Source organism: Miscanthus floridulus, chromosome 1 (assembly GCF_019320115.1).
Source record: "Miscanthus floridulus cultivar M001 chromosome 1, ASM1932011v1, whole genome shotgun sequence".
Classification (NCBI taxonomy): Eukaryota; Viridiplantae; Streptophyta; class Magnoliopsida; order Poales; family Poaceae; genus Miscanthus; species Miscanthus floridulus.
In genome coordinates, this window is record NC_089580.1 from 121,801,707 (window position 1) to 121,873,795 (window position 72,089).

The following is a 72,089-nucleotide window of genomic DNA, read 5'->3' on the forward strand; positions in this document are numbered from 1 at the left end:
TTAAGTAATCAAGAAGAGATATGCACATACTCAGTAAAATGTGATACACTTGTTATTACTTTAACACTATGCTATTAAGAATACTTACATGAATGCATTCATCATGTGTCATCATACTATACTTGTCAGCATGTATGCATTCGCAATATCTTATGCCATATTTATGCATCTACGATCGACAGAGGAGATAACGTTGCTAGAATTCAACGAAGGAGAGAAAGGGGACCAGCAAAAGATTTCTCAAGCCGCAGCTCCCGAAGAAGAGAGCAGACACTCGAATAGCTTCTGGAGTGTCCTGACCACCGCCCCACTTCTTTTCTAAAAAGCAAGCCCCAGAGCATTCTAAGTCTCCTAGTGTTTTACAAAATATTACTTGAGTCCTTTATGATTAATGCATTAGGTTATAAGAGTTGATTGAAACCACTTGATGCATATAATTTCCTTGTCCAGAAATACACCTTTAGCCCTATGTAGGTCCAGGATCGAATACATGCTTAGCCCTGCTTAGATCGGTAGAAGTCGGGTGATTTCCTATCACCTGCGAGATATAGGTGGATACCAAAGCACAGTTAGCTATATTTGTTACCGTGGAAAAGAACCATGGGGTAAAAGTAAATGGTGGTCGAGCGGAGTCTATGGTAGGTTGACTCATGTGATTTCGTCTATGCCGATTAAGGACCGTACCATTGTTGGACCTTTTGACAAGATTGAATGCATGCCTATCACTTAGCTGGCCGGATAACTCATTCTGACCGTGAAGCCGAGTAGCTCAACTCAAGCTGGGCCCCGCTCTATCAAAGTGTGCACTCTGGATGGTAGTAAGGATGTGCGGGGAGCCCGACATGAGCCTAAGGGCATGCCGAGCCTGAACGTCCTGGCGGTTGGTTGTCCCTGATTGTGTGGCGCTGGGTGAACCCGCAAAATATGTACTTGAGTTGTACGAATGATGACCTAAGGCGACTAATGATCTGGTATGCCTAGGTTTGTGTTAGGAATAAATTCCCAACTGGTTGAAATTGATTCGAATCGCCATCTCCCCCGGATAGTGAGAAACTTGGCTAGCTCCAGCACCGTAGTAATGGTATTATGGAATATAATGGTTCGGATAAACATGGAATTACTATACCTGTTATGGTTACTATTGTATGGTCTTAAAATGATGTATCACATGTTTGGCACAGGATAATTGCTAATTTAGGGATGGATAGTTATAATTAACTTGATAATGAAGTTATAATTGTATAACTAAGTTAATCGCTATTTATGGAAATGTTGTCAAGCTACCTCTACTTATACATCCTTGCATAATCCTTGGAGTGAATTTATTTCTGGTTTATGATGGGTAAGTCTAGCTGAGTACTTTCTCATACTCAGGGTTTTATTCCCATTGTTGCAGATGGCATAGTTTTTCATAGATATTGCAAGAGTTGCTTCCATCCCACTGTGGATGAGGAGTAAGCCTTGGGCAGGCTTCTCTACTAATCCCTCTATATGCTTTTGTGGACTATGTGTAACAAACTAGGTTTTTGGAGAAGCCAAAAATACAAACTATTTAAAACTTTTCATGCAAATGTGTGAAGCGTATAGATACTAGGTCAAACAAAGAACAATTTATAAATAAATTGTTGCATACATATAGTGTTGCTTGTAGGAGCTTGCTAGAGTTCCTTATTTGGTTTAGGGTTTTGTGTTGGAGAGCACAAGTCCATAGCGAATCCTTTTGACTCCTTCTGGAATCTCTCATGAGCCATTCTACCTCTCTCTCTCTCTCTCAATTCATCTCTTTAGTTTTGAACCCCTGGACCTAATTTATATAGCCAACCAACTATCTTTATCAAATCGATGCACGTGAGTTGTCAACCCTTGGCATGGACCCTAGAGCCTCACGTGACCCCTAGAGGACCACACTAGGAGGTATACATGTTGGCAACATAAGTATTCTAATGTGAGAAACCCATGGCATAGAGTAGGATAGAAATAAGAAATAGAAAAGGAAAAGAAGACAGAGGAAAAAGAAAAGGGGCATCTAGCCTGAGTAACCGAACCAGCCCAGCCTAGCCTCCTACCTTTAGCCCACGCGGGCAACAGCAGCAGCCCAGCAACCCTAGCCCGTCTCGCACCCCATAGGCCCACGAGCATGAGCCTGCTGACCCAGCCACAATCTACCCAACCGAGCTCCCCCCTCTCCTTGCCCAGTTGGCCTAAGCCACCCCAGAGAACCCTAGCGAGCAGATGCTCCCAGGCGCTGCCATCACTCGGGTGGCAAGGCACGCGCCCCTGCACCCGCGTCCTAATCACGCCCCTTGGCTTAGGTGCCCGCGATTCATGCCGCGTGCTCCTCTCCCTGGCACGGACGTCGAGGATGGACGGCACCTCAGGAACCCTAGCCGTCCATGCCCTTAAATAGAGCCGCCCCTTCTCCTCCATTTCGTAGCTGCCGCCACCATCCCTCTCCCTTATCCTCCGTGCAAGCAGCCACCTTCTGACGCGCCACTAGTTGCCTCGCCACGCTGGAGATGCACCACGGCAGTGCCACCTCCCTGCTCCATGTCGCGACCAAGCCACCGGTAGGAGCCCGTCCCTACCTTGTCGGAGCCCCTGACCATGGCGACACCGACCGTGATCCCTTGCTCCTTCCCCGCCTGCGACACGAGCATGTCGATGACCACACTGTTGACACCATCGTCATCTGCCTCGAGCCTGGCCATCACCGCACCACACTGGCACACTCTGCCTCTAGCCACTGACTTTGGAACACCACGACATTGTCCATGGTCACGTCTCCATGAGCGCGTCTACGGCAACCACCGTGGGCCAAGCCTGAGGACCCCGCGACGTCCACGCAGCTGCACCACCTCATCGACGTCCACCTCGAGCCTCTACTCCGCACCTCATCCTCGGCCGCAGCCATGCCAAGCCGTCCCTACCTCGCTGGAGCCCCTGGCCATGGGACACCGACTATCTACCTCCCCTACACCTGGCCACCACTGCATGATCTGCCTACATCGGGCCCTGCCTACACCACGCAGACGCCCAGCACCAAGCCCGACGGTGAGCACTGGACTCCCGAGCCCCCACCTTTGTTCATGCCTTTGTTGCCTACCAGTCCCGGCCTTCGATGCCAGCTTGACCCCAGAGCATTCCTGGAGTCCGTAGCGCCTCGCCATGCTGGTAGCCACGACCACCTTGCCCCAAGCCTGCAGAACTACCGGTGCCATGCCAAGCTACTCCATCGTCCTTAGCTCTAGGCTAGTCTGCGCTCGCGAGCCCCCTGGACATGCGCACGCACGCACCTACATACACGGCCAAGGCCCTGCCTTGCCAGGCCGATGGCACCTAGGAACACAGCCGCCACCATGCCCTGCCATAGCTATTCCGGCCATCTCTAGCCACCTCATGTCGTGAGGATGCGCCGTCGAGCTTCATCATGACCCGGTGCACCCTGCCGACTCACCGGATGGGGAGGAAGCCCTCACCTTGCCCTGTGACGCACCACGGCCACCACCGTGATCCGCCATGTCACTGTCACTAGCCACCTGGATCCCCAGCTATCGTCTTCTAGCCCACCGGAGTACTCGCCATTGCCCCACGAACCCTTAGCGCCCTATGCCCGTGCCTCCAGGCCACCAAGTCACCCGGGAGCGTCAGCTCACTACCGATAGGAGACTCCATCGGGAAATAGAGGAGCAAGAGGAAAGGAGGAGCAGCAGCGTGGTGCACCGGTTTCACGTGAGCCATAGACCAAGGGAGAAGGAAATGGACCTGGACCACCATGAACCGAGCCTTCGGTCCACTGGACCCTACCTGACAGTGCACCGTGAGCCACACTCATGGACCCGAGCCCAGTAGGAGCTCAGCACCACCACACACACCGCCTAACCAGCCGACACATGTCCGGGCCAGGCCGACCCAACCCGGCCCATGCAAGCCCATACTAGGCCCAGCCTCGTTGACCATTAACCTATCAACGTTGACCGTTGACTGGGCCCACCTGTCAGTGCCCAGTGCCGAGGGCCCACCTGTCAGCCATTGTTACCGCTAGACCAATCCAACGCTGCCACGTGTTAAGCCCTGATTCACCCCTTCCTTTTTCTTTTTCAAAAAATAGATTTAACTTCGGAAATTCATAGAAAATTCATACGACCTTAGAAAAATGTGAAACTAGTTCCCACATTTTTCTAAAATCAAGCTCTACGCCATGGACATGTCCTTGTCTACCTATTTTACGCCGCACAATGCGAGACCGATACTCGCCTCTCTTTTGGTCCTGCAGTCTGGCCCTACCATCTTGCGAAACGCCTTCGTCACCAACCCTAGCTGTGTCTGACAGTAGTAGGCCAATCTTAGCCAGTCGCTGCCATGCCCGACCAGCCAAAGCCAGCCTTTGGCCAACCATAGCCACTTGTAGCCAGCCACAGCAAGCCGTAGCAAGCCACAGCTAGCCACAGCAGGCCGTAGCTAGCCTCAGTTGGCTAGAAGAAGCCACAACCCTCCGAGACAAGTTACAACCGCCCCTGGCCATCCTCATCTTTGCCGCAAAGTTGAATCCTAGTCGAACGCCATTCTCGACACCGACAAAAGCCCCTTCCTGCTCATTCTTATACTCGTTCGTACACTTACAATATGTGATCTTGATCTATCTATATCTGTCTGCACCGTGCCCTTGTGCAGGTCTACCCATCTGCCTCACTATGGATATGTGCTACTCCATTCATGTGGTCAGGTCTTAGCTCTTATGTTGGGTTGTCGGGATTCTTGTTCTTATGTTATGTTTGTTTGCCTAAGGACCGTGCCTTCAAGCTGGTCGAGGGATCGTACCTCGTTCGACCATTTCGGTAGTGTGTTCGCCCCACCATGGCCATAATGGCGAGCATAACTTGCTCCCTCGCTTTTAGTTGTCTCCGACGTACTACAATTATTAGTAATCCGATTCGGCCCTAGGACCTGGCCATTGTGGACTGAACATTGGTGCGGATATCACCCGCACACAATGAGCCCTTTGTGGCATAACTTAGTGGATGAGTTGGGATATGATGATTGTGGAAGACGGATGTCAACTCGTGTAGGTTAAGCTCATGGCCGTGAGTCCCCTCACCATGACCATCGGGCTCTACCTCTTTTTGCCTGTGTTTATCCTAGCCACCTTATATGATTGCACCACCTTGACCATAGCATTCCTTTGGGTCTAAGCGGTGACAACCGCACTGCTGTGAACCAGGGGGATAGCATTGTGCCATTAGTTGCATGGCCGTGATGCCCTATGAGCTGGTTTGGATCGTGGGACTGTATCTCTTCTATCCAACCTTCATCTATCCATGACAAGTTGGTCGAAAGAGAATAGATTCCATTCTTCTCTCTCTTTGCTTCTCAATCCTCGTCAATCCAGTAGGATGTGGATTGAGCCCCTTGCTTGTTTGGTGTTTATTGCACTCTTGATTCCATTCCTATGATTCTCATCGGCTTCTAGGGCGAGGGGATCAAAGGAAGGCGAATCTCGTGTTCTTCTCTTTTGGTTCTTTCATGCTTAAACCCTTGTATGCTTGTACCCAATTAGACCGTAGCATTTCTATGGTTCTTGCGATGACAACCGCACCGCTAAGAACCCTAGGGTGTCTTAGTGCATTTAGTGCACCTAGGTCCTAGTACCCTACCAGTGGATTGGGCACTCGTGTCCTTTTGTGTGTCGCTCCTTTCCGATGCCTCGTCCTTTGCCATGGCATGTGTATAGGAAGGAGTAGACCTTTGCCATACCTATCTCTCCTACCCCACCCTTTCTTGGTCCTCATCAATTACAATGGCATATAGATTGAGAGAGACCAGAATTGTATAGTTGCTCCTTTCGATTCATATCAATCTCTATGAGGCACGGATCGAAAGACCGTGAGCCGTGATGTTTGCTTAGCATGAACTAAGGTCTTGGCCATTTATCTTGAAGCTATACAGGTCGACCACAGTTGGCCCGAGAAGTACAGGCTAGGCCTTGACTTAAGCCTATGCTTAGTGAACAACCACTCCTATTTTCTTTGACCCATGGATTGGACATCAGCTGAGAGGGCCAAGTCATTTCCTCTTTGTGTTCCTTCTGGGTCTTGTCACCTTTTTGGAATATTGTTTGTTCTCTAGCCTTGAGTGTGTTTTGGAGGTAATTGCCTCAAGGACAACGTTGGATCGGAACCCGTGGGAGAAAGAGAACATGACTAACAACAAGACTGTGGAGTGGAGTTGATCTAGGAGGAGGAGACCTTGCTGATCGACTACACTGACTAACGAAGATTTGTACCACTACCACCTCGACATCGCAGGTGTCATGGCAGCACCCTCTTTTAGAGAATCCTATTAGACATTGCATAATATCTAGAACTGCTAGCGCTTTATAATTATTCCTTTGCTAGTACTTTGATGCATGCTACTACCCGAGCCATTATTACCCTGATGCAATCCACTCTACCACATCACCCTGCTTTGTGCATTCGCTCGCTTATATATGCATACTTGCCTGTTTGCTTGCATATTACACCACTATACTTATTATTAACTCCACTTCGCATTATATTGGGGATATGATGCTGGTGGTGAACCCCCTGGGAAGGGTTTGGCTATGGGTGCCGGACTTGGTGGTGTGTGAGCATGCTGCATGTGTCTTGAGTGCGTGGAGAGTGAGGGTTGTGTCGACCGAGCTAGAATAACAACGAGCCTAGGGCGAGTCTTGCCATGTGGTGCTACCTAGGCACTTGGATATGGAATACCTGTGGCGGGTAAATGGTAATTCTAGGTGGCCTTGGGTGTGAACCTTGGAGAGGTGGAGCCTAGGATAGAGGTGCTGTGGTGGCACATAAAATGGAAACCCTGATGAAGACAATCTAGCTTGGTCAATCCCTAAGGACTTACTAGTACTTAGACTCACCGGGAATCCTTTACATCCCACTCGCTCTATATGGTGCGGGATGGTCGGACTACTTGGTAGAACAATGCCACTACTACTAGGTGAACATGTACAAGGAGGTACGGGGCGCGCGGTTTCCCCCACACCCTTCTGAGACTTTAGGAGGCCTTATGGACCTGGCTCTTGACATCCGGAGGGCCCCGGCTCTGTCAACAACTCACAGTATCAGCCATCCTAGACTAGACTTGGGATGTTCCAGGACTGAGATGTAGGGTGGCATCGTTCTAGGCTAGCAAGCGACTGGAATTCTGCCTAGGAGATACATGGCTCCGAGGATGGCTAATCTTGTGGGTATGTAAAACCTCTGTAGAGTGTTTGGTTGATCGATCGATACATATGCCGACTTGTCGGCTATGGACCTTTCCTGGGTATCGCTTAAACTAGATAGGAGATGAGTCCTTCTTTCCTCCCTCTAGGGTTTAGGGTATTTTCCGATCGTGAGCCTTGGGGGCTATGGGCCGTTGAGACAAGGCCGAGAGGGAGTTGGCCTGTCGACCTGAGTGTGTGTGAGATGAGATGTGGTGTGGTGGTGAATGTGTTAAAAATTGGATATTATTATTATATTACTAATGTTATTTACTTCTCATGCGCTAAGGATGCAAACCACAGCCAAATATTAGGATCGCCAGATCCCTTGTTTATCTTTTCCACTAAAGCTCATCGGTGCTGACCATGGCTTGCACACATCTGGCGGTGTGCAGATTTCCTGCTTCTCAGAGATGCTGACTTAAAAGGATTAGAAGGTCTCGTGCCTATGCTCAAGTTTGGTTCAGAGATGGAATCTATGCTGCACTATGCCAACTCTAAAGATGCTCGTGAAGGAGGAGCCTTCACTCGACAGTCTTCCGCTAGATTAACTCTGTAATAGGTGTGTTCCCCAGTGATGTAAAATCTTGTATTCTTGAAATCTTATGATGTATGACTGTGACATTGACTGAAATATGATAATATGATGGAATCAGTTCTTGGTTTTATCATATTAAAATTCATTCTATGGATTTTCCCTTCGAGGAAAATTGAGGATGTTTCAGTTGGTATCAGAGCCATACTTGACCTTAGGACGAGACCTTTAGGACCAAACACTAGTATAATAGCTAACCAACCTATCTGTTGAAGAGTTATAGTTGATAACACTTATTTCCCCTTCTATGCCTTGAATTCTAAAGCTAACTGACCTTCCTTTTCTGAAAAGTTGACCTTAGGTAATATACCACTTTCTCCACCCATGTTAGAACGATAGATGTGTGAGACTCAAAGGCTTAGGAGTTGCCATAAGTCAACACTATGCATATAGGAGTGGTAATGCTGCCTGATTGCCTGGATCTTATGTTGTTGTGTTTCTTGTGCTTCTTGCGAATTTTATTATCTGAGTGTAGGTTATAGAAGCTATTTTATTTAATTGTGACTCCAGGACCCTGGCTAACCTAGCAGGCTATGAACCAAGACTGCCATATGACTAGACAAAACCTCTAGAGATCCTTGGACACCTCGTACAAATTTGGATCGAGTTATCGAAGAAAAACAAAAGGACGACAATTCCTTTTGCAAGGTTCTATGGAACAACTACCCCGATCAAGAAGCAACACCCTGCCTCTTCACCGACTGAGTAGCACCTTAATCTCGGGGATGAGATTCTTGTAAGGGGGGTGGACAGTAAAAAAACCGGGTTTTTGGAGAAGCCAAAAATACGAACTATTTAAAACTTTTCATGCAAATGTGTGAAGCATATAGATACTAGGTCAAACAAAGAATGCATACATATGGTGTTGCTTGTAGGAGCTTGCCAGAGTTCCTTATTTGGTTTAGGGTTTTGTGTTGGAGAGCACAAGTCCATAGTGAATCCTTTTGACTCCTTCTGGAATCTCTCATGAACCCTTCTACCTCTCTCTCTCTCTCTCTCTCTCTCTCAATTCATCTCTTTAGTTTTGAACCCCTCGACCTAATTTATATAGTCAACCAACTATCTTTATCAAATCAATGCACGTGAGTTGTCAACACTTGGCATGGACCCTAGAGCCTCACATGACCCCTAAAGGACCACACTAGGAGGTATACATGTTGGCAACACATGTATTCCAATGTGAGAAACCCATGGCATAGAGTAGGATAGAAATAAGAAATAGAAAAGAAAAAGAAGATAGAGGAAAAAGAAAAGGGGCATCTGGCATGAGTAACCGAACCAGCCAGCCTGGCCTCCTACCTTCAGCCCATGCGGGCAGCAGCAGCAGTAGCCTAGCAACCCTGGCCCATCTCGCACCCCATAGGCCCACAAGCGTGAGCCTGCTTACCCAGCCACAATCTGCCCAACCGAGCCCCCCTCTCCTTGCCTAGCCGGCCCAAGCTGCCCCGGAGAACCCTAGCGAGTAGATGCTCCCAGGCGCCGCCGTTGCTTGGGTGCAAAGGCATGCGCCCCTGCACCCACGTCCTGACCGCGCCCCTTGGCTTAGGTGCCCACAATTTGTGCCATGTGCTCCTCTCCCTGGCATGGATGTCGAGGATGGACGGCACCTCAGGAACCCTAGCCGTCCACGCCCTTAAATAGCACCGTCCCTTCTCCTCCATTTCGCCACCGACGCCACCATCCCTCTCTCTCATCCTTCGCGTGAGCAGCCACCTTCCGACATGCCACCAGTTGCCTTGCCATGATAGAGGCGCACCATGGCAGCGTCGCCTCCCTGCTCCACGTCATGACCAAGCCACCGGTAGGAGCCCGTCCCTGCCTTGCCGGAGCCCCTGACCATGGTGACGCCGACTGTGATCCCCTGCTCCTTCCCCGCCTATGACACGAGCACGTCGACGACCACGCCGTCGACACCGTCATCATCTGCCTCAAGCCTAGCCGTCACCGCACCGCACCGGCCTGCTCTACCTCTAGCCACCGACTTTGGAACACTACAACATCATCTGTGGCTGCGTCACCATGAGCGCGTCTATGGCAACCACCGTGGGCCAAGCCCGAGGACCCCACGACGTCCACACAGTTGCACCACCTCATCGACGTCCACCTTGAGCCTCTGCTCCATGCCTTGTCCTCAGCTGTGGCCATGCCAAGCCATCCCTGCCTCACTGGAGCCCCTGGCCATGGGACGCCGACCATCTACCTCCCCTGCACCCGGCCACCACTGCATGATCTGCCTACATCGGGCCCTGCCTGGACCACGCGGACGCCTGGTGCCAAGCCCGACGGTGAGCATTGGACTCCTGAGCCCCCACCTTTGTTCATGCCTTTGTTGCCTGCCTGTCCTAGCCTTCGACACCAGCTTGACCTCGGAGCATTCCTGGAGTCCGTAGCGCCTCGCCACGCTGGCAGCCACGACCACCTTGCCCTGAGCCTGCAGAACTACCGATGCCATGCTAAGCCGCTCCATCATCCTCAACTCCAGGCTGGTCTACGCTCGCGAGCCCCCTAGACACGCACACGCACGCACCTATGTACACGACCAAGGCCCTGCCTTGCCAGGCCGATGGCGCCTGGGAACACAGCGCCACCATGCCCTGCCACAGCCATTCCGGCCATCTCCGGTCACCTTGTGTCGCAAGGATGCGCCGTTGAGCTTCACCGTGACCCAGCGCACCCTGACGACTCACCGGATGGGGAGGAAGCCCTCGCCTTGCCCTGCGACGCACCACGGCCACCGCCGTGATCTACCACATCGCTGTCGCCGGCCACCTAGAGCCCTAGCTGCCGTCTTCTAGCCCACCGGAGTACTCGCCATTGCCCCGTGAACCCTTAGCACCCTATGTCCATGCCTCCAAGCCACCAAGTCGCCCGAGGGCATTAGCTCACCACCGGTGGTGACTCCATCGGGAAATAGAGGAGCAAGAGGAAAGGAGGAGCAGTAGCGTGGTGCACCGGTTTCACGTGAGCCATAGACTGAGGGTGAAGGAAATGGACCTGGACCACCATGAACCGAGCGTTCGGTCCACTGGACCCTGCCTGACGGTGCACCGTGAGCCACGCTCATGGACCCGAGCCCAGTAGGAGCCCAGCACCACCACGCGGACCGCCTAACCAGCCGAGACATGTCTGGGCCGGGCCGGCCCATCCCAGCCCATCCAAGCCCATACTGGGCCCAGCCCCGTTGACCATTGACCTGTCGATGTTGACCATTGACTGGGCCCACCTGTCAGTAGCCAATGCTGAGGGCCCACCTGTCAGCCACTGTTACCGCTAGACCAATCCTACGCTACCACGTGTCAAGCCCTGGTTCACCCCTTCCTTTGTTTTTAGAAAATAGATTTAACTTCGGAAATTCATAGAAAATTCATACGATCTCAGAAAAATGTGAAACCAGTTCCCATATTTTTCTAAAATCAAGCTCTACGCCGTGGACATGTCCTTGTCTATCCGTTTTACGCCACATAATGCGAGACCGATACTCGCCTCTCTTTTGGTCCTATAGTCTGGCCCTACCATCTTATGAAATGACTTTGTCACCAACCCTAGCTATGTCTGACAACAGTAGGCACATCTTAGCCAGTCACTGCCATGCCCAGCCAGCCAAAGCCAGCCTTTGGCCAACCATAGCCACTTGTAGCCAGCCACAGCCAGCCACAGCGAGCCATAGCAAGCCACAGCTAGCCATAATAGGCCGTAGCTGGCCTCAGCTGGCCAGAAGAAGCCACAACCCTCCGGGACAAGTTACAACCACTCCTAGCCATCCTCATCTTTGCCGCGAAGTTGAATCCTAGTCGAACGCCATTCCTGACACCGACGAAAGCCCCTTCCTACTCATTCTTATACTCGTTCGTACACTTACAATACGTGATCTTGATCTATCTATATCTGTCTACACCGTGCCCTTGTGCAGGTCTACCCATCCCCTCGCTATGGATATGTGCTACTCCATTCATGTGGTCAGGTCTTAGCTCTTATGTTGGGTTGTCGAGATTCTTGTTCTTATGTTATGTTTGTTTGCCTAAGGACCGTGCCTTCAAGCCAGTCGAGGGATCATACCTCATTCGACCATTTCGGTAGTGGGTTTGCCCCACCGTGGCCATAATGGTGAGCATAACTCGCTCCCTCGCTTTTAGTTGTCTCCAACGTACTACAATTATTAGTAATCCGATTCGGCCCTAGGACCTGGCCATTGTGGACTGAACATTGGAGCGGATATCACCCACACACAATGAGCCCTTTGTGGCCTAACTTAGTGGACGAGTCAGGATACGATGATTGTGGAAGATGGATGTCAACTTGTGTAGGTTAAGCTCATGGCCGCGAGTCCCCTCGCCATGACCATTGGGCTCTACCTCTTTTTACCTATGTTTATCCTAGCCACCTTATATGATTGCACCACCTTGACCATAGAATTCCTTTGGGTCTAAGCGATGACAACCGCACTGCTACGAACCGGGGGGGATAGCATTGTGCCATTAGTTGCACGGCCTTGATGCCCTATGAGCTATTTTGGATCGTGGGACTGTATCTCTTCTCTCCAACCTTCATCCGTTCCATGACAAGTTGGTTGAAAGAGTACAGATTCCATTCTTCTCTCTCTTTGGTTCTCAATCCTCGTCAATCCAGTAAGATGTGGATTGAGCCCCTTGCTTGTTTGGTGTTTATTGCGCTCTTGATTCCATTCCTATGATTCTCGTCGGCTTCTAGGGTGAGGGAATCAAAGGAAGGCAAATCTCGTGTTCTTCTCTTTTGGTTCTTTCATGCTTAAACCCTTGTATGCTTGTACCCAATTGGACCATAGCATTTCTATGGTTCTTGCGGTGACAACCGCACCGCTAAGAACCCTAGGGTGTCTTAGTGCATCTAGTGCACCTAGGTCCTGGTACCCTACCAGTGGATTGGGCACTCATGTCCTTTTATGTGTCACTCCTTTCCGATGCCTCGTCCTTTGCCATGGCGTGTGTATAGGAAGGAGTGGACCTTTGCCATACCAATCTCTCCTGCCCCACCCTTTCTTGGTCCTCGTCAATTACAATGGCATACGGATTGAGAGAGACCGGAATTGTATAGCCGCTCCTTTCGATTCATGTCAATCTCTATGACGCATGGATCGAAAGACCACGAGCCATGATGTTTGCTTATGATGAACTAAGGTCTTGGCCATTTATCTTGAAGCTGTATAGGTCGACCACAGTTGGCCCAGGAAGTACAGGCTAGGCCTTGACTTAAGCCTATGCTTAGTGAACAACCACTCCTGTTTTCTTTGACCCATGGATTGGACATCAGCTGAGAGGGCCAAGTCATTTCCTCTTTGTGTTCCTTCTGGGTCTTGTCACCTTTTTGGAATATTGTTTGTTCTCTAGCCTTGAGTGTGTTTTGGAGGTAATTGCCTCGAGGACAATGTTGGACCGGAACCCGCGGGAGAAAGAGAACATGACTGACAATAGGACTGTGGAGTGGAGTTGATCTGGGAGGAGGAGACCTTGCTGATCGACTACACCGACTAACGAAGATTTGTACCACTAACACCTCGACATCGCAGGTGTCATGGCAGCACCCTCTTTTAGAGAATCCTATTAGACATTGCATAATATCTAGAACTACTAGCGCTTTACAATTATTCCTTTGCTAGTACTTTGATGCATGCTACTACCTGAGCCATTATTACCCTGATGCAACCCACTCTACTACGTCACCCTGCTTTGCGCATTCGCTCGCTTATATATGCTTACTTGCCTGCTTGCTTGCATATTACACCACTATACTTATTATTAACTCCACTTCGCATTATATCGGGGATGTGATGCTGGTGGTGAACCCCCTAGGAAGGGTTTGGCTATGGGTGCCGGACTTGGTGGTGTGTGAGCGTGCTGCGTGTGTCTTGGGTGCGTGGAGAGTGAGGGTTGTGTCAACCGAGCTGGAATAATGATGAGCCTGGGGCGAGTCTTGCCATGTGGTGCTACCTGGGCACTTGGATATGGAATACCTATGGCGGGTAAATGGTAATTGGAGGTGGCCTTGGGTGTGAACCTCGGAGAGGTGGAGCCCGGGATAGAGGTGTTGTGGTGGCACATAAAATGGAAACCCTGATGAAGACAATATGGCTTGGTCAATCTCTAAGGACTTACTAGTACTCAGACTCACCGGAAATCCTTTACATCCCACTCGCCCTATATGGTGCGGGACGGTCGGACTACTTGGTAGAACAATGCCACTACTGCTAGGCGAACGTGTGCAAGGAGGTACGGGGCGCGCGGTTTCCCCCACACCCTTCCGAGACTTCAGGAGGCCTTGTGGACCTGGCTCTTGACATTCGGAGGGCCCCGGCTCTGTCTACGACTCACAGTATCAGCCATCCTAGACTAAACTTGGGATGTTCCAGGGCTGAGAGGTAGGGTGGCATCGTTCTAGGCTAGCAAGCGACCGGAATTCTGCCTAGGAGATACATGGCTCCGAGGATGGCTAATCTTGTGGGTATGTAAAACCTCTGCAGATTGTTTGGTTGATCGATCGATACATATGCCAACTTGTCGGCTATGGACCTTTCCTGAGTATCGCTTAAACTAGATAGGAGATGAGTCCTTCTTTCCTCCCTCCAGGGTTTGGGGTATTTTCCGGTCGTGAGCCTTGGGGGCTGCGGGCCGTTGAGACAAGGCCAAGAGGGAGTTGGCCTGTTGACCTGAGTGTGTGTGAGATGAGATGTGGTGTGGTGGTGTGGAGATGGTTTGGGATGGATGGTTGGTGGATGGATATGGATGGTGTGGTGGTGAATGTGTTAAAAATTGGATATTATTATTATATTACTAATGCTATTTACTTCTCATGCGCTAAGGATGCAAACCACAGCCAAATATTAGGATCGCCAGATCCCTTGTTTATCTTTTCTACTAAAGCTCATCGGTGCTGACCATGGCCTGCACACATCTGGCGGTGTGCAGATTTTCTGCTTCTCAGATATGCTGACTTAGAAGGATTAGAAGATCTCGTGCCTACGCTCAAGTTTGGTTCGGAGATGGAATCTACGCTGCACTACGCCAACTCTGATGATGCCCATGAAGGAGGAGCCTTCACTCGACAGTCTTCCGCTAGATTAACTCTGTAATAGGTGTGTTCCCCAGTGATGTAAAATCTTGTATTCTTGAAATCTTACGATGTATGACTGTGACATCGACTGAAATATGATAATATGATGGAATCAGTTATTGGTTTTATCATATTAAAATTCATTCTGTGGATTTTCCCTTCGAGAAAAATTGAGGATGTTTCACTATGATCGTATGTTGGCACTGTATTAAACTATGTTGGCAAATGCTACTTTTGAACTTAATTTGCTTTCCGCTATTATCTATCAAACTTGGTTTGTAATAACTTTATGTCATACTCTGATGATGGAAATGTATTTGTGAACTTTATGTAACATGTGACATTTATGTCGAATCATGTACGATCTTGGTTGTATGTGGATTGTTTATCGAGACCCGCCGTGGTACTCGACAGACTACCGGGTTTATATAGGCTCAAGTATGACAGTGCGACCGTTTGCGGGCTGCCATTGTACTTGTGCTCTTATAAATTGGTCGGTTCTGCGACAAAAGCTATGTATTTAGAAAATCAAAAGGACTTATAATTTAGAACAAAGCGAGTAGTAAATTAGTGCTCCTCCCTTGGATATAAGATATCCTAGGAATGTTAGTACATACATATGTGGTAAACCGATGACGTGTATATAATCATTTCTAGTTACCATATTTGGGTTATTAGTAGTAGAAATTAATAATAGGTATTCATGTGAATGTGGACTTTTTGAACTGAGTACTAACGCATGAGAACACTGAGATATTTTCGAGTGACGTTAAATTTAGCACGAGAGCTAATGACGAACATGCAAACTACGTTTACGATTGGACTCTGAATCTACGTGTTCAAATATGAGCCACACAAAATCTCATGTAACTGAGGAAAATTCAACTCATCAACAACTCCATTTTATACACATCACCTATTTTTCTTCTTTCAAGCACTTGCATGATCTGCATGAAAAAAAATTATAACAATAACATATATATGTTTCTGAACTCTGAGAATAAATAAATTAATTTAACCTATCTACTCCCTCCGTCCCCAAATACAAGTCGTTGTATGATTCAAAAATTGTCTCACAATACTTGACGTTATAGGCCAACATATCAGTCTAATCATAGCCAACTTACATCAAGCGGTCAGATCATGTCCTCCACTCACCTAAAAGATGGATTAAAAAGCAAAAAAAAAAAAAAAAAACGTGTACTGATGGCCTCTACAGTGTGGAGAATTGAATAGAAAAATATTTTCCAGCTGGAGCGTTGCTCCCGAACTCCATTCTGCAGCACGTCACCATCACCTGCGAGATTGCCGTGTAGGGGTGTTAGGGTCTTCTTGCTTGGGAATTGGTCTTTGTGATAGCTTCTACGACGTCCTTTAACCTGGGACAGAGGGAGTACTTCCTCCGTCCCCAAATACAAGTCATTGTATGATTCAAAAATTGTCTCACAATACTTGACGTTATAGGCCAACATATCAGTCTAATCATAGCCAACTTACATCAAGCAGTTAGATCCTGTCCTCCACTCACCTGAAAGATGGATTAAGAAGCAAAAAAAACATGTACTGATGGCCTCTACAGTGTGGAGAATTGAATAGAAAAATATTTCCCAGCTGGAGCGTTGCTCCTGAACTCCATTCTGCAGCACGTCACCATCACCTGCGAGATTGTCGTGTAGGGGTGTTAGGCTCTTCTTGCTTGGGAATTGGTCTTTGTGATAGCTTCTACGACGTCCTTTAATCTGGGACAGAGGGAGTATGTCATAACTTGAGGATATCTTTGTAAACAATAACTTTTGTCCTCTTTCTAGTAGGGTCAGTAGCTTTGTTTGTTTCGGCCAAAACTTACATATATACTCTCTTGGCACTGCTACATACAATTAGCCATGAGAGGGCACGGGTTCAAGGAGATAAATACCAATATTAGGTATGGTACTATGGTTGACCTTTTATAGGATTCTATTATCATAAGGTTATAGATACTGATTAAGATGCTCACTAACCTTGGGCAGCAGGTGGATAATGGGATGATGCCTTTACCTTAAGCTCGTGAGGAGGCAACCATTAGGCATACTCCCTATGGCCTAAACTAAATCAGCTTCTAGAGTTTTTCTAAGACAAACTATTAAGTTTGATCAAATTAATAGAAAACAAGATCAATATTTATGACAATAAATTAATATCAGTAGATACATCACAAAATATATGTTCATAATATACTTATTTGATGTTATAAATGTTGTTACTCCTTTTTATAAAGTTAGTCAAACTTAAGATAGTTTGACTTAAGGTGATTTGATTTATTTTGGGACGGAGAGAGTAATAGTATTAAGAAAATCATATTTCATAGGCAACCCCAAGAATTCTGTTAATTTGAGGTTTCCAAGTTTTACGGTTTGATAGAGCTGGGGCTAGCTAATATAACTCATATACCCTATTGACATTAATTTAACACAACTAAAGGATCTTGTTTGTGAGAGTAATCTTTACATTGGTTATGTGCTGAGTTGGTAAAGGATTTACCAAGGTAAACAATATTTCTGAACTAGTTAGGCATATTGGAGTGTTGGGGGGGTGGGGTGGGGGGGACAAACATATCATTTGTTAATCACTACTAGGAAAAAGCTCTATAGAGGCCACTAGGGATGCCTCTATAGGGGCAGTTGACCCAACTGCCTCTACTCTTCCATTAGTACAAATCAATGATTTGTAGAGGCAGTTCTCCAGCCGCCTTTAAAAATCAGATTTCTAGAGGCGATCGATTTTTAGAGGCAGTTGCACTTCGAGCCACTTCTATAAATTATTGTCCAAAAATCACAAATTTTAATTCCGGGAGAACCCACCGGGCCATGTGCACTTTGCGGCCGCAAGGGATCGAACCTGCAACCTCAAGCCTCGTGCATTCGTCACCTTTTTTAGCATATTCGTGCATTCTTCACCTATACACTCCACCCATAACACACTTGTGTCCATTTTTAAAATTTGTCCTCCTCATTCTATCTTCATCCAATTTTCAAATGTGTATTCGGAACCTAAACTAATTCAGCTGAAAAAGTTGTCATCTACAAAGTTTTATAATTTTTTAGATCTGCAACTTTGGTTTTGATCTTTTCTCCATCCAGGGTCGTTTGAAATATTTGAATTTCAAATGTGAGAAATTCAAACGTAGATTTTTCATGCATATTTGATTTCAAATGAAAATGTTGTTAGCTACAAAATAGCATATCTTTTTGAGATCTACAACTTTTGTTTTGGTCGTTTCTCCATTTGAGATTGTTTGAAGATTTTGAATTTTTGAACATGAGAAATTCAAGCATGATTTTCTATGCATAGATGCTTAAGTTGTCAACTATAAAGTTGTATAACTTTTCGAGATCTACAACATTTGTTTAGATCGTTTCTTCTTATATTATTTGAAAAATCAAATTTTACTATGCACTCCTATTTTTAGAGGCTGTCGGAAGTAGAGCTTGCCTATAAAAATATGGGCATTTATACAGACGGTTGGGAATAACAATCGTCTCTACAAATGCATTCGTAGATACGGCTCGATTTGGAGGCCAGAAGCAACTGTAAATCGATCCGCCTCTTAACCAGCTTTGTCGTTGAAAATTAATTTTGTAGGAATGTCATTCGTAGCAGGAGTATTATATTATCACAAGCTAAAAGCTAGTACCAGTAACTGACCCGGTGACAATTAATCATGGCTTCGCCTCATCGCTATGAAGTGTTCCTATTTTATTGCAGCCTTGCAGGTAATAAACATTCCGCAATATAATTGCAAATCTACTACTTCGAGCGTCTAGAGAGGAAACGGAACTACAAGCAGTTTGTCGTTACTCTGGCGATCACGGAGGAACCGGTATCCCATGAACGAGTGCGAGAGCGATGCTCGTGAGCTCCTTGGCTCTCACAACTGCCATCACTACCTCCCTGGCCACCGGCGACGATGCTGCAGCGCCTGTAGCCGCGAGCCCGTCGGCGCATGTCGCCTCGTTCGTCATGGACGCGCTGAGCCACGTTTGGGTGTTGGAAATCGCCCACCGGACTTGACTTCTCCCGACGGTGGCTCCTGCGGCGTCGAGCTTGGCCAGCTCGGCCGCCGACTGCTTGGCCAGGCCGGCGGCCGATGACACTGTGCTGGCACAGTCGCGGAGCGCAGCTGACTCGGGCCCGGCGGTGCCACAAGCAGCACCGCGGGCGACGAGCTCCTTGACGCGCTTGGAGATCGAGCGGAGCCAGGCCACGTTGACGTCGCTGGCGGCGCGGGCGAGCTTGACGTGGCTGGTCTGGAATATGCACGCGTACGGGAGGAGAGACTCGTAGCAGGCCACGCCGTACAGCGTGCTGGCACAGCGCGCGCGGAGAAACGCCACGGTCGATTGCGGTGGTGCGCATGGCGGCGGTGGGACGAATGACGACGACGGAGAGGGAGCGGCGTCGGTTAACGATATCCATGCGGCTGCAGCGATGATCAGGAGGAAGGTGGCTGCTGACGCCATTGTTCCAACTTGAATGGGGGCAAAGAAGTCGTCGACCCACCACACGTCGATTTATCGGCCGGAGTACGTGGTCTGATGAATTTAACGGTCCGCCAGTTAGCTGTCTAGAAAAGCGGGACGTGCTCATCGGTGGAATGAGAATGCCCAAAAATAGAAATTTGAAGTGGTGTTGCTGGTTTACCGGTGTGTGTTGTCGCGGTCAGCCCAAGAGGAACATATTCGTAGTTCGTAGGGGTAACTGAGAAAGATTCTTATAATTGGACTTAATCCACTTTTCAAAGACATTAGTTTAAAAAACGCTACTACAAACACATCTTCACTGATAGTACCTTTAAACCTACCCCTGGTACAAATACCACTATTACCGGTGGTACCTTAGACCCTCCACAATATCGTCGAGATGCCCAAAAATCACCATTTCTTTCTAGTACCACGTTTGATAGCTCATAGCAGAGGGCAACTCCAAGCATATCTGTGTTCGGCTGGGCTTAAAATAAGCCCCAGCCGGCTGTTTAAAAAATATATAAATAATCAGATCGTTTATCTAACCACAAGACGGAATTATCTCCTAATCCCCCCTCCCGCTGCCACCACCGCTCCCCCTTGCAGAGGAGATGTTGTTCTTGGGGGAGTACAAGTACCTCCTTCTGGTAATGGTGGCCGGCCTAGCTACCCGAAGAGAAGGGGATCCTCATCGGCCATGACTTCTTTGAGTCGCTATCGTCGTCTTCGTCTCGGCCACCATGTCCGAGGTAGTGCAGCCGCTGCCACCACCCCAATCCCACGGGCCACCACCGCAACCAATCCATGTTCCCCGAGGTCGACGAGGATGAGTACCGGCGCGTCTCCACCCACATCCATTCCGGTCTATCAAGGTATGCGGGAAGAGACAACTGTGTGCGAAGGAAACATTATTTTATCGATTGGCATCAGTGGACATCGGCGCATGTTCTTGCTCCGCTCACTGTTTTCCTGGCATAACTGGAAGTTGGCTTCGCATCTCTCCCTTGTTTTGGGCATCATTGGAGTTGTGGAGGGCCTTATATCACCCGCTAGTAGGGATGAAAACGGATCGGATATGGACGGATATCACCGATATTACATCTGTTTTTATATTTCTGTCCGAATTCGGATTCGAATACGGATAGTGTCAACTATGTCGGATAGGATACGATTGGATATAGACATCATAAATATGCGATTTAAGTATTCAGATACGGATACGGTATCGGATATTGGATATCCGGACTCGGATATGGACAGATCTCAACCCCTCTAAACGGATTTGGTTTCGAATACGGTCGGAAAATATCCATACCGTTTTCATCCCTGCCCGCTAGTGCAAATGATTTTTAGACCGACGCTCTCGGTGCGCCGGTGTGGCCGCACCCGTCGCACCACCGCCAGGCCTATATGGTGAGATAGCGTCACCTTGTCTCAGTCCCTCGATGGGATAATTTCATCTGTTAGTTCACCATTCAGTTTAATCTAGTACGCTATACATACATAATATTTTTTACCGACATTTCCTATAGAGCAGACGCCTGAAACGCGACTTTTGTTCAGGCACCCCACTGAAGATGAAGACACGACGACAACGGCGGTGGCGGTGGCCTCCCTCTCCGGCCTCCCCTCCTCTTTCTTCTCTAAATCCGGCGGGCATAGAAGAGGTTCTGGGGGAAGGCAAGCCGCCCAGGCGGTGGGGACGGGGGCAGGCGTCTTCAGGTCCTGGCAGCAGTGGAGGCGGTCGGGCCAAGTCAGGGCTGGGGCGTCGTGGTCGTTCTTGCCGGAGTTGGAGAAGAAAGCGGCGGTGGGAGGGGCGAGGGGAAGAGGGAGGCCGCCGCGGGCGTCGTAAGGTCTCACCAGAGCTCCGTCGCCATGGCATTTTCTCCTCACTGGAGTTGCCACTTTAGATATTAGAACTGCCATGGTTTGATTCGATCCCTCTGGCATCCCTCCACCCAAAATGTCGATTATTACTAGGAGTAACCATATCACAACCCATAAAACACACCACCACGGCGGTACCGCCTGACTGCTTACACTCACGTTGGCCATCTTAAGGGCCATTTGGGAGAGCTCCTCAGGGTTCCGGCTCCTCCAAATCATGCACTGTTCATTGGAACGGCTTTCTCTCCCTTATCCAAATGAACTAGTAGCCGGAATGAGCCACTATTTTGGCTCCTCTAGCTCCAGCTCCTTGACCACTGTAGCACGAAGCTGGAGTCAAAGCCAAGAGGAGCCCGACCAAATAGGCCCTTACTTTGCCAATTATGTGCCCCCTAGTGTCAGAGATATGGGCCTGGGGTACCCTCACCGACCATATATCTGGCCCATCAACGGAGGACGACCGAGGAAGCCCGCGAGGACTAAGCACAACCACCAACTTGGAGATCACGACGTATCAAGGATATCCGCCGCCATCATAGCTATGGTAGGATACAATTGGTTTGTTGTAACCAACTAGGAATCTAATCTGTAGCGTTGATCGCCCTCGTTGTAACCCTAACCCTCTGTCTATAAAAAGAGGGGTAAGGACTCCGCGATCGTCATGTCCACCATGACACTATCGCCTCATTCCAATCTACCTCATAGCTAGGAGTAACAGCCCCTGTAACCGAGCATACGAATACAGGAAGAAGTAGCAACTGGACATACGGCTTTTACTCGCTTCCCAGGAGCCTGAACCAGTATAAATCTTTGTGTCTCGTGTGCAACCATTTGGATCAATCTACGCGATCACGTTGCTAGGCATTACTAGAGCTAAACAATCCGACAGTTGGCGTGCCAGGCAGGGGCCTTTCGCGTTCAAATTAATATCGTGTTTGAGATGAGAATCATCATCAACATAGACGACGCCACGGAGAGGATGTAGCCGGGCGAGAAGATCACCTTCAGCAGCCTCGACTTCATCATCGACCAGTTTGGGGACTTGCATCTACAAGAACCCAAACTACCCGTGGAGGAGGAGGAGCAGCCTCCCCTGATCTACGCGTTCTTCGTCGGATTGGAGGAAGCTGTGAATGTTGGGCCCCACGCTCTCGCCCAACATCTCAACCGCTACGGACGTGACGTCTTCACCAAGCTTGGCTGAGAGAACGATCTCGAGGCCACCCTCTGACTCTGGGAAGATCCAAACTAGATGCCCCGATCGGATCTACAATTGCTACCCGATCACTTCCTTTGTGGCTTCCCGGTCGAATTAAGGAAAGCGGCAGCAACTTCCTCTAACTAGCTTCAACAAGCCCTGGCAGAACCCACCAAATCTCACACCAAGGATCACCCCATCTGCTCACTCTCCTGAGCGTTTTGACAACCTGGTTACCCAGTTCGTCGAGATGATCACCAACGGTGACAAAAGACATGGCCAACACACCAGAAGATTGGGAACATCTAGAGGACAACGGGCCTATCCTAGATCTCGACCTCGATGAATATGATCAGTTCCTCTCGATAACCTAGATTTAGAGGAGAAACTACCCAAAGAGGAAGGCATTGAGTCCAAGAAGCAACTCGAGTGTTATATGAATCTACAAGACCTCGAGCCACCTCAGAAAGCACTCAAGAAGCTCGCGCTCAAAAGTGCCACTCCACCATCGGGAGATGTTACCATCTTAGACGCCCCATATGAGACCAGTGATGAAGCGTGCCTCCGCCTCCTTTGTCAGAATGATGATCTCAAAGCAGAGAACAATCACCTTCACCAACAGCTCAACTAGTCTCCTAACACTCAACAGATTCAAGTTGAACACACCCACCCAGCGGATGGCCAAAACTTGGCTAGTCGACCCTACGGGATCATCAGGCTGTTTAAATCGGCTCCCAGGGCCGAGCCAACGATGCACCCAACCACTCGAAAGTCATGGTTTAGTCGGGACACTCCTGAAGTATGCCACGAGTCTGCTTCGTGCGATTGCCGGCAATGACTTCCAGAGACTAGGGGTTGACCAATGGGAGGACCTAGAGCATCTCACCCCCCAACCCGATCTACAGTCGACTAGGGAATGGGCAAGATGATCGATTGTTGATCAACGCATGGAAACGGGAACACGATACTCATGGCCCTACCCAGCATTCAACAGCTACCAGGAAGTAGACTCAGCCACCGATCAAACTCGAGAATACCATCCTGAGAATAGCCTCGATCCCTCGCAAGAGATAAGCCTATCAAGACATGTTCGAAAGGATCATGAATAGCCCATGTCAGAATCATGGCTTCATTGTGACCCACCTTGCCAAAGATTGCCTCACTTACCACAAGCGTGTTGTTCTAGAAGCCAAAAGGCGGACAAACCAAGAAGGGTACTTGGGAGACCATGATGATGACCAAGGCCCCCACACAGCTGCTAGAAGCTCCATGCTCATCTTCGGTGTCCCCCAAGCCTACTAGGATTGAAGGCTGTAGAAGCTAACTCACAGATGGATCTATGCGACCGCACCGGCTGCCCTGCTATACCTACGCTGGTCAGAATGGCCAATTACCTACGATCAAACCGATCATCCGAACCAGGTGGTTGAGGTAGGCCAATTCCCTCTGGTAGTAACTATGGTCATCGAGAACATGAGAGTGATGAAGATCCTCATGGACAGAGGCAGTCACATCAACACCCTTTACAAGGATGCCTTTGATAAGCTCAACATGGACATAAGGAAGCTGCACGCATTGCAGTCCCCCTTCCTCGGTATTGTCCCTGGGCGGCACATCATGCCCCTAGGTATGATAAATCTCTCTGTGACATTCGGCAATGCGGTACACTACTGAAAGGAGACACTCTCCTTCGAAGTTGTCGACTTCTAGGGACCTTATAGCGCCATATTTGGGAGGCCATGTTAAGCCAAGTTCATGGTAGTCTCGAACTACGCCTACCTTAAGCTAAAGATGCTAGGACCGTGCGGCGTAACCACAATGTTGGGAAACTTCCAGAGCGCCTATTAATGCGAGAGAGACAATGTCGAGTACGAGGAGGCCAACAACTTGGACTCGGGGGCTTCAAATCTCCCCTGCTTGAGGTCGTGGAAGAAGCTCCTGTCCACAACTCCAGGACAATAGCCTACCGCCACCCATGACCCATCATCCTCGACTTCACCGCTGGCTTCAACCCCTATGGCCCTCCTCATTGAATCTTGAGAAGGCAGCCAACGACCCACGATTATGTTGGCATTTTATTTTTTCTAAATTTCAGTTATCATTTACATCTTGCAAAGAGCATTTATTTGTTATATGAATAAACTATGATCTCTCGAGCACCTTACGAAGAACCTCTCTAAGTTGCTCGGGGGCTAACATTTGCAGTTGTTGTGCTCCTATCTAGCACATTCACATGTTTAACTTATCAATGTGCTCGGGGGCTACAATGATAACCATACGTGCCGCTCACTCTTATTTTCTCAATCGATCAAAGTCTCATAGGCCTTGAAATGGTATAAGTAACTTAACAAGACCTTGCATAGACTCGACCAAAGTGTTTCATCTTGGTCGAATAATCCCCAGGTAGTTGGTCCAAAGCTTAAACAAGCATCAAAAGCTAAAGATAGTGAAAGATAGAGCATACAAAGTCAGGTGCAGCACATTACAAGACAGCCTCAGGCGTCGCCTGAATCTTCTGATGAGTCAGGCATACTGCCTTGTACTATCACTAAGAGATCCACATCGTGAATTATGGCCTCAGAAAGCTCTATGGTCTATTGTTGAATCCGACAGTACAGCAAGGGATCCATGTCAACGGGTTTGCCCCTGATGGAGCTGATGTTTAGGTCAGTGTAGATTGTCCCGACGATCACCAGCGCCATGTGTGCCCCGGTGGATAAGACATACTGGGCAACTTCCTCTAGGTGCCTTGGGATCCCCCTCAGCTGGGAAGCCACCTTTGATGAAGAGGTAGGCCCTTCTGGCTAAGCATAGGCTGCCTGGTAGGCAGTGTGGCTAGCCACGACTACACTCCGGAGCTCATCTTCTAGGGACGACATCCAAGACACATACTTCACCCCCATGACCAAAAGGGTCCCTATGTGCATCTGCTCAGCTTCAGCAGTCACGACCTCTAGGTTCACATAATCAGACTTACACTCAGCAAGCTCGTTCTTAAGCGCCTCGCCTTAGCCGACTCCACAACAAACAAAGTGTGTCAGTCCAAAAATCCACATACAATCATAACACGATTCATTGCCAAAAACAAAATATACCTTGGATCTGCTTCCAGAGCTTTTCTGTCTCTTCTTGAGCAAGCGCCAGCTTTTGCCTCTCCCTCTAGTACGCAGAGCCAGAGGCAAGAAAAGTAGCCTTCTCTCGAGACAGCCTGACAATAGCCTCGGTAGCAGCTGAAAAGGCAATAAAGGTATTACAAGCCTCACCAAACATGAAGGAGAAAGGTCCTGATAGCAACCTTCCCTTGGGTCTCGTCCTGATGGCGCTTCAGGGCTACCACATCTCTCTCTCTCTAGCTCGGTTATCCATGCCTTCGCTTCATCGCCTGGCCGAGAGAACCTCTCCCGGATGAATGCGGACTTGGCTGAGGAATTCTTCTGAAGATACTACAAGAGTAAGACGGCATAAATCTTAGCTTCATTTAGAATGAATCAACCAAAGACTTAGGGGCTAGACCCATCAGGTCCACTGCATGGCCCTGAGTATAAACCAAGAGTGACGCTTGCCTAGGTACAACCACCGGTTCAGCGCTCGGGGCTAGAACTCCCGACGCGGATCATACCTCTTGGGTAGCGCTAAGGGAATCCACAGCCGAGATGCTCTTGGTCTTCACGGCATCAGCCAGGGCTCGTAGCATAGTAGACAAATTGTCCACGCATTTTGCCATCCCGTCTAGTTCTCCAAAGCTGGAGACGAGGCGATGTCGCTCCTCGACATTATCAAATAAGCTCTCGCCTTCAACGTCGAAAGCTTGGGTCTGAAACCCAAGAGGGACCAGGCAGACATCGTCCACCTACAGAGGAGAACCAACTCGTAGCAACACCCTATCGAAGTCGTCCTCTGGAATAACTTCCAAGGATGACCTCGACGGGTCAAACCCACGAACCGGCTCAATGATAGGCTCTTTCCATCGGGTACCCACACTAGGAACCCGAGCAGGTTCATCCTGCATAGGCCCCACCTAGATCGCTAGAGAAACATCTTTCCGAGCATCCTCCAAGGGTGGCATGCCTATGTCGAGACCAGCCACGAAGTCATTAAGGGTAACAGCGACCCAAATCTTCTCTGAAATACTCAAATCCTCACTCTCATTCGGGCAAACTCCTAGAGCTATGATCTTGCTAGCGCTATCTAGCACGATTGCTTCAGGCAACCTCTTGGTTGACAAGGTCTTTGACCAGGATCTACACCCAAAAAGCAAGCATCAGGAACTCATCACTCGACAAAATCATGAGATAAAGGAATTGAACTTACATGTTCTCATCACTGGGAACATCTAGCAGCGTAGGTTTCTTTAGCCACCTGCGCGAATGTTGGTATTTATTAACTTGTCACTTGTTTTAGTAGCCACCTATTAATTACCTACATCTCCTAACATTACTTTACTAAGTTGTCATCCCTAGTGATAGTGCCAGAGATGCTTGTTGGTATTGCCTAGCATCACTACTAGAATAATACTAAGTAGTTCTTTATCATTTTATGTGACTAGAAAGAATATAAAGATATATGAATGGAAAGGAATCTACAAGCATACAGATAATTGTACCATTGTAGCACTTCACCCGAGAGTATTCCAGGTATCGTTATTTATATTTTACCACAGGGAAGGTCTAGCATGGACAAGTATTGATAACTTATACTATTGATGGAGAAGTAAACCATAACCATATATTCTACTCATAACAGGGGTAAGTTATAGGATAAGATATATATATATATGATAAGTATTGATTATCAATAATGATAAATCACTCAAGAGTACTCCTTTCTATGGCATTAGCATGGTCGGGTAGAATATTAGAGGAATAATTCCTATGTCATTCTTAATTACAAGTCAAAGCATACATTGATTAGTGCAATTACACCTAGTAATCATGGCTAAGATCATCTTTATATCTACACATAAGGGATATTACTAAGGAAGATTAAGAACATAGCTTGTCTTCCTTCGTAACTAGATCCTACTTGTATACCTATATTCGGGGAGTAGACTACAAAGGACTCAACGGGACTGTCACATCCGTGATCTACCACATGGCCCTAAATATAGGGTGTATCTAAGGGTAAACAACATATAAGCACCACGCTTACACAATGTCGACCACTCACCCCGTGTACTTTGGAGCGAGCGTTATACGAACTTATGCATAAACATAGTGATAAACTAGCTATACTAAGTATATAATTAAAGTAAATAAAGAACATTACAACAAAGAACATGAATAAGATGAATACTACTATTGTCATAATAATTGTAGCAAGCATATAAAAATAATGGAGATACAAATAGAGGGGGCACAAGGATTATACCAAACCACGCTCTTGACACGATCAGGAATCCAAGTAAAGCCTGCTTGCCTCCCTCTAGATCTAACCTAACTAGCTATGCCCTAGAATTGATGGAGCTCTGAGGATGATTAGGGTTTTTGTCTTCTCAAATGACTTGATGCCTCAACGGGGTGGTAGGGGATGATATATATAGGCCGGAGCATCCAACGTGAGCCCTTGGATCAAACCGACTTAAGGAACGGCGTAGATGCAACCTAGGAGGTGGTGGAGAACCGACATTGCAACACGAAGACCGATAGGTGGGCCTAGGGGCTGGGTGGCCTACAGGTGGGGCCAGTCAGCCCCACCTAGTAGCATCTACCTCTCTGCCTCGGCGTGGTGTCCTCTAGAACCTTTCTAGTGTCTGTTTCGCGGTGGATAAGCGCAATTAAATCTAACATGTAGGTCCACCTTGATGATTTTGTGGTTAAACCCTGCAGAAAATATGGATTCACCAAAACTCGTGGAATTTATTAGTTTAAACCCCTAGACCTTTGTTGGTCATCATATTTATGCCCTTATTCATGTTTCTTTGATAGTTTATAATGGTTGTTAACTACCGTCAACAGCGAGGTCCCAGAACCTTGCTCGAAGGGGACATACTCCACCTTTGGGCCAAAGTCGCCAATGACCGAGACTGTCCCAGCCGACGGCTTGTCATGGTGAACCAAATTCACATACTCTAAGGCCATGGCTGGCTGAGTACATCCAACGTACCTAGCACTACCGATGACTGCGCTTAGCACTGCCTCTTCTTCCTCTCGGGGGCTTCATCCCCCTCATTGGTGCTTGTAGACTGTTGTAGCCCTACGCCTCCTCGTCTGCACGCCTAGACCCATCGCTACGATTGGCATAGCTTGGGCGAGGAGTAGGGACAATGGCACTCAACTCCTCTCGAAGTGCGGACATCTCGCCATTACTGGCAGATGTCTCCACACCATCAGTCCTCCACTCCTGGACCTTGTCCAAAGGGGCCCTGGAGCGATACTTTCGGTGATCCTGGAAACCAGAGCAAGCTACACGAGGAAATCGAGACGAGTTGTCAACTGATCACCAAATGACTAACACCTTACCGAGTTCTTGTCGTCTCTCGTCTTCGAGCTCAGGGGCTCCACCAGACGATCTTTGCTTATGAGCTGGGATTTTGGACCCATCACCTTGTTGGTAAAAACCAGCACCTAAAGTGCGGTCATTGGTTCGATGGGCTCTCCTAATGGACTGACGGCGATGGGAGAGTCACACATCAAGGACGCATGTTCCCTTAGGGGCTAGATCCACCTTGGAAAGAAGGCTGCCAAGCAAGCCTGACTGGTAACCCCTCTCCTCCAGTGATAATCCTATAGGTCACTCTTGAGTTCGTCCACCACTTCTAGCTTGGACTCAGGAACTTCCTCTTTCTCTGCCGCTGGCAGAGGGGGTGGGAGCTTGTGGAAAAAGGCTGGAGCCAAGTAGTCATAAACATAAAATCACTTCTTTGCCCAATTCAGGACGTTGGAAGGGAGATCAATGTGAAAGAATGGAGATTTGTCGGCCGCCTTGATCCAAAGGCTACCGGCGACCTTCCGGTCTGACTGAGGAAGAATGTCGAAGCAATGACAAAACAATGCCCAGTGGGGTTCAATCCCCGTGAAGTCTTCACAATAGGAGATGAACATCGCCAGAAGCACAATCCTATTCGGGGTCAGGTGGTGTACCTGTGTGTCATGGTATCAGAGGAGATCTCAGACGAACTAGTGGATGGGCACCTTGAATCCACGACGAAAGAAATCGATGAAGACTACAATCTCACCGGAACATAGGTAATCCAAAAGCTCCCTTGGCACCAGGAATCCCCCAACCACAAGATTCTTGATGTCCTCCTCTGTTGTCATCGACACCTGCCATAGAGAACTAGGGACGGGACTCTGTCCCCCTTTGCTCTTTGAGCTCATATCTTCTTCACTTACTGAACTAATTGTTTTGGTTTTCTTGGTCAGGGTCTTTCTCGATGCCATGACTGTCACTGCCAGGAGCGAGATCTAGATGTGACAACGTCTGCTAGGTCAAGGTAAGCAGAGGAGTGAGCACTACTGCTTTTGTCGGCGGCGGCAAAGGGACAGACCATCTCCACCCTCGGCTAACATGTAAGGGAGGCTAATACTAGCCAAAAACCCTTATGGACCCTGGGCCAGAGGCCCAAAATTGCTGGTGAAACCAGGTGGACCAACATTTGGGCCCCATTAAAGTCTGACGTGGCCCACCAAAGCGGCAGGCGCATCGGTGATTCCGGCCCAAAATCGTGAAAGTCGAACCCTACCATTTCTAGAGTGAGGGGGATGTTCGGGGGGTCTCCAGCTAATCCTAAAACCTCTGGCCTCGAGGCTACGTAAATCTCTCAAATGTTTGGACAGGCTCCAAGTACCTTATTTCAGCAAACGTGTGCCCCTCCAAGGGAAACCAGAAAACTGGTCAGCCCGTGGTTGCAACCAAAGTACGAGCTACTAAAATCTAGAAAAAAAATTTATGACATGCCCCAGCTGGTCAAGCTTTGTCCTACCGCTTCCGGATAGCGGACGTTCACTTGTTCTATCCGTTATTAACTCGATAGAATAGCATGTGACATAGCCCTAGAGGCTTACATGTCAGAGGCTTACATGTGCTCACTATTCGCCCAAGTGATCCTTGAGCTTTTGGGATTGCTGGCTTCCGGAGCCACGAACAACCGCACTTGGTCGGAGTAAAATTTCAGATCGAGTCGCTTGCATAACCCGTAGTTATACTAACTACACATCGGGTCGAGAAAGGGGCCCATAAAAATGCAAGGTCGGATTCGACTAAACAAAAATCTTCAAACCACCCGATTTAATCGGGACACGGGTAGTAGTGTTCAAAATCAACAAAAGTCATTCTTTTTCTATTAAACTCTGTTGCATTTTACATCCCCTAGTTTACAATAATCAAAATCTATTAGAAACTACCACAATTATGATAATCCTTCTAAGGATAGGATCAACTTCGCCACTCAAAGCGATGGACATCTCATGAAGCGTAGAAGTTGGACGAAGGCGCACCATGACCCTCACTTTGCCTTCAACCTTCATGAGCACGGACGACGCTTGGAAGATGCCTCCGAGAGTCCCACCTCGTCGAGCTTCCTCTAACATCCAAGAGGAGGAGAAGCCCCATGAGGAGGGTGGCTCACGCCATCTTCTGCGGCGTCGGGTAGGAGCAAACAACGTCAAGTAGGTGGCATCAAGCCTCCAAATTGATACACGAGAGCACCCAGGTCAAGATCTGTGGGGAAAAGGGCTTCCTGGTAACAAGCTACCCTTTGCCCTCTAGGATTCCCTATAGATACTTCGACCCAGAGAGCTCTCGAGCGCCGATCGCCGGTGAACCCAGCCATCGTCCCCTCAACGACTCGGGCGACCAATGGTATCGTTCCTCCCCATCTTTGTGGAACTACCTCTAACACCCTAGGAGAACGGCCGCCACCAGGCCGCTATGGAACCTGATCTTAAAAGCTTTCTCCCAGCGTCGGCGCGACCGCCGAAAACTACCATGAACCATGGCGCACAACCAGAATCGCCACTCTTACACTCTGTCTAAGGCTAGGGGATTTGGGGGAAGAAAGGAGGGGTGAAACTCACTGGCCTCCCTACCCCCTGCTTAAATAAACGCCCTAAGGATAGTGGTAGGGGAATGGGTGGTTGGCATTAAAAACGCACTTAGGTATCGAGAGGGTTCCACAAAGTAAAAGCATGGGATACGGAACGGTTCGAGTTCCCAGGCACCACTATCCTTATCTTTTACAGGATTCAATGACGCGCATGTGATGCGTTCAAACGGGAGGGAGACTTCCACCTGAAGGAATCTCGAAACTCGGGAAGGCATTACTGCCAGTCAGTGTGACACACACAGCCACCCCGATACTCAGGACCTTCTGACTGTATTCAAGCATCTCGGTACTCGAGAAGTGTTCATCGGGACCTAAGGTACCCGAACATTATAGGGACTCACGACACCCGAAGGATGGTACAACTCTATGAGCCCGTCATTAAATCCTGTGGGGGCTACTGTCAGAGATATGGGTCCGGGGTACCCTCACCGACCATATATCTAGCCCATCAACGGAGGACGACTGAGGAGGAAGCCCGCGAGGACTAAGCGCATCCACCAACTTGGAGATCACGACGTATCAAGGATATCCGCCGCCATCACAGCTACGGTAGGATAGAATTGATTTGTTGTAACCAACTAAGAATCCAATCTGTAGCGCCGATCGCCCTCATTGTAACCCCTACCCCTCTGCCTATAAAAAGAGGGGTGAGGATTCCGCGATCGTCACGTCCACCATGACACCATCGCCTCATTCTAATCTACCTCATAGCTAGGAGCAACAACCTCTGTAACCGAGTATACGAATACAAGAAGAAGTAGCAACTGGACTTACGGCTTTTACTCGCTTTCCGGAGGGCCGAACCAGTATAAATCTCTGTGTCTCATGTGCAACCATCTGGATCAATCTACACGATCACGTTGCTTGGCATTGCCGGAGCTAAAAAAAATCCGACACCTGGTATATTGGGTTGGGTGTTAGGTGACACTTGGGCCGAGCCTTGAGAGTCGACTCCTTGCTTTCATTTTCCATGCGACTCCTAAGGACTTGTTCTTAGTTAGAAATCTACCAAGGAATCATTCCAGCTCATGAAACGTTATATAAATTTCCAGTGGTAGGAATTGTTGCAGGCATGGTTCCTGGGTAACCACCTAAGGGCATGTTCGTTTCACACGGAATGAAGTGCTGGAATGGATCCGGCCAGGAACGTTGATGTATTTTATACGGGCCAACAAGCACCAGGAAGCGTTCTGGCCGGAATCAGCCTAAACGAACGGGCCCTGAGGGTCTGTTCGTTTTTCTCGAAATCATGCTCTGGAAGATATCTACCTGGAACGATATGCTAATTTATATACCAATTGAATAGCCGGAACATATCCTGCCCTCGTTCCGAAACGACCGAATGAGCCCCGAAAGCGTGCATAAAGCTTCATGCCACCGCAAATCACAGTATTTTGCGTCACCGAAGCCATCGATCATGATTCATGAAACCTAACTGGCTATCTGTGTACGGAGTAGATTATTTCGGCCAGCAGCTAGACCCGGTGTCCTGGAGACCGGGGCCATAGGTGTAAGAACCAAGACAAGAGAACAATTCTGGAATGATTCCAGCGTCCGGCAGAAATATGAGTGGCTCCAGTCCCCGTCGCCCCTGCGCCCAGCGTAGCGCATCACTGGGGCGCGTTGGTAACCCCGTCGACGTCCTCGCGCTTCTCGCCGTGCATAGGTTTCCTCACCTCTTATTCGGGCCACGCCACGCCGATGCCAGTGCCCACACACTGACACACACCGCCGCGTCCACCTCCCGCTCTGGCCCCCAGACCAGATCACCACGGGCATGGAAACCTCGTCGCCTTCACTCGCCTCGTCGCCGGGAGCCACGCTCTCCGCCGTGATCGCTGAGGACCGCCGCCGGGAGGCCCGCCGCCGCCGCCAGGGGACCTTCGGACAGGGCGGTCTCCTCCCGTACCTCGTCCCGGCTTGCGGGCGTCCGGCCGGCAAGATAGGCGGCAGGCCGCTGCACTCTGAGCTCATGATAAAACTGCACCGCTGGGGCGCCACCTTCCTGCCCAAGGGAGGCGGCGCCGCCGTTGCGCGCACGCCAAGCCCGCCTCCACGGCCTAGACCGTCGATGGAACCGGCTGCAGCGGCGGCGGCGGAGGCGGAGGCGGAGGTGGTGCCGCGCTACGAGGCACCCGCCGTGAGTGTCCCCGCGAGGAGGCCTTTGAGGGAGAGAGAGGAGCCAGCGCTGGGATCCAAAGCCATTGCCGAAGCGGACATGTCCGCCGGCGAGGGCGCGGGGAGCAGCGACCGGGCGACGCCGTTCGCTACCGTCGCGGGAGGAGGTGGGGGAACCTGGCTCAGAGTTTCGCCCAAGACGACAGTGAGGTCTCCGTCACTGCAGACGGACACGAGCAACGAGTCCCCTCGGTCCCTCGCCGACTCCCCCGCATTGGCCGCAGTGGCCGACGACAAGTACATGTGGGCGGACAAGTACCGGCCCAATCTCCTCAACGAGTTCATCTGCAACAAGACCGTCGCCGACGAGCTCTACCAACTGGTGATCACACGACCACATTGCAAACGTTGCTTCGAGTTGGCTTGCAGTTTCGTCTCAGAGCAGCTTTTAGGATTGTGGTGAAGTTCATTTGAATTTGATACATGGACAAGTTGGTTTGTTGCATGCAGCTTGTTGCACACCAGTGCAGCCATTTCATCTTTGAAGGTCCGCCGGCGGTTGGGAAGAGAAGCATGGTACTGGCACTTATAAGGGATGCTTTTGGCCCTCATGATCTCAAGGTCACTATTACAAACTTGGCTTAAGTTACTAATCCTCATTCTAATCTAACAAGCTAAATGGCTAAACCTTGGTTTTCACAATTGCTTATGTTTGGTTCATTCTGACATGACGCAGATAGAGGAACAGACAAAGAGATTTGAGCTGAAGGTATTTTATATGCAAGAACGCGGTTTCCCATTTTTTAAATCCCTTGTCACTTTCGCTAAAGTTATCAAGTTCCTTTTTTCCTTCGTTGAAGTGACAAAGTTGTTGCTATTGTTGTGAATTCATAAAATGCAACCAATTCTAGAATCATCACTGACCTATTACCTATTTGACACTACAGGGAGAAGTTAGAAAGCACATCGATGTCAGAGTGAAGACCTCCGAGCATCATGTGGAGGTGAGCTTGGCTGATTTACATGGCTATGAGAAGTACGTCATAACTACTTTGTTGAATGAATCCATCCCATCACCAAACTCAGCTTGTGACCATACTAACTGCAGAGGTAATATGCAATATTTTGTTAATAAAGCTAGGAATTTCAAACAATTACATGCTCGGCATTGATTTGGCAGCATTTTTACATTGTGTGTTCAAGCATCAGTTGTTTACATACGTGCAGTGATTGTTATCCATGACGCTGATAAGCTCTCGTCCGATCTTCAACATTATATCGGTTGGTTTTTGGGGAGGTATGCCGGGTGCAACAAAATCATTTTCTGCGGTTCTGATGCTTCTAATCTTGAAGGCATCAAACATCTCTGTAAGGTTGTGACTCTTCAGCCACCTTCCTTTGACGAGGTACTTCACTACACAACTTGTTGATCAGTGTTATATCTACGATTTTTTTTCACTTATTGCACTAGACTGTTTGCTGAAAGATGGTTTGCTCTTTAGATAATAAAGGTTCTGGAGTACATTGCAACGCAAGAGACCATTGATTTGCCTCGTGATCTTGCTAGGAGAATTACAGTTGGCGCAAGAAATAATCTCCGACAGGCAATACGCTCTTTTGAAGCTACTTGGAAGGCATAGTAAGCACCTTAAGTAGATATTTCATCTTCCATTTTATACATAAGAAATAAAATTTTAAATTCGGATAGTAGGAATTTGGAGTTGTCATAATATTGGTTTGCATTTTTTTAGATGAAGTATAAATTCCGGCCTCTGCACCAACTCGGATGCACAGCCATTAAACTTTCAAACGTCTAAATATGTGTGCTGATATTGCCATGTGAATAAAAAAACAATTGTGTATTATAGTTTTACAATGTGACTTTACTCCCCCTTGATTTCTGAACATTGCAAGTGGTATGGCATTTTTTTTCCCGTAAAATACTGATCATTCATCAATTAAGGTGTATGTATATTTTGTCATTGTTGAGATGATTACGTTTTGAAACTGTGTTTGTATGACATTCTTTTTTCCCGTAACAGTTATTGATCATTCATCAGTTAAGGTGTATGTATATTTTGTCATTGTTGAGATGATTAAGTTTGAAACTGTGTTTGCACGACATTCTTTTTTATGGAAGTTACTGATCATTCATCTCAAAGGTGCATGTATATTTTGGCCCTTGTTGAGATGATTACTTTTTGCATAATGCTGAAATGAAGTGGCTGTTGGTGGAACTTCTGCATTTATCAATAAATCCACTTATAAACGCAGCTACCCGTTCATAGACGGTCAAGTTATTTTGACAGGATGGGAAGAGGAAATCTCTAATGTGGCCAGAAATATCATGGTGGAGCCAAGTTCAAAGCAGTAAACTATTCCTTGTGCCCTGATGTCTCATAGTTTAGCAAATGTGATTCCGGGGAAATGTTTAAACGTCTTAAGAGAAATGTTTTGTTTTGCTATGCGTACAGACTGTTTGCTATCCGGGGAAAGATCAGAAAATTGATTGAACATGATGTGTTACCTCATTTCATTTTCTCTGTAAGCTTTGCTTCATTATGAGTCTGTAATTTCTTTATTTCAGTAGCTTGTTTTTGTCAGATTGTATAACTATTCATCCTCCCTTTTTGTTATCCTTTACCCTTGACATGTAGCACCTGGTAGCTGAACTGAAAAGGGACAAGGATGAAGACTTCCAACACAGTGTTGATGAACTGGCCTTGGACTTGAACCATGTAAACAATGTTAGCATCTGCAATGATCGTCCTTTTTTTCATTTATCAGACACCCTTGTTGTGTCGACTGACACACATTGCTTTGTTTGGTTCCATCTGGCTAGTTTAAAGACTGCAAGCTTCTAAAAGGGCAGCGCAAAGGGAACAAATCACCGGAGGCAGATTTGAAAACGAAAAATATGAACATAGAAGATTTTGCCACGGAGGTTCATGACCATGGTGATACCATCCAATGCTTCATAGAGATTGAAGGTATTAGCAATTCTTTCCATTTCATTTTTTATTCTGAACTTCAGTCTAGTGAAGCGACTTAAACCTTGCGATCCCGGCAGAATTCACCGTGAGGTTCCTGAGCTTCTACAGATCTATAGTGGCAAAGAACTCGAATAGAGGCAGTGCTCAATGAAGAACGACTCATCGCTTGTTTCTAAAGATCACCTTGTTGGGGCTCTTGTACCTTTGGTAACTAAATAAGATGCGGTGTGTCTAATGTCTTCATATATTGTAAAATTTACCTGTATATGATGATCCCGTTTGTATGCACTTGTGCCATGCAGTTTCACATACATATCTTACTATCATATAAAAATAAAATTGTAATATGAAAAAGGGGAATTTTGCTCAGGGACACTGAAGAATGGCGTTATTTGCCACTGGACACCGCCAACTTGCTTATTGGCTCAGTACCATTATGAATCACAGTTTATTTGGCAGAAGACATCGTAGTCATTAGTTTACTCTTTTCTGTCATTTTGGAGAGAGAATATGTACCGAATGGACTAAGTTGCCCCTGGCTCGCTAGTGCACTGCCTATATGGTTCGGTTGAACCAAGTCGTGCGACCCGTGCGACCGTCTTCCTCCTCCAGCCGCCATCCCCATCCGTTCCCCGTCTCACCCGCCGGTCGTCTTCCTCCTCCAGCTATCCTCGGCCGTTCCCCGTCTCACCCGCCGGTCGTCTTCCTCCTCCAGCTATCCTCGGCCGTTCCCCGTCTCACCCGCCGGTCGTCTTCCTCCTCCAGCCATCCCCGGCCATGGTTTGGCGCAACACCCTCGGCTATTAGCCTCTCGAACATCTCGATCGCCTTATCCCCCATGCCATGGTAGCCATATCCAGCAATCAGAGCGTTCCATGAGATCAAGTTCCTCCTAGGCATCCTCTCAAAGACATTCCTCGCGTCCTCCATCCTTCCCCATTTGCAATACAAGTCCACAAGCGCCGTGTTCCCAACAATGTCCAGTGGCAATCCTCTCTGGATCAAGCCAGCGTGCGCCTGCTTCGCATGCTCCAGCAGCCCCAACCTAGAGAACACCCCTAGCATGGTCGAGAATGTGAACTGGTCCATGGCGACATGACTCCTGCACATTTCTTGGTACAGCTCCAGCGCCTCCTCGCTGTGGCCATGAAGCACAAACGCCGCCAACATGGAGTTCCACGCGACGACGCTCGTCCGATGAGGCCGTGGCAGCCCGTCAAACACCCGCCTCGCCTCATCAATCAAGCCGCACTTGCTGTACATGTCGAGCAGTGCGCACGCCAGGTACCGGTCAGCGACGTCACCACACGCCCCCGCCTTGACAACGCAGCAGTGCAGCTGCCGCCCGGCTCGCGCCGACCCCGAGGACGTAGCCGCACTGAGAACCACCACGAGGGACCTCGGCGGCGGCGCGTCCCCGCCGGCCGCCTCCGCCCGCATCTCCCGGAACAGCGCCAGCGCGATGCGGGGGCGGCCCCGGTCGACGAGGCCGCCCATCATGATCCCCCACGTGACGCCGTTCCGGTCGGGCATCCCGTCGAACGCCCGGCACGCCTCGGCGAGCATGCCGCACTCGAGGTACGCCCGCAGGACGTGGTTGTGCGTGTACAGGTCGAGCTCGAAGCCGGAGCTCTCGACGTGCCAGGCCACCGCCGCGGCCGCGCCAGGCTCCCGCAGCGCGGCGGCGGCGAGCAGCAGCGCGTGGTAGGTGCGCACCGGGAGCGGCGTGAAGGGAGCCCCCGCGCGGGCCAGGCGGAATAGGTCGAGCGCCTCAGCATGGCGGCCCGCCGCCACGTGCTGCTCGATAGCGGCGCAGAGGGCGGGGAGGCCGATGGGGTTGGGCCGGGGCCGGGGCCTGGGCCTGGGCGCGGGGCTGCGAGCCGTGCCGGAGGAGGCGGCGGAAGCCAGGTCGTCACCGGAGCTTCATGGATGCGGTAAGAGATGCGGCGGCGCCTGTGGCTGAGTGCGAAGGGGTTAGGGTTTAACAAAGGGGATGTGTGCCTTTGACCGACGCAGTCTGGTTCAACCAGGGGCATCGAGCGTCATTTTCAAAAATTTCTCTCTCTAAAATGACAGAAAAGAGTAAAGTAATGACTGCAATGTCTTCTGTCAAATAAACCGTGATTCATAATGGTACTGAGCTAATAAGCGAGTTGGCGATGTCCGGCGGCAAATAACGCCATTCTTCAGTGTCCCTGAGCAAAATTCCCCTATGAAAAAAGATGACCTGTGGTTTGCAGTTGCTAATGGAAAAAAAACTATACTCATCGTTGAACCGTTAGTCAAATATATTGCCGTATGAATAACATTTCCCTTTTTGGCATGTCAAAATTTCTTTTCGTTTTGAAACACTTTTGGATACTTTTGCTCCTTCGTCTACAGCATTTAATTAATTGTTTAGAATAGAATGCACCTGCATCCGTATAATGGAGTTTAAAATTAGTATTGTCCTAACTTTAGAATAGCCATGTTTATGTATGGCTATCAATCATCAGAGTCCTGGTTGGCTGGTTCGAGTGTCTCCTGTTCATAGCTCAAAACTCAGAACGCTGCGGCTTGAACAATTTACAATTCCGATTTTCTGTATTATACTAATGAAAAATATCTACATTTTCGTATCGAAATAAAATATTTACTTTCCATCAATGCATGAATTAGCATGCTTGTACATATCTGTAATTGGGTATGAACGTCTGCTTTGTTCATTCATACAGCATATATAGAAAATTCACATACCAAAAAAATTCACATTCACATTTCTAAATTCCTGCAACACCCCGGCCGTGAGCTAGCTATCTTCTCAAACCTAACACAACACTAAAACAACAAAAGAAAAAAAAAAGAGAAAAAGATCTAAACAAGAAGCCGGTGGCCTGGCAGGCACTCGGCGGTTAGCCAAGATGTATGTCACCGGTCAGGGCGCGATTGCACGCCACCGCTCGCCGGGGGTGATGTCGTATGGTCTGTGTCCGCCACCGCCGCCGTGCTGGCTCCCTGATCGTCTACCACGATCGCGATGCGTCCACCGTCGCCGCAGCGGGGCGTGGCAGGCGGCGCGTCCAGTTCGGAGCGGCACACGGGGCACGTGGTGTGTGCGCCGAGCCACGAGTCGATGCACGCCGTATGGAACGCGTGGCGACAGACAGTGAGCAGGCGCACCGCGTCGCCCGCGGCGAACTCCGACAGGCAGACCGCGCATTCAGCCTGCCCCGACGCGGGCTGATGCGTCTCTTCGAACCACCGCACCGTGGGGAACGTGGCGAGGACCGCGGGGTCCAGACCGGCCGGCTTGTGCGGCGCATGCGCGTCCGGCGTGGTGTCGGCGCTGGCGCTGGCGCCGGACGCGGCGTCCGCATCGGCAGCGGCGCGGAGGCGGCGCCGGTGGCGCAGCCAGAGGGAGAAGAAGTGGAGGAGGTCGCGCAGGAGGAAGACGGAGAGGAAGCAGAGGAGGAGCACGAAGAGGATGAACACGGGCAGCAGCATGGGGAACGACTCCCGCGGCGGCCGTGGCCGCGCCGGGGCACTCGCCGCACCTTCGCCGTGGTGGGCGCGATGGTCGTGGTGGGTGCCATTGCCAAGGAGGCGGCGCGCGGCCGTGGCCACGACCGTGTCCATGGGCGCATGGGGCAGGGACGATCGGGGCCAAGGCTTTTAGGCGTCTCGTGGTGCTCGCGGGCGGGCGTTGGTTGGGCGTCGTCGGTGTGCAGCATCGGGTGGAGGAGCCGTGGGCTTTACGGTGAGGCGAAGGCGACGCCGGGACGGCACGACACCGACATGTACCGCGCGTGCACGGGCACCACCGCATGGCCCCCGCCGCCCGGTGGAGACGTGATGCGACGTGTAGGGGAAGGGGAAGGCAAGGCGGGCGAGGTAGCCGCGCGGTCGTGGCTGGTGTCATATGACATGTTTGGTTGGCGCGCGCTGCTATATTTGAGCTGCGTTCCCGTTCTTGTTCTCGTTCTCCTTTTCGCCTGTCGCTGGTCGCTGACAGTTGCCGCGCCCACATCTGTCAACGACGAGTAGCGAGATCAAGGGCGTGTTTGTGACGGTGGTTCAGGCCGGCTCGGCCCGTCCGTCAGGCCCAGGCCAGCCCAGGCCAGTCCCAAGTGGTGCAACTGCACTTGTTTGGTAACGTGACCCAGCAGAGCCGAGCTCGATTGTGATCGTGTTTGTTTTGCCTGTAGAGATGGATGCGATGACCCTGGACTCGGAATGTGGTAACATTACCCCCCACACGTTGTCACTGCCATTTCATCGAACACGTGCAGCGCGAGCGCCATGGACTCGCCCACCTCGGCCAAGAAGTCGCCGCCGCTACCCTTCTCCGGCGCCATTGCAGACCAAGAGGAAGAAGATTGGGAGGGAGAGGGAGAGGCTGAGCGAGCGACAGTGCCTCCACCTCGCCGTAGTGGCCAGCCGCGCAGTAGCGACCCGCCATGTCCGCGCCGACGCGAAGGGAACGAGGCCCACGGGGTTCGCCGGACAGGGGCCGGAGCCGAGGAAGGAGAGAGGCCGTGAGTAGCCACGGCAGGGTAGGGGCTGGGCGGGGCGCACACAGCGGCGGAGCTGTCGTTCGGGGCGCCCGAGGCGGCAAGCGGCCAGAGCTCGCTAGTGCGCGCCCGAAGCAGCAGCGGCTCGAGCCCCTACGCGACGTCGGCGGCGACCTGCTGGACGCCGCACCGGAACGACGCTAGAGCTGGAAAAGGGCTGCGTCGCGGCCGCGGAGGGAGCAGCGCCAATAGGCGGTGGAGGCGGCCCCGCCTGCATGCTTCGTGAGGAAGCTGTTGGTAGCGGCGGCGAGCTCCTGGAACGGTAGAGGACAGGCGGTCCATGAGCGAGGTGAGCGCTGCGGCGAGGGAGGCGTGGCCGGAGGAGGTGGAGGACGACGAGGTGGCGCCGCGCCGCCGCGCGCTGGCCGTGCCCGTGCCCGTGTTGACGCCGGACGCTGGGGAGAGGAGCGGAAGGTGAGGGAAGGGAGAAGGAGGTAACCGTATCAGTCACAGGAGCGCTTTGAGGGAGCCGGTCCGTGAAAAAACGAAGGGAGACTTCGTTTTTCTGGGGCCTGGCCCAAGCTGCTTTAGATCTCGTGCGGGCCAGGCTCTGAAGTTGAGCTAGGTGCGCCAAACATGGAAGGTTGCAGCCCGAGAGCGCAGCCGGGCCATCGGGCCACCCTCACAAACAGGCCCCAAACAAGCGCAGTGTGGGCGCCATGCCGGGCTTTTCCCCACTCTATTGGGCTGTTTAGAACCCATGAATATAAAACACAGGAATTGAACAAAACATGGGAAAGAGACATGAATGTAGTGTTAAAACAGATGAATAAAAAACATACGAATTTTTGAAACATTGGCGTTTGGAACATAGGAATGGAAACCGTACTAAAACTTGAGAGTATAAATATTAACTTATATTATTAGGCTTTTATATACAAAATTCCGGCCAGCTTGCATGCCACCAGACATGCTAACAATGTCCCATTGTGCTTCACTCATTGTGCTTCATTGCATTGGACTTCGTGAAGGAAAGAAAATCAAGAGGTAGCACTGGATGTTCATTTTCCTCAAAAACGTACAGGTACAAGAAACTTTCCTTTGGAAAGGAAGTGACTAGTCCTCCATTCCAAACGTTGCTACAGGAGCAAAAATATAGGAACGATGAATCCTTTAGAATTCATTTGGAATTCCTGTAATCCAAACAGCCCCTATATGGCTATATGGCAACGTCAGAGATTTATCACGAACCCGAGCATTTCCAGTGGTACGGACGGACCTCTCTACGCTGAACCGATGAGTTAGACAAAACTGGACATTTGCGCCATCACAAAATGTTGTGATAAAGAAATTTCTTTTTGTGGTTGTGTTTCATACCGTTTTTTGCCCTTTCAGAATCATACGGTTTTTTTGCCCTTTCGGAAGTTATTGTACTTGGCTAGCTTCCGCTCTCTTCGTGATGCTGTTTTACACAATGGCTAGCACTAGTTTTTTTTTATACGCAAAAGACGTCATTGTTCATCTAATCATCTTAACAAAAAAAAAGAAAGTTCCAAAAAGAAAATTACAAGCAGTTCTGAAGTCCTTTTCTCCACCACAATCATTGCAACTATAGTTAATCAGTGTTGTTCCTAGTCACCATCGATCATGCAGTAGATGGGAAAGGAGCAAAATTAAAAAACCAAGTGAGATCTAGATGAACGTAGATTGCACAATGCATGGCTTTTAAAGGTAGCAACAATCGGCCGTCATGAAAAAGGATCCATTGAAACACTACCGTCTATTCCATCGGGACAACAATGCCATGAACATGAAACCCATAGAGGCATATACAATTGCGCCCATGGAACGAAATTGAGATGACCAAGGAACTAACAACAGAAGATCTGCCATCACTGCCACCTCCGACGAATGCGAGGATAGATGAAAACCGCCACTGCCACCTCCGACGAATGCGAGGATAGATGAAAACCGCCACTGCAGATAGATGAAAACCGCTACCCCTTCTTTCAAGCTTCCATATGTATCAATTTGTAGAGGAATTTTAATATGGTTTCATACTTCAAGCAGCGGTAGCGGGACTTCGAGTCCACCCCACCCTGGTGCTAGATCCGCCCCTGCTCGTGAGAGCGCTGAATCGGCCACTACGGCCTTTGACGGTTGGATCAAGGAAGTGCGAACGAGCAACGACTTGAGGAAGAGTTAGGGCTAGAGGCACAAGCTAGTGTGGGAAAGCTCGAGCAGCTTGCGGTGATGGAGAGACAACACCATGGAGAGGCTTAAAGAGAAGTAATAAAAACTTAATATGACATTTATATAGGTAGCCACAAAGAAAATGGTAGGTGGGACCTGTTGATTAACTATGGCTAACAGGGTTAAAACAACATCACCACATCCCTCTCAGTCCCTCCTACCAAATAAAAAAAAGGTGAACATATCTCATCAATCAATCATAGAGGTGGGACGATACCATCGTGCAAAATGAAGTACAGGACCATCCCATCTTAACTCCGAACTAAACACATGCATCAACTCTAGCGCGCGCAGGGGGGGTGGTTTTGTCTATCCTAGTTTTAATGGTTGACGCATAGAAAAAACATTCCTAAGAACCCCTATTAAGGCCATCAAATTCTCTTCTACTTTTCTGTTTTCACAATTTCCTCTCCTACTCCCGTCCTGGATTCCGCCTGTGTCCAGTCCCTCGATTGTTGTTGCGCTCCCTCTAGTGGCATCCACCCCATTGCGTGCCTGCTGGTCCTGGCAGCCTCCACTGCATGTTCGTTGTCCCTAGAGGCCTCCACCACCATGACCTCCCCTGACGCCCTCCAGCGCATCTGCCCTCAGGAGACTCCTCTAGGCACGACCTCCTTCCCCTTGGTGTGCCCTCCTCCTCACAGCGCAACTTCCACCCCGTGCGCCCTCCTTTCCATTACCTTTATCCCTGGAGTGGCTCCACCCTTCTTCCTCCTTAGCCTCACCACTATAGGGCCGATCGAGACCCCACTTCTTCCTCTCTCACGCATTTGATGTTGCTAGACCATGATGCACAAAGCGATGTATAGAAATGAGTCTAACTGTGGATGTGAGAGAGGAAGAAGAAAAGAAAATAATTATTAGACCCAATGACAAGGTGCCACAAATTTGAGGGGTGAAAGTAGGAGCTATTGCTGGAGCTAATGATTAAATTTGATGGCTCAAAATGTAAGAAGAACCTCAAACCCCAAGTAAAAGTCCTGATTCAGGGGTCATCGTGGAGTTGCTTTAAAAACCTAACACACCATATGTAAAATTCATGCAAAAGAATATAAGACATGGATAGTTACCTACCATTTAAGGTTAGTGTTACCTCTAGAGATGCCCATAAATTTATTTGTTAAATGTGTATTAATCAGGGCATGTGAGTATTTTTCTATTATCATTAATCAATATCTATATACTATATATCTAAGATTAAAAATGATAAAAAAATTTGTTACGTGTCAATCTCTCGTCTATGTCTTTCCCTCTACTTCTTCTCGTATATCTATATACTTTTTTTTACGAAAAAGTATATATGTTAGGTTATAACCCTAGGGTGTCTTAAGGCATCAATTAGTTAGCAAGCCGAGCGACCCACGATACATCAGCCAGCAAAAGCTCGAACGATCGAGGCTCAGCTAATCCAAGAAACCCAGGCCAAGCGCTAAGGCGGGGCCGTCCACGACCCCTTCATCAGACTTAGCCGCACAACGTATGAGAAACACACAACCTCTCCACCGTCCCGACACCTGGGAAGAATGGGGAGAGGTCGAGCGCACCCAGGCATGCCTGTTCTGACAAGGGTAGGCATGTCACTCTGACCTCGCAAGGACCAAGGGGACAGCGGTCACCTCGGTCCGGTCAGACGCCATCCCTATGCCACATAACTCAGACAAGACAACACCACCCAAGGCGGTGATGACTGGTACGATAACCACCGTCCAAATATGGGCTGACAAGATGCATGTACGATTCCACCCACTATAGGATGGGATCCATGACGAAGGCCTTAACTTAGAGGCCCCCCAGACTAGCAGGAGCCACTACCCCAACGATTGGGATTGTGGCCCTCAGCTCCACAAGCCAGCCCGGCGATCGATGACCCAGGGGTGGCTACCGACTCCTATACGACGCCTTAGGAAACCAGGAGGTGATGACGAAGGCCACGACAGAGACCACGTCGCATAGGACGGCTGGTGAACCATCACCATGCCTATAGTGCCAACATAGCAAGAATAGTAGCTCCACACCACACCATGTCGCGACATGGCCACAGGACAGTGACGACAACCACGCCCGGATGTGAACCACAAGACGACGTAGCTTGCAAGCCATGTTAGCTAGACCTCCCTTAGCCTCATGACCCTTTAGTCTAGAGAACCTCCTTCTCTGTACATGCCCTGGCCCCAAACTCTATGTAAGGGTAGCCAGGGCATTCTCCATCGTAGTAGAGCTCTTGGAGCTTCCCTTCAGGCAGTCCATCTCCTAGCACTAGCTCTCCAACCTCTTCCACCATTCTTGCACCCCCCATTATAAGAACTTTAGAGCATTTAAGCGAGGAACACGCATTCAATCATCTCTGAGACTGGGCGTAGGCTCCGACCTGAATCAGTATAAATCCTCATGTCTTTTAGATGCTACCATTGTCTTCCTAAAATAGCGTGGCAATCATATAAATTTACTAGTCTAGTTTACAAAACATCGACAGTTGGCACGTCAGGTAGGGGATAGTCATGCACTCTCGATTATTGAGCAGGAAGTGATGGCTCCTCGCATTGTTGGTGGACTCATTGGTGGAATGGCCCACGGTGGCCACATCGGCTGTGAAAACTATGAGTTTACTAGCATCAAAGGGCCAGCGCCCACATCCGCCTACAGCCACAGCCCAAACCTCAGCCATGGAGATCTAGGTTGAAAGCTCTAGTTTGGTTTTGGTGAATTGATGAAACCCTAAGTGCTAACCTAGTTTATCAAAGTAATTATGAGATTGGTGGCACATTCCAAGTGGTAAAGCAAATGAAGATCATGATATGATGATGGTGATGCCATGGTAATGATCAAGTGCTTGGACTTAGAAAAGAAGAAAGAGAAAAAACAAAAAGCTCAAGGCAAAGGTGAAATTTATAGGAGCTTTTCGGTTTAGTGATCAAGACACTTAGTGAGTGTGATCACATTTAGGATTGATAGCTGTACTATTGAGAGGAGTGAAACTCGTATCAAAATGCGGTTATCAAAGTGCCACTAGATGCTCTAACTCATTGTATATGCGTTTAGGATCTAGTGGAAAGCTAACATTCTTGAAAACATTTGTGAAAATATGCCAACACATGTGCACAAGGTGATACACTTGGTGATTGGCACATTTGATCAAGGGTGGTGAAGTTTAGGATCAAAAAGAGCTATTTCGTATTGACCGGACTCTGCCTTGGGTAGTGACCAGACTCTGACCCTACGTCCGGTTAGTGGTGCGCAGTGGAGGCTGCCCTTGGTCCCTTGATCGGACCCTAAAGTGTAAAAGGGTCCAGACACGTAGGGGTCCATTCGGTCACCTAGTGACATACGCTGACGCAAGCAACAGAGAGAGAGAGACACTATGTTGATCGGACGCTACCTAGGTCCGATCAAGTGCCACCAGACGTGTCCGGGCGTGAAAATTTGTGAATGGAACCTTACTAGAAATGGGCGGACTCCAGTGTTGGAGCGTCCGGTCACTTTGAGCAACGTGTTCGGTCATAACTTAAGTGCACCGATGATCGTTGAGATTGGATGATCAGCATTTGAAGTCGGGGACACGTGGCAAATATCTAAGGACCGGACGCTGGGGTCCTGCATCCGGTCAAATAGATCGGTGCGTCCGGTCACCCCGATTTTTCAGGGGACAGAGGAGTCAATGACTCTATTTGTGGGGGGTCTCTATTTAAGCCCTATGGCCAGCTCAAGCTCACTCTCTTGGCCATTTGTATTGACATAGCAACATTGTGAGCTTAGCCAAAGCCCTTCCACTCATCTTCATCATTTATTCATCATCTTTGTGAGATTGGGAGAGAATCCAAGTGCATTGCTTGAGTGATTGCATCTAGAGGCACTTGGTGTTCGTGTTTCGCTACCGGATTCGCTTGTTACTCTTGGTGGTTGCCACCACCTAGATGGCTTGGAGCAGCGGAGAAGGATTGGCATGAGTTGGTGATTGTTTGTGGCCATCTCCTGGTGATTGTTAGGGGTCTTGTGCCTTCCCTGGTGGAGCGTCAAAAGGTAACTCTAGTGGATTGCTTGTGTCATTGAGTTACCTCACTTGTGGGTAGGTTCTTACGGTGTCCAATTGTGTGGATGAGGTTCATGCAACACCTCTTAGCCACCAAACCACCAAGTGTTGGTCGACACAACAGAGACTAGCGGGCCGGCAAGCATGTGAACCTTGGAAGAAAAACATTGATTGTCTCTTGCCCTTTGGTATTCTTCTGGTGATTGAATTAGTATTCATTTTGTGATTGGTTCACTCCTCTATGCGGCGGTATAATCACCTTACTCTTTTACGTTCTCGTAAACTAGTTGTAGCAAGCTCTTTAGTGTAGCTAGAATTGAGAGCTTGCTTTGTAGCTTAAGTTTATCTAGTGGAGCTCTTTAGTGTAGCAAGTGTGAGAGCTCTTAGTGATAGTGATCATAGTAACTAAAATTATTGGATAGGTGGCTTTCAACCCTTATAGAGGTAGAGCAAGTTTGCTTTTCGCTATTTGTCATACTAATCCAATTGCTCTAGTTGGTTTGTAGATTTTTAAATAGGCTACTCACCCCCTCTAGCCATATTAGGACCTTTTAAGTGGCATTAGAGCCATGGTCACTGTTTGATTGAAGGCTTAACAACCTCAGTGTCAAATTATGGTTCAAGTTGTGTTCAACCATGTGGGGGGCAAACCACCATTCTTTGATGGCACATGTTATGACTATTGAAAGAGAAAGATAAAGATGTATCTCAGTTCAATCAATGATCAAGTGTGGGATGTGACCAAGAGTGACTATGCTATTATTGATCCCGATAATCTCACCAAACAAGACAAGGCCAACAAGCAATCCAATACAATGGCTCTCAACACCTTATACAATGCCATTGATTCCAAGGTGTTTGAGCAAATCAAGGATTGTGATAGAGCTAATGAGGTGTGGAAGATATTGGAGGAAACATATGAGGGCAAATCGATGGTGAAGAGTGCCAAGTTGTATATCCTCAAGGACAAGTTGACAAGCTTCAAGATGAAGGATGATGAGAGCATTCCGAAGATGTTCCATCGATTGCAAGTGATTGTCAATGACTTGAAGGCTTTGAGAGCAAAGATCAATGATGATGATGTTTCTTATCGATTCTTCATGTGCTTACCTCCAATATTTGAGATGTTGAGATTGCTTATCATAAGAGGAGGATTGAAGGAGATTACCCCTAACCAAGTACTAGGTAATGTCATGACACAAGAAACATACTGTGTGGAAAGGGAGGGGATTGACAAGGATGACAAGAAGGAAGACGAAGACAAGAAGAAGAAGAGTGTAGCATTCAAGGCTAGCTCATCATCCAAAAACAAGAGTAAGTCCAAAAAAGAATCAAGTGATGATGAGAATCTTAGTGACATTGATGATGAGCTCATAGACATGTGTGAGCAAGTGCACACTTGCTTTGAGATGAAGAGAAAGGAGTGCAAAGAATTGTGCAAGAAAGTCAAATTTCTTGAACAATCCTTTGATGAGCTAAATGCCACTCATGAGAGGCTAATAGAAGCCCATGAGAAGCTTGATAAAGCTCACTCTAAGCTTGAAAAGGCTCACTCCTCTCTCATTGAACAAGTCAAGATGGAGGAAGCTAAGAAGGACAAAGTGATTGTGTCATGTGATGTGGGACTAACATATGATATTATTGATGAATCTTTTTATAAGCTCATTGTTATTGCTCCCACTAACCCTTCTTGTAGCACTACTACTTCTAATTCACCTTTGAATAATGGTTTCACTTATGATGCCTCACTAATGGTGGAAAATGAGACCCTCAAGAAGGAGGTGAATGAGCTCACTCATGCCTTAGGCAATGCCTATGGTGGAGATGCCCGCTTGCTAAAATGCATGGGTAGCCAAATATTTTCTCTCAATAAAGAGGGACTAGGCTATACCCCCAAGAAAGGCAAGGCGACCTTTGTTACTCCCAAAGCTAGCTTTGTGAAGGGCAATGGTCGGTTTTGCAATAGATGAAAGCAAGTTAGGCATATAGAGCAATATTGCAAGACTAACAAGAACAAGCAAGCTAATGTATCCTCAATTAGATTTGATTCTTATTACATGCTTGTTAAGGGTGCCAATGGTGTGAAGGCTAAGTTCATTAGTACACCAATTGTGGGCCCAAAGAATAAGGCCATTTGGGTGCCAAAGATCTTAGTAACTAACCTTCAAGGACCCAAGCAAGTTTGGGTACCTAAAAATAATTGATTTTCTTTTATAGGTCAATTATAAAGCTGAAGGAAGGCATTGGGTGCTTGATAGTGGGTGCACACAACACATGACCGATGATCCAAGAATGTTCAATTCAATCAATGAAAATAAGAGCAATGGGATTGATAGTATCACATTTGGTGACAATGGCAAAGGTAAGGTCAAAGGTCTTGGTAAGATTGCAATATCCAATGACTTGAGCATTTCCAATGTGCAACTAGTAGAGAGCTTAAACTTCAACCTATTATCGGTAGTTCAATTGTGTGATCTTGGTTTCAAGTGCATATTTGGTGTGGATGATGTAGAGATCATAAGTGTAGATGGCTATAACTTGATATTTAAAGGATTTAGATATGAGAATCTATACTTGGTTGATTTCAATGCTAAAGAAGCTCAATTATCAACATGTTTGCTCACTAAGTCTAGCATAAGTTGGTTGTGGCATAGAAGTCTTGGTCATGTTGGATTGAAACAATTAAATAAGTTGATCAAGCGTGACTTAGTTAGAGGCTTGAAAGATGTCACATTTGAGAAGGATAAGCTATGTAGTGCATGTCAAGCCAGAAAACAAGTCGATAACACACATCCTAGGAAGAGCATGATGAGCACATCCAAGGCATTTGAGTTGGTGCACTTAGACTTGTTTGGACCAACCACATACACTAGCATTGGTCGAAACAAATACATATTTGTGATTGTGGATGATTTCAATAGATACACATGGGTGTTCTTTTTTGTTTACAAAAGTGATGTGTTTGCAACCTTCAAGACATTCATCAAGAGTATTCATAATGAGTTTAAAACAACCATCATGAAAGTGAGAAGTGACAATGGAAGTGAGTTCAAGAACACAAGAGTGGATGATTTGTGTAATGAGTTTGGAATTAGGCATCAATTTTCGACCAAGTATACTCCACAATCAAATGGCCTAGTTGAAAGAAAGAATAGAACTTTGATTGACATGGCAAGATGAATGTTGAGTGAGTATAATGTGAGTCATTCATTTTGGGCCAAAGCAATCAACATGGCTTGCTACTATAGCAACCGACTCTATTGTCACCCCATGATGGAAAAGACACCTTATGAGCTATTGAATGGAAGAAAACTCAACATAGCATACTTTCAGGTTTTGGTTGCAAATGCTATATCTTGAAGAAAGGCACTATATTGGGCAAGTTTGACAAGAAATATGATGAAGGATTCCTACTTAGATACTCAACTACTAGCAAAGCATATAGAGTTTGAAATTTGGCTAGTGGTACTCTTGAGGAGGTTCATGATGTGGAATTTGATGAAATAAATGGTTCCCAAGAGGAAGATGAGAATCTAGATGATGTGAGAGGCATTCAATTAGTCCATGCAATGAAGAACATGGACATTGGTGATATAAGACCTAGAGAAGTGATTGATGTCGAAAATGACAAGAATCAATTGCTCTCTAACTCAAATATACAAGCTAGTGGTTCTCAAGATCAAAGTCAAGCAAGTGCTAGTGTTGACAAAGTGCAAGATCAACAAGTGGCTAGTTCATCATCTTAACCAAATGATTGATCAAGTGTAAGCAATCAAGTGCAAGTATTCCAACCAACCAATGTTGCAAGGGATCATCCTTTGGACTCTATAATTGGTGACATTTTTAGAGGTGTACAAACAAGATCTAAATTGGCATCATTTTGTGAATATTTCTTATTTGTGTCATCCATTGAACCTAAGAAGATAGATGAAACTTTGAAGGATGTTGATTGGATCAATGCTATGCATGAAGAACTAAACAACTTCAAGAGAAGTCAAGTATAGGAGTTAGTTGAGAGGCCTATGGATCATAATGTAATTGGAACCAAGTGGGTCTTTTAGAACAAGCAAGATCAAGAAGGGATAGTAATAAGGAACAAAGCAAGATTAGTGGCTCAAGGTTATACTCAAATTAAAGGTCTTGACTTTAGAGAAACATATGCCCTGATTGCTAGATTGGAAGCAATTAGAATCTTGCTAGCCTATGCTTATGCCCACAACATCAAACTCTATCAAATGGATGTCAAGAGTGTATTTCTAAATGGTTACATCAATGAAGAAGTATATATTGAGCACCTCCCAGTTTTGAAGATGACAAGAAGCCCAACCATGTGTACAAGTTAAGAAAGGCTTTGTATGGATTGAAACAAGCACCAAGAGCATGGTATGAGAGATTAAGAGATTTCCTACTGTTTAAGGGATTCAAGATGGGAAAGATTGACACCACTCTCTTCACCAAGAAGCTTAAAATGACTTGTTTGTATTGCAAATCTATGTTGATAATATCATATTTGGGTTAACAAATCAAGATTTTTGTGAGGAGTTTGGCAAGACGATGGCAAGTGAGTTTGAGATGTCCATGATTGGAGAGCTTAGTTACTTCCTTGGTCTTCAAATCAAGCAAATGAAGAATGGCACAATTATGACTCAAGGCAAGTACATCAAAGACATGCTCAAGAAGTTTGAAATAGGTGATGTTAAAGCTATTAGTACACCAATGGGGATAAATAAAAGCTTGGATAGTGATGCTTGTGGCAACATAGTGGATCAAAAGATATATCGGTCTATGATTGGAAGCCTACTCTATGTGACCGCATTAAGGCCAGATGTGATGTTTAGTGTATGCATGTGTGCTAGATTTCAAGCCTTACCAAGAGAAAGTCATTTGAAGGCAACAAAGAGAATATTGAGGTACTTGAAGCATACATAAAATGTAGGATTGTGGTATCCCAAAGGAGCAAGATTTGAGTTGATTGGATATTTGAACTCTGATTATGCGGGATGCAGAAGTTGAGAGAAAGAGCACATCAGGCACATGTCAACTATTAGGAAGATCACTTGTGTCTTGGTCATCAAAGAAGCAAAATAGTGTAGCACTTTCAACCGCCGAAGTGGAGTATATTTTGGCCGGTAGTTGTTGTGCTCAATTACTTTGGATGAAGGCTACTTTGAGTGACTTTGGAATCAAATTCAAGCAAGTGCCATTGCTGTGTGACAATGAGAGTGCCGTAAAGCTCACCAACAACCCGGTTCAACATTCAAGAACAAAGCATATAGATGTTTGTCATCATTTCATAAGAGATCACCAACAAAAAAGGGGATATTTGTATTAAGAGTGTTGGCACCGATGATCAACTTGTCGATCTCTTCACCAAGCCACTTGATGAGAAGAGGTTTTGCAAGCTAAGGAATGAATTGAACATACTTGACTTCTCAAATATGTGTTGATGCACCCCCATTATATGACATGCCTCTCCTTCGAGCAAAGCAAGATAAAGTTGATTGACATGTCATTCATCCATTGCTAAGGACTAGTTTAGTGCATCTAGTCATTCCTATCATATCTCAGGCTCATTCATTAAAATCAAATGAATTTAATGCTTGTATGGTACCACTATTGCTTGTATGCTTGAAATGATCTAGTGGTAGCATATGACATGTTTGTGAGCTTGTAAACCTAGTGCTTAATCTAGAAAATGAACTATAAGTGTTTAACTCAACATGGTGCATGATAACCCTCTTTTGGAGGTGTGAAGAAGCTTGCCCTTGGATCAAACTGAGTTAAATATCTTTTTGCAAGTGATCTAGATTGAACCAAATTGGGAAAACAATCCTCACTTCACATGGTTTCACCCCAACCTATCTAAATTTTAAGCTCGCCTTTTGTGCTAATTGTTGACAAAGAGGGAAAGAAATTCACAAAGATAGTAAGATAGGGGGAGCAAACAAATGAAATGACATTGTAAGGGATCAATCAAAATTGTACATAAGTAGGGGGAGCAAGCTCATAAACTTGTATGTTGCATTTGAATGTGCATTTCATATATTTGCTTGCATGGCACAAGTTTTAAATTTCAATATCCATGCTTGTGTGGTGTATGATAGTTGTAGGTTTGAATGATGAAATAAAAAACTAGCATGCATAGGTTAAGTAACTAGACTTATGATCATTTTATGAAAACTAGACCCTTACTTCTAATGTTGATCTCATGGGGTATTCTAGTTTTTATGTATGTTTAGTTACTAATGGTGCTAAGGATGGTATATTGGTACACTCTGATTGGTATCACGCTTCAAAGGTCCATCTTTTATACCTTAGCATCATTTGATAGACATTGACTTCTACATTTCCTATCTAAACATATGTGTAAGCTATAAACCAAACTCTTAGCACATATGTAGGGGGAGCAATTGCTACCATATGGGATTCATAAAACTTGTCCATATCCTTCTACACATAATAGATATGCTTGGGCAAGCAACATGGATTCAAATGAATTACAATTAATATCTTTGTGAAAGGGTTGTCATCAATTTCTAAAAAGGGGTAGATTGAAAGCTCTAGTTTGGTTTTAGTGAATTGATAAAACCCTAAGTGCCAACCTAGTTTATCAAAGTAATTATGAGATAGGTGGCACATTCCAAGTGGTGAAGCAAATGAAGATAATGACATGATGATGGTGATGCCATGGTAATGATCAAGTGCTTAGACTTGGAAAAGAAGAAAAACAAAAAAAAACAAAAAGCTCAAGGCAAAGGTGAAATTTATAGGAGCTTTTTAGTTTAATGATCGAGACACTTAGCGAGTGTGATCACATTTAGGATCGATAGCCATACTATTGAGAGGAGTGAAACTCGTATCGAAACGTGGTTATCAAAGTGCCACTAGATGCTCTAACTCATTGTATATGCAATTAGGATCTAGTGGAAAGCTAACATCCTTAAAAACATTTGTGAAAATATGCTAACACATGTGCATAAGGTGATACACTTGGTGGTTGGCACATTTGATCAAGGGTGGGGAAGTTTAGGGTCAAAAAGAGCTATTTCATATTGATTGAACCCTGCCTTGGGTAGTGACCGGACTCTGACCCTGCGTTCGGTTAGTGGCGCGCAGTGGAGGCCGCCCTCGGTCCCTTGACCGGATGCTGAAGTGTAAAAGGGACCAGACGCATAGGGGGTGCATCCGGTCACCTAGTGACATCTGCTAACGCAAGCAACAGAGAGAGAGACTATGTTGACGGGATGCTACCTGGGTCCGGTCATGTGCCATCGAACGCGTTCGGTCACGAAAAATCATGAATGGAACCTTACTGGAAATGACCGGACTCTAGTGTTGGAGCATCCTGTCACTTCAAGCAGCGTGTTCGGTCACAACTTAAGTGCACTGATGACCATTAAGATTGGGCAATGAGCATTTGAAGTCAGGGACACATGGCGAATATCTAAGGATCGGACGCTGGGGTCCTACGTCTGGTCAAATAGACCGCAGCGTCTGGTCACCCTGATTTTTCAGGGGATAGAAGAGCCAATGGCTCTATTCATGGGGGCTCTCTATTTAAGCCCCATGGCCGGCTCAAGCTCACTCTCTTAGCCATTTGCATTGACATAGCAATCTTGTGAGCTTAGCCAAAGCCCTTCCACTCATCTTCATCATTGATTCATCATCTTTGTGAGATTGGGAGAGAATCCAAGTGCATTGCTTGAGTGATTGCATCTAGAGGCACTTGGTGTTCGTGTTTTGCTGTTGGATTTGCTTGTTACTCTTGGTGGTTGCCACCACCTAGATGACTTGGAGCAGCAGAGGAGGATTGGCACAAGTTGGTGATTGTTCGTGGCCATCTCCTGATGATTGTTAGGGGTCTTGTGCCATCCCCGGTGGAGTGTTGAAAGGTAACTCTAGTGGATTGCTCGTGTCATTGAGTTACCTCACTTGTGGGTAGGTTCTTGCGGTGTCCAATTGTGTGAACGAGGTTCATGCAACACCTCTTAGCCGCCAAACCACCAAGTGTTGGTCGACACAACGGGGACTAGCGTGCCAGCAAGCACATGAACCTTGGGACAAAAAAATTGATTATCTCTTGCCCTTTGGTATTCTCCCAGTGATTGAATTAGTATTCATCTTGTGATTGGTTCACTCCTCTACGCGGCGGTATAATCACCTTACTTACTCTTTTACATTCCCACAAACTAGTTGTAGCAAGCTCTTTAGTGTAGCTAGAATTGAGAGCTTGCTTTGTTGCTTAAGTTTATCTAATGGAGCTCTTTAGTGTAGCAAGTGTGAGAGCTCTTAGTGAGTAGTGATCATAGTAACTAGAATTGTTGGATAGGTGGCTTGCAACCCTTGTAGAGCTAGAGCAAGTTTGCTTTTATCTATTTGTCATACTAATCAAATTGCTCTAGTTGGTTTGTAGATTTTTAAATAGGCTATTAACCCCCCTCTAGCCATATTAGGACCTTTCATGGGTCCCATGGCCCGCGGTGGACACACTCTCAGAACTACCCCCGACGGCAGCATCTAGGAGTTCACCTACATAGGGGAGCCAGTACCTTCTCTCATCACTAGTCACGGCCAAGTCCTCCGCCTAGGAGGCCAGAGGCCTATGGTTCATGACAAACTCACCTAGGGAATGGCCTCAACCGACCACATCCTTTTAGGGAACCACGAGGTTATCCATTCTAATGGGTCAGCACACATCACCGAGCTTCTACCCCATCCAGGTCAACCACATGGGAAACCTAGGTCCAGTAGTAGAACCATGCCTCAAACAACGTTTCTGCTACTAGTGGGATGCCATGTGTTAGGGCTTGCACAAACGATGAAATTACCCGCCACCACGCTTCAAAAGGCTAGGCCTAGAACCAGAGCATAGCCCTAGCGGATGGACAAACCACCCATCACGCTCAGCGGATTGTCAGCTATCACTCGAAGGCACGTGCATCCGAGGAACCAGGCTCCCTGAGCACACCGCATGCCACATCGAGCAGACCAAACCGCGCGGCCCTTAGAACCCTCTTCCACGGCGACAGGTCATGCTAGCTCTTCATCAAGAGCAGCAACAGCACCCAGAGGCAAGAATGCGATGACCATGATGTCATCGCGCCCCGAAGGCTCAAGCAGCAGAACACAAGAGCCTCCCCGGTTAGAAGCTACGGCAAGCCAAACTCAAAGAAGTCACCCTTAGGAGCTCGCGAGCTCGAAAGCCATCCAAGAGGTCAATCCACGCTGGCTGTAGCCATTCCAAGCACTAAAGAAATGTCCTCATCAGCTCATGACCTAGAGATCGCAATGACTTCACCACAAACAAGCACTCGAGGGTTCACCACGCCCCAAGCAATGACGGCTAGATCCATGACGGCTTTTGACACATCGGCCAGTTATATCAGCCTTGACTATAGCCGCTCTACACAAGCACATCCACATACACATGTCGACTCACCCATAAGCAACAGAGAGCTAGGACCAGGGCCAACACGTAGAGCAAACCAAAGACCATAGCATCCACACATCAAATCCTAGTACCACATGGACCCCCGAGTAAACCAATTCAACCTGCGTAAGCAGCTGGACATGACCCACTCATGGCACATAGGCCCATGCACATGATCCATGGCATAGCACTATTTGTCATTGTCCTAGTGACCTATTTCTGAGTCTCTGCCGACCACTCCCTGCGTCATGATGAGCCAGTGACCCATGTCTTGATCCCTTGCTCACGCTAAGGTTGTCCCAGCAAGACCTCATGGACTAGCTCCAAGTCAAGACTAGGAACCCATGCATGAGATTGATAGGAAACAGGGAACTCGTACACTCAAGATAAAGGGAACAAACAAAAATAAGAGCATTTGTCGTCCTCTCGCTTTCTTTCTGCATCGTGCCGGATCTGCGACCTACCCTTTGACATCCTATCACTCTGATGGATCAAGAACATTTCATCCCCGTGGGCTAGCCCCTAGGCTAAAACATGCATTCATGAGCACAGGACTAAGGGGATGAAGCACATTCCAATTCAGACAAAAAGTAATCGAAAGAACGGCAAAATGACAAACAAATACGCCAAGCACATCATATATATGTAAAGCCTGAACACCATCTATCGTTGGACAAAGGACTTGTTTTGAACCTCTCTATCCATGCTCATGGCAGGATAGATCAGCGACCTGATTCTTGATCCCTCAAATGCACCGAGGTGTCAATCAAACCAAGCCTCATGGACCAGCTCTAGGGCGAAGTCGGGCACCCGTGCGTGGGATTGAAAGGAAATAGAATGTCGCTCTACCTGAACAAGCAGAATGGGGAAAGACGAAGCATGTACCTTCTACTCGTCTACCTCTTGCATCGAAGCAGATCTTCAACCTATCACCAATGCTTTGATCACACCGCTGGGCCGCACAATGTTCAGCCCTACAGGCCAGCCCCCAAGCTAGAATGCGCACCCACACGCACAAGGCTTGAGGAGACAGAGTTCATTCTAGCCCAGACAAGAGGAATGTAGGCGGTGACATGATAGATGAGCTCACACATTAAGCACCTCGGTGTGCATCCGAACGACAACACCAACAAGATGGCAAGGTCGCTTCATCCAAGTTCTCGACAACCGCCCCTCTGAAGGGAGGACCAATGGCAAAATGACAAGTGTGCTGCCTCTCCTGAGGCGAGAGCCATGCCGAACTAGACCACAACCTAAGTATCCTCGACTACGGTGGATTGCACCACGGCACATGAACGTGAACTCATGTCGTAGCCCGGCAATAACTCGACGATGGGCCCAACCAAGCGGGGTGATTTGCTAGAACCATTAATAACCCAGAAGCCACAAAACTCGAGCGAAGTTTCTCATGCTAGGACTCACCGAGGCAAATCAGTCAAACAACCAACAGCGGCAATGACAAAGAAAAAATCAAAAGAAAAACGCACACATCGAAGCCTTAAAGGCTTACATGTTTGCTAAACATTACAATCATAGACATTTAGGACCATCAGCTTCTAAACCATGGGCAAAGACATCTGGTCGAACACACTACAAGACTGGATGTCAACACAACCTGAGGTTACACTCATTGTTAGATCCCTTCCTACTCTCGATGGACATCTCATGAAGCAAAGAGACCAGCACAAGGCATCCCTAGCCTTCAGATCTGCACCGCGAGTAGGAGAGGACTATCGAAAGTAGCCTCGAGGAGACTCGCCTCACAGAGATTCCTCTAACATCCAAGAAAGAGGAGCCCTATGAGGAACCACCCTGACGCCGCTTCTGTTGGAGCTGAGGAGGAATGCTTGGCCACGAGCCAACGATCGTAAGCCACCGAGTTGATGCTCGAGTGATCCCAGGTCAAGATCTATGGGGCAAAAGGTCTCCCCACAACAACGAGTCATGGGATGTCTTTCCACCATTTAGGGTCCCCCATAGATGTTTAGACCGAGGAGCCATGTGCGCACCAACCATGGGGAGCCGAGCGGCCTAGGCCACCCATGATATTGTTCCTCCTCGTCTTCGTGGAACTTCCTCTAACATCCAAGGAGGATGAACACTCATAGGGCGCAGCAGAACCCGATCTTGAAAGATCCTTCCCAGCGATGGCAAAGTCACCGTGACAAGCCATGAGCCATGGCACTCAGATAAAGCAGCCACTCTCTCATGTAGATTGGATGCCTAAGAGACTCAAAAGCCAAGAAGAGGGAGGGGTGAGATTCTCTACCCTCCTCCCCCTCGACTAAAGATGGCAAAGGGTACTCGATACCTAATACCTGATGAGTATTTGATCCATTAGGGGATGGGGATGGGATGATATTTGTACCCAAGGGGATCTAAATAGGCAAGAATCCATCCCCAATGGGGATGGTGGGTACAGGGACATTCCCTGTATACCCATCCCCGTTACCCACTGGGGAACCCGCTATTGCTATTATATATGTGCATATGTATATGATATATGAAATAAGCCCAGTTAACATATGATGGCCCAAGCCTAGTTAGGCTCATATAAAAGGAATGCTAACCCTAATTTACACACAACTTCCCCATCCCTATCCCTTTCCATTGCCGCACTGCTCCTCACACCATCACATGCATCCAGCGCTCGCAGCAGTCTCGTCTCCCACTCTCGCCTCACACACCAACATCATTCCCTCATGCCACTTTCTCTCGCTCTTGCTAGCCACCTGCCTTGCCATGGCAGCCCACTTTCTCTCGCTCACATCGGTCATCCTCTCTTCGGCCACCACTCCTCCAAGAGCCACCGCTGTCGGAGACATGAAAGGCTTCATCGGTGACCTCCATCGCAACCTCAGTGGCTCCCCTCCTACTCCTATAGCTCCATGACAACTAAGGATGCTATAAGCTACCGCCGCTACTGCCGAAGAACACGCGAAGCTCTGCCTTCACCTTGAAATCATGGGTGTGTCCTGAGTACGGGGTACCCAGCGCATATATTTTCCCCGGTCAGGGACGGGGATGGGGCAAAATCTATACCCGAGATCAGGGATGGGGACAGGGAGCGGGACAATTTTGTTGTGCTAGGTATGAGAATGTTCATGCAATACCCATCAGGGATGTACCCATTGCCATCCTTACCCTCGACATAAATAGACAACATGAAGGTGAAGGCGTAGAAGACGGTGGTCAGCATTCAAGACAAGTACGGACACCAAGACACACTCGCAACCCGAGCAATGAAAGATGTAGCAGTCTAGTCTCCTAGGCGTCTATGATAGAACCGCCTAATTTATACAAGATCAAGTACGGTTGTCCCCGCTAATACATTGACACACCCATACTTTCACTCCTATAAACCCGGTAGTCCGCCGAGTGTCCCGAAAGACCTTGGTAAATCAACATCACAACCAAGATCGCGTGATTAAGCAAATACATATCACATACATTAGGTTGCAGCGGAAATAATATTACAAAGGGGTTAACAAATAATAGTACAAGTTTGGGTTTCAAAACCGCTTAGTGAAAACAACATAGCTTTCAAATGATTACATTAATATAAGTTCTAAATATATTGCTAGCATAGTGACATCATCCGACAAAAGCATATAGATGAGAAGTAAGTATAGATTTACCAAGCCCACCGGCGGTTAGCCACCATCATCAACAGGTCGAGAACATCGCCTGCAACAAGGTGGGATAAACCCTGAGTACTCAAATGTACTCAGCCAGACTTACCCGTCTTAAATCAAAATAAATCGACACCAAGGATTGTGCATGACTTTCTTTAGTGGGCTAGCTAACTTGTTTGCAAAAAGCATAAGCTATCATGAAGAAACCATTTTAAGTACTTTGCATCATCTTTATTATGACCTATCCATCTAGGTAAGCACATATACTATAGCAATCACTTGATTAACCAATAACATCCAGTTACCAATTTAGATTTAGCATATCCCATACCATCTAGATAACCATCATTGTTCCATAATAATTACTATGATGCCGTAACTCGAGTCAAGTGCTCACTATCCAGGAGCGATGGCGATTCGAATCAATTCCTAACTAGCTGGTGATTTATTCCTTACACAAACCTCACTCACCCGCTAAAGTGAGGTATCAGTCATCGAGTCAACTATCTAGGAATCTCGAGTTTGCCAGGAACCACATGTACCTGGGGGCCGACCGACTGTACTTTGGTCTTATCATCTTGCCCCCGTGTCCTACCACACCTGCTCCGGCACAGTGCGCTGCGGGCAATCTACTCGGCCCGAATAATCTCCCAGCTTCGCGGTCGAAAGGTACTTTATTCGGCTAGCTAAATGAAAGGCATGCGTTCAACATGACTCGAGGTCCAACAATGGTCGGTCCTTAATCGACACAGATAGAAACTAACAGCACCCCAGAACCCTGTCTGGTTGCCTCCAACTTTTCCGTCCGGTCTCCAATTATCCATCACACATGGTTAATTCCAGGATATCATTCTTTCCATAGCTAAATTCTTCCAGTAACCACCTATAATGTAGGTGACCAGATATCACCGATCACTATCAGTCTAAGCAAGGCTAAGCAGTTATTCAATCCCGACCTAACAGGGTAATAAGGTAATAAGGTAGGCAAGGATAGTACTAAATGCATCAACGGTTTCAATCAACTCCTACAACTTAATGCAACAATATATAACTCATATATAAAAAGAATTTCTTTTATAAAGTAGGAGACTTAGAATGCTTCGGGGCTTGCCTGGGATCCGTCACAAGTCAGTTCAGTTAGCTTGCACCATCCTGGTGACGTCTCAGGTCCTAGCATTCGCTTAGTCCTTCCATCTTCGGGATAGATCCATCAAACACTGTCTTCGGGTTTGGCTCCAACATCTTATCCTTCACGTGGTGCATCTAGCATACCTAGATGAGATGCAATATGCAAGTGCATAAATATGAAGAATAGTACCATGAGACGCATCACAAAATAGCAAGCAAGACAAGCATAGTTTACACTAACACACTTAAGTACTTTGCGATGCTTAACTTAAACATCACACAATCAATCTTGCTAAGATGGCAAAGAAGATGACAACACCAAGCATGACATAAGTTTCCCAAGATCTCAGGTGCTCTAACTCAGTCATCATTCAAGGCATAAGTCACATTTAACAATATACAAGCAAACACTATAATTAGAATCTGCCAATTTCTAGACATGCAAACAGCAGCTACAAGATTTAGCTATAACTGGAGTTACACAAATCCAAATGACTTGCAAGAAGATAATCCGGAAAGCTTATGGAATTTTCTATAATTCATCTTTAATCATATTAGCATGATTCTTAAGTTAACTAAGTCAAATATACCCATTTATAGAAACTGGTCCATAATTGACAGAAAGCAGTCATTTCTGAAACCCAAATTTAAACAGGCATAACTCACAAACCATAAGGCCAAATACCACCAACTTTTAACAGAAGCTAGATACATGAATTATCTACAACTTTGTTATTCTCGTATTAAGATGATTTTACAGTTAGAAGGGTCAACTAATCCAATAATTGCATCTCTGTCCAAAACATAGACAGAAACTGACATGCCACTTTAAACAGCTATAAATGGAGTTATACATGTACTATAAATGTGATTATAGACTTTTTAGAAAGCTTAGCAAATTCTGAACAAATTTGTTGTAAACACCTAAAGCTAATTATACTATTAAGAAGGCCCCACAGTAAGAACAAGGAAACCCTGTCTGGGTTTGGGCAGAAACAGCCACAGAGATTTAAGCAAGTATAACTCAAGATCTACTTAGCCAAGAATCATGATATTTAACTTTTTGGAAAGCTTAAGAAAAGTGCCACAACTCATGTATTTTCACAAAATCATGATTCATAACTTAACTGAGCCAATTAATTCAAACATGTAGAACTGTTCAGAGTAGAAGCAAAGCAATACAGGGCATTTGTTATTTTTATAACTCTTAAACTATGAATCCTAAACTCCTAAAATTTTTTTACCAGACAACAACAATCACCTTAGTAGCACTCCACAAAAATTTCACATTTATTTGAGCATACAAACTACAGTTATAAAAAAGACAAGACATGGCAAGTAACAGGAACCTAGCTGCATAGATCTATTTTTACAGAAAAATATTTAAACTAAAACATGCCCTATTATAGATCTAGTGCATAGAGAATTTCACAAGGATTCCAAAAAGTTCTCATTTACTATTTTACGATTTTTCTACAAATTACTACGAATTTTCAAAGTGGAGCATTCAAATCTGCCAAAAATCAAAAGAAAAGGAATCTAAATCTTGCACTGGGGTCCCTGCAGAAAACATATATTAAATATGAACAAATGGATCCTTTCTGGCACTATTCATCTAAGTCACTGTCTATTCACTTAACCCCCTGGAGAACTTCAAATTCATGCGCGTGGTCCTTGGCCTCTCTCCATCCGGCCAGAAGCACGACACTTTGCCAGAGCTCACGATTCCGGCGGCGGTGGTCGACGTTGGCGTCGGAGAAGCTACGGGGGAGCATCCAAGGGCCGACGTAGACGTGAGGGGTTGCTCAAGTCGGCCGGAGGCAGGCCAGGTTGGCCTGGCTGCACGCACAGGCGGAACGCCGCCGGCTGCTCCGGTGGCGACGGCGATACGGCGGCCGTGGTGACTGGAACATGAGCGCGGGAGGGGTGGCGTGAGGCGAGGGAGGTGGTGCTGCGGTCTATTTGGGTAGAGGGAGGCTGGAGATGAAGGAATAACGGCGGCCATGGAGCTGGCACGACCGAAAGCGAAAGCGAAAGAAGGCAGGCAGGAGGCGAATGAGCGAAAGAAGGCAGGCAGGAGGCGAATGGAGAGTGGCGAGTGAGCAGAGGAGGCTCAGGCATCCACATTTGGGGTGCAGGGGGGCCAGGCTGCGCGTGGCGATGGAGAGGGCATGCGGCATCCATGCAAGAAGGCCACATCGGCATATCGTCGAACACGTGGTGCGCGTAGAAGTGGGCAGAGCGGGTGTCAATTCGGGCTAGCTACAGGCCGAATTAGTTACTGGGCCTAAAACAAAGTTTGAAGCCCGAGAACTGCTCTTCATTTTTCATTTAGAGACCAAGGTCATTAGAGCTCTTCAACAGCGGGTAATTAAGCCACAAACTGCTAGTGTCAGCGTATTGACAGCGACAAGCAAACGTTCAAATTGATGGTGAAAACGAGGTCAAACTGGTGCTATCTTTTTACATGCTCTTCTCCATGAACTTAGCTCCAACTTCCATTTTGGGGTCAAGTCAAGTTACTTAACGAAATTTGGAGAACACGAGACGTCAATGCCGATGTCGATGAATTTCTAGACTTAGAATATTTCTAAGTCCTGAAATCAGCAGCAAATTCGATCTTGTGACCTCGATTTGACTTACTTCCAAGATGATCTAGCTCTTCGTCCAAAAACAAAGTTTATTCTACATGATATGGAATACAACTTTCATTTAATGTCCAACCTCAAAACTGGTATAGATCCTACTATTCTACTTTGACCAAAGTAGGATCATGATGAAGCTTAAATTATCCTTTTTGATCCATCGGAGCATTTTCTTGGCATTTGCCCAACATGAACCTTTCATGACTTTTGTTGTAGAGTTCATCTAGAGTCATTTGGGCATGGTTGCAAGATTTGGTTGACGATCGAGAATTCCATTCACTTTATAAAATAATTCAAGGACATAACTCGTCATTTCATGTGACTTCTTGATTCCAAACTTCACGAAACTTTTCCATGGACCAATATAGATGGGTATTGATGTGAGACTCACAAAGATATTCCAATAACACCACCCAAGCATATATCTTGAAAAGGGCCTATATGTAAAGCAAGGGTGCAATATCCAAGTTTAGGTTGGGGCTCATTTCCATAGGTTTGACCTTGACATCTTCATCATCACTTAATATGCCATGTTCGAGCTCAAACCCATTGCTTAACTAGTGGCAAACACCTGGGGTGTTACAGCATCATGAGACTCAAGAATGGTCATGAAAGGTACATCAGACATGCACGTTCTCCTTAGCATTTACTAATTGTTCCTATGACCCTATAGTGCAGGGAAGGCAGCCAGGCGAAAGGCTGAGCGATAGATGCCATCACAAAAATGAATACCAAGTAAGCATTGTATTTTTTCCATTTTGCGTACTTTTTGATTCATGCGCTCACGTTTTATGGCGCACAACTATCCATGAGTGGGCTCCGTTAGGACGTGAAGTGGCTAGGGGAGGCCAATAACCCCCAAATTCATGTGTCGAGCGACCCACCACATCCACGGCCCCGTGTCGTATTTAGGAAACCACGACTTAGGTCAGTCCTTAGAAGGACTCGAGGCCACACAAGGGATAGGGGCAGGGAGGAGATGGGCCCCTATGGCTCTAATCAGTGGTGTGAAGCCACATGACCATCTCTCTCTATGTTCAAGTCGTCTGCTTCGAGTCACTTGGGTTGACCCCCTCTAGGGCTAGGCATCTTGCCCTTTGACCGCTACGGAGGCGGTCAGGAACTGACAGGCTTGACGGTCGATGATTTATGGGACATATCTCCATGAGGCACAGCCGAACTCCATGTCGATTGGAGAGGATATCGAGTCCTACGTGAACTACCCCTCGACCCTGATGAGGCGCACTGCTCCGACCATGTGATTACAGTGGACATGCCTCTCCTCGCATGGGGCGAAATCGAACCTGTCTGTAACAAGGCAACACAACCTCTCAAGGTCAGCAAGGACGTTAGGGAAAAGCGGAGTTAGGTCCCCATGACCCCATAAGAAGTTAGGGCCAAGGCTTGACCAACTCCTCCCTACGTCCTAGGTCTTAGACCTAAGGTGAGCTCTAGAGACACACAAACCATCAGAGGTCTACGACCTCCCTAGGAGAGATCGACGAAGCAGATGGCCAGGGTAACATAGGAGAGTCTTCCTCATGAAGTGATGTGGAGCCCAAAGCATGATCATGGCTTGGTCATGTGGAAAAATCAAAAAGGTCCAAGACCTATGAGCCAATGCACGATCGCTAAAAACATCGCAACCGCACGAAAAGAGGTCAGGGAAAAATTTCTCGCATCATTAGGCCAAAATAGCCTTTTTGGTGACCCCAAACAAAGGCATGACCCCAACCTCAAGGCTCGGGGGCTTGCTACCACCACAGGGGAGCCCACAACCTAGGGGAAATCTCTCCTGTCTTGGCACCTTCGACTACAGGAGTGGACGCACCATCCTCAATGTGTCAAGATCAAGTATCGCCTCAAAGGTGATACCATGAAAATGCCTAGAGGCAAGCACCATGAATGGAAAGGGCAACAAGAGGCCCTCATGTCGCACCTTTGGTTCAAAGCACGTAGAAGAGGGTAGGATTAGAAGACTCAAAGACCACCACCATCACTCCTCGGAAAACAAGAGGGAAATGATGAGGCACCCACAATTTTCTAGAGAGGCTGATCGTGGCCACTAGGACTAGTGTTTCAGTGACCCAAATGGGTCTAAGAGCTGCTAAAACCACTAAGCCCAGAAAGAGGCCTAAGCACCTCCCTAGCCCTCTCCTGCTTGTAGGTTGCCTTATAGCACTAATTGTTGGGAGGAGCAACACTAGCTCCGACCACCACAAACGACCCACAAAGGGACGTATAATGGGAACCGCGTGGTTCCCCTAGAACTTTTCTATCACATTCCCTCACTCTCTCAGCAGGAAAAGTAGAGAGCAATTTGTAGTTATGGCCATGAGTAGCTCAAATGGTAGAAAGGACTCCATTTATAGGCCTAGGACAGACTGAGCAACATGAAACCCACACGCCATGTGGCGAACCATAGGAGGCCATAACCAAAGTTAGATGCTCTTGTAAGGTTGGGAAATCAAGACCCTCCCAAAGATAGGACCGGTACAGCGTCGACAAGACCACTCGGCCCCGCTGTTGGTACTTATTAATGCACACAGATAAATCCACAAGCGAACGGATACCACTGTAGATTTCACCCAAAAGTATTCCAAGTATCATATCCATAGGGAAACATGTGTGGCTAACTATGGTCCAACTGAACTAAGGGTAGCAACAAGGTTAGGATAAACATGAGTGTAGAGAGGATAACTAAGGTTCTCTTATTCTGACTTCGATAAGCTATATCTTCTACTATTCAACTGGGGACATTACTAAGGAAAGACACCAACAAAGGATGCTTTCTCTCGTAATTGGGTCCTACTTGGCCTACAAATGGGAGGTGGACTACAGAAGACTCAACGAATGTGTCACACTTGCGTTCTAACGCTACTTCATGATCTACCACCGATCTAGAATGTAGGGCACATCCATGATTAACCCAAATCTAAGCACCATGCTTACACTTACGATTAATACTTTACTCCCCCTAGAAAGAGAATAAAGCACTCAAAAGAGTCATGATCCTGATGAACAATATAAACAAGATGCTTACTTGAATCAGAACTTGATTGCCCAAGACATCTTAGAAGCAAGCTCAAGTAGAACTTGGATCCACCAAGGTATAAGCCGTAGAGAGAGCACCGATAGGCCGGCACTTCCTCCAAACTCTTTCCTCACTCTCTATCTCACTATTTCTATTTATAAGACTAAATCCTATGAAGGACTAATCTTCTCTTGATAGCTGGCTCTGATCCTGATGAGAAGGATATGAATTAGGGTTTCAGGATGGCTCTAGGGAAGGGGGTATGGGCTCCTTATATAGGGAAGATGGAGTAGGGGAAAGGCATTGACGTGTCATTAATCCACGTCAACTCCCTCATTCATCGTTGGATGAACCGACTTAAAAGAATGGCGTAGATGCAATCTAGGAGGTGGTGGAGAACCAACATTCGAAGCGAAGACTGACGGGAGGGGCCCATAGGCTAGCTGGCTTGTAGGTGGGGCCGACCAGCCCCACATGGAAGCCCCTCGGGGTCTCCTTCGGTGGGTTGCCTTCTAGTGTGTTCTAGATCCTTTCCAAGTAGTTTACGTCACGGATAAACATGATGTAATATGATAATTAAGTCTCCCTTTGATGGTTTTCTGGATAAACTCTGCTGAAAATACAGATTCACCAAAACTTGTGGAATTTATCAGTTTAAACCCCTATACCTATGTTTGGTGATGGAATTAAGTATATATGCTTGTTATGTTGACGGTTTATGATTGATGTTAACAACCATCAACAAGCTCCCCTAATCTTAACCTTTGCTAGTCCCTGAGCAAAGCTAAACTTAGCAATGGATTAGGAGTTGCTACAATACTTTCACGCCTCAAAAGTATACATGCGTTCAATCCAGAATTCTCCTCTAGATTAGAATAAACTAATCTGACTTTCAAACTTACCCGTATTACCTTCAACCATGGGCCTCTTAGCCTTCATTTGGGTCTTGAGCAATTGAAAGACAGAATGATCAAGTCAAGCATGATGTCTCAAGTTCTTTGTTCCACCATTATTCCAGAGTTTTTATAAGTTTTCAAAAATAAAATTAAGAGATTCCATTGTATGACACTCTCAAGTCTCTCAATAAATGTGGTATCTGTGGATCCTCACCAAGGCAATAAGGATGTTATGCCTTTTTTTCAACCACTAAGGCTTATGTGGAGTTCATAGGTAGGGAGAAAGCTAGAGCATACTTGCAATGCATATATTGTAAAGTCAAACAACGGATCCAAAGAGAGCTGAGTCATACAATCAAATCAAGATGTGCATGTGTGTGGATGTATGGTGGATATATATGGTGGCTAACCTAATTCTACTTTGCTCCTTAAAAATTTACCTCTTTTGAGACTTGGAAATATTTTTGTGAGAGAACAGGGGCTATCTTATTCATCTCTTTTTTTCAGGCAGGTATCTGAGTATCCATTGTTTTTAATATCTCGGACCCTTGACCATTTTTTCTCAACTATTTTTTTTTCTTTTCTTTCTCTTCTTTTTTTTATGAATAACTTTTGCATAACACATGCCTCTTTTCTGCAATAAAACTTTGAGAGATAGTAACAAGAACTTGGAGCATTTATTTGGTGGATGGAAAACCTATCAAGCATATTTTTGTGTTCACTCTCAGTGTAGGAGTAGAATATTTTTAGTTGGATCTAAATGGAAAGCATGTTTTTACGCCTACCCCCAGTGTAGGAGTAGTGCATATTTGGGTGGGTGTACGCGATCTTGATTTTAAGAGCATGACAAACCTCTCATAAGGGTCAACAAAGCTTGACAAAACTCAATGCAATACAAGTAGCATATATGTGGAAGTTTTTCTAGCCTAAATAATATATATGGCTCTAGTGGGAATTCAAGCTTTGTCATACATGAACTTATCATAGCATTTTTGTGTTTTTCAAAAGATAAATCTCCAGAACTTTAGTGTCACTTGGAACAAGATAAACAGCAGCTCAGACCTTCTCACACTATATTCGTCAATTGTCTAGATTTAGATCAAGCATATGCTACCCACGAGTTTTAAGTTTAGAGTAAATCCTTATATCAAAACAATTTTATCCAAAACACAAGAGAATTCAAGGCTAAAAATTAGGTACTTGAAAAGAATTATAATAGAGCAACTATTCATCATTTCTATTTAAGATATTATTCAGAGTCCTCTTTATTTTATTCAGCTCTTAAAAACAAATTAAAACAAACTAGACACAATTTTTATTGCTTTTAATTTTACTAGATCACATATTATTAGTATAAATGACTAATGCAAAGATAGATTTTTATTTTGTTTTTATTCATCATTTTTTAACTATTGAAAAGAAACTAAAACTAAAATAAAGGGAAATAATACTTATCTGGATACACGGGAGTACTTCTCCCCCAAGCTAGTTCTTTCAGTGAGGGTTCGGTGTTGTAAGTTCTTTGAACCAGACTTCTCCTTGTGAAGTTCATTGATCAAGTACCTCGGTTTGCTCCAAATATGAGAATTCTTGTGATGACGAATCTAATGGTGATGTTACCTTCTTCCGCCAAACCTGTCTTGGTTTTGAGTTTTAATTTTGGTTTGACAAGTCTAGAACTTTCTCTTGTAGAAATTAGGGAATCGACTGTCTTCCCCCACACTTGCTTGAAGTGTGTTCTACTCATAAAGACAAGGTAGAGATCAAGTGCATGGGCTCTGTTGGTGGGAATGAGCAAGTACCTCGGCTTGCTCTGAATACGAGGATTCTTGTGATGACGCATCTAATGGTGATGTCACCTTCTTCCACCAAACTCGCCTTGGTTTTGAGTTTTGGTTTTGGTTTGACAAGTCTAGAACTTTCTCTCATAGAAATTAGGGAATCGACTGTCTTCCCCCACACTTGCTTGAAGTGTGTTCTACTCATAAAGATAAGGTAGAGGTCAAGTGCATGGGCTCTGTTGGTGGGAAAACACCAACAGAACCAAAACTTTATTTATTCCTCTCTAACCTTAGGCACATTGGACAAGATGAAGTTGATATTTATGCGCTTTGTCCATTTATAACATGGGTGGTAAGATCAGAAGATTGAGCATGAATGTAGCATTTAAGTACATTTGGCCAAAAGGGTTGAATTGCTTAACCCATAGAAGGATTGTCAATCTGTGCATAATGTATCAATCTTTACATGATTATGACTATCATCTTCCAGAGATAGGATGTGCCCTTTTTAGTTCATTTGGTTAAGGCTATGAGATCAAGAAAATGGTGCTAGTATCTACTAAAGTATACTTTCAGCTCAAAAATCAACCTAGACACCACGTCTAATTTGATTTAGGAAGGCATTTTAATCTAAGCACCATGCTTAATTTAAAAGCCTTTGGAAGTACGATCAGCACCCCTAAACTAAGCTCTTTGCTTAATTTAAAAGATGTATGAACATACTCCAAACCTTAAGTATACTATAGCAAACAAAGGTAGCATGAAAGCATTATAGAGATTTACTCAAATGGAGATAAAAGAGTATGATTGTTGTTTAGCAAATTAAGTATGGCTTAAAGGTAGAGACAACCAAAATAATTTAGCAACATGGCATAGGATTTTTTAGAGAAGTTCATCCCCCACACTTGAATTTTGCAAGGCAAAATCAAATTTAGATGGATGTAATTCAATGTTGCATGATGGTTGGTTAGACATACCTGGTGTTGTCATCCTTCGTTCTTTTTGCTTCAAACCTGGAATGGTTAGTGATAAAAATACCTAAAGAAATATTTTCACAATTATATTTCTATGCTCATTTCACAAAGGCATCACAACAAAAGGTGAAAGCTCATGTTATCTCCCAAAAGTGCTTATTTTAGGGCAAAAGCTCATCCTTGGGAAACCTTCAAATGCATTTCTAATTTGTGAAGTAGTTTCTCCTCCAACACCAACCTTTCGGTGTCTATCTCAAGATTCATGCGAGCGAGATTTGCAATATTTATGATAAACATATGCATCTACAACCACCCTTTCAAAGTCTTTATGAACAGGGAGTATGAGAGGGTTGAAGACCTCGTGTGTGATAGTAGAGAGACCAATTGATTCAGTAGATTTTTCATATGAGCATGAGTTTGATGAGGTGTTTATTAAATAGCTTCCATGCTCATCGATGTCATCTTCCTTTTTAGACTCCAAGGTTGTTTCTTCATGAATGTCTATAGGAAGAAACATTATCTCTATCATTACATGCCTATAACATTCATTGGTCATTTTATTGTGCAAGATTCCCCTTGAATTGGTGACTCTTGGGTTGATTTTGTCCAAGGCCTCGTCGATCTATTCAATGGCAATGACACATAAGTTCTTAATATCCTCCAGCCATTGTTGTTGCTCTTCTTGGTTTTCCTTGTGGCCTTCATGACTCCTATGCTTTGGGTGTCTTAGTGGATTTCTTGGATCATCATGAGACTTAGGAGAAAGAGCACAAGAGGGATCATTGAGGTCAAGGATGGGTTTAGAGATGGGTTCAGATGAGACATCTAATGTGGACATAGGAGGGGAGAAGATAGGAATTGCTTCTAGATGGCTTAGCTCTTCTTCTATGGGTTTACTAGACATGCCATTCTTGAATTCTTCCTAATATCCTATATGGGAATAAGGACGCTTTCTAAGAGATCCCTTCTTAAGAGGAATTGAATTATATTCGCTCGAAGGTCTCTTGTGGAACTAGAAGTTTAAGCTTTTCCCAAAATCAGCATCAAAAAGATCATCCTCGCAAGAAATTTCAAAAGGTTGAATTTCTTCTTCCCTAGGATTTTGGGGTATTGATGGTTTGGGATTGA

The 72,089-nt window shown here is 46.8% G+C and overlaps 4 protein-coding genes across 4 annotated transcripts; 1 reads left to right on the top strand and 3 right to left on the bottom strand.

The window, feature by feature from the left end:
• Positions 1-18,556: 18,556 nt before the first annotated feature.
• LOC136492306 (pectinesterase inhibitor 10-like) lies at positions 18,557-19,460 on the bottom strand. The gene has a single exon (XM_066488369.1). The coding sequence runs from the start codon at positions 19,424-19,426 to the stop codon at positions 18,773-18,775; it is 654 nt and encodes a 217-aa protein (XP_066344466.1). The 5' UTR covers positions 19,427-19,460; the 3' UTR covers positions 18,557-18,772.
• A 13,751-nt stretch (positions 19,461-33,211) lies between these two features.
• Positions 33,212-36,877, top strand: LOC136492314 (replication factor C subunit 5-like). Its single transcript, XM_066488375.1, has 11 exons — positions 33,212-34,057; positions 34,186-34,296; positions 34,412-34,444; positions 34,623-34,785; positions 34,903-35,081; positions 35,178-35,314; positions 35,950-36,045; positions 36,150-36,219; positions 36,333-36,422; positions 36,518-36,665; positions 36,746-36,877. The coding sequence occupies exons 1-11, from the start codon at positions 33,335-33,337 to the stop codon at positions 36,817-36,819; spliced, it is 1,824 nt and encodes a 607-aa protein (XP_066344472.1). The 5' UTR covers positions 33,212-33,334; the 3' UTR covers positions 36,820-36,877.
• Positions 36,878-37,355: 478 nt separating this feature from the next.
• Positions 37,356-38,704, bottom strand: LOC136462475 (pentatricopeptide repeat-containing protein At5g50390, chloroplastic-like). The gene is made up of 2 exons (XM_066461571.1): positions 38,670-38,704; positions 37,356-38,589 (listed from the first exon to the last, which is right to left on the bottom strand). The coding sequence occupies exons 1-2, from the start codon at positions 38,702-38,704 to the stop codon at positions 37,356-37,358; spliced, it is 1,269 nt and encodes a 422-aa protein (XP_066317668.1).
• A 691-nt stretch (positions 38,705-39,395) lies between these two features.
• On the bottom strand, positions 39,396-40,405 carry LOC136492320 (RING-H2 finger protein ATL8-like). The gene has a single exon (XM_066488383.1). It carries the CDS (start codon positions 40,281-40,283, stop codon positions 39,576-39,578), a length of 708 nt encoding a protein of 235 aa, XP_066344480.1. The 5' UTR covers positions 40,284-40,405; the 3' UTR covers positions 39,396-39,575.
• Positions 40,406-72,089: the final 31,684 nt, after the last annotated feature.

What these genes read in the sequence shown, in the direction of transcription:
- LOC136492320 (XM_066488383.1), bottom strand. Translation starts at nt 40,283, where the DNA reads ATGGACACGGTCGTGGCCACGGCCGCGCGCCGCCTCCTTGGCAATGGC.
- LOC136492314 (XM_066488375.1), top strand. Translation starts at nt 33,335, where the DNA reads ATGGAAACCTCGTCGCCTTCACTCGCCTCGTCGCCGGGAGCCACGCTC. An exon ending in TGACCATACTAACTGCAGAG is followed by an intron (nt 34,786 to 34,902) that starts GTAATATGCAAT and finishes ACATACGTGCAG; the next exon opens with TGATTGTTATCCATGACGCT. An exon ending in ATGCTTCATAGAGATTGAAG is followed by an intron (nt 36,666 to 36,745) that starts GTATTAGCAATT and finishes CGATCCCGGCAG; the next exon opens with AATTCACCGTGAGGTTCCTG.
- LOC136492306 (XM_066488369.1), bottom strand. Translation starts at nt 19,426, where the DNA reads ATGGCGTCAGCAGCCACCTTCCTCCTGATCATCGCTGCAGCCGCATGG.
- LOC136462475 (XM_066461571.1), bottom strand. Translation starts at nt 38,704, where the DNA reads ATGCCCCTGGTTGAACCAGACTGCGTCGGTCAAAG. An exon ending in CCAGACTGCGTCGGTCAAAG is followed by an intron (nt 38,590 to 38,669) that starts GCACACATCCCC and finishes GCATCCATGAAG; the next exon opens with CTCCGGTGACGACCTGGCTT.